The sequence below is a fragment of the Thalassophryne amazonica genome, chromosome 2, assembly GCF_902500255.1.
Source record: "Thalassophryne amazonica chromosome 2, fThaAma1.1, whole genome shotgun sequence".
NCBI classification, from domain to species: domain Eukaryota; kingdom Metazoa; phylum Chordata; class Actinopteri; order Batrachoidiformes; family Batrachoididae; genus Thalassophryne; species Thalassophryne amazonica.
The window spans coordinates 42328739-42400827 of record NC_047104.1 but is presented as its reverse complement, the minus strand read 5'-3'; the positions used below and the strand labels follow the sequence as shown (position 1 = coordinate 42400827).

The 72089-nt window shown below is 41.2% G+C and overlaps 1 long non-coding RNA gene across 1 annotated transcript; it reads right to left on the bottom strand.

Annotated features, from left to right (window-relative positions):
* Positions 1 to 50475: 50475 nt before the first annotated feature.
* LOC117502077 lies at positions 50476 to 69756 on the bottom strand. The gene is made up of 3 exons (XR_004558173.1): positions 69746 to 69756; positions 52001 to 52011; positions 50476 to 50553 (listed from the first exon to the last, which is right to left on the bottom strand). It is a non-coding gene; the product is annotated as an uncharacterized LOC117502077 (long non-coding RNA).
* Between the last annotated feature and the right edge of the window lie 2333 nt (positions 69757 to 72089).

Sequence of the window (72089 nt, the reverse complement as noted above, 5' to 3'; positions counted from 1 at the left end):
CTTATCCTTTGAAATAAGTGGTGCCCCGATATAAAATTATCCACAAGTGATAATTTTCAATATTCCAAAACATTATTATATTCATCCTGTGGTTTTTCCCCTACAATTGGATGATGTTGAAATTGAGGATGGCCCAATGTTTGTTCCAGCAATATCAAAGATTTTGTGTATGCTACCTACAATGCACGTGGAATGTCTCAAACGTAAACCTACTTCTAGGCATCTTATATATGCTACTCCGGAACCACCCCTAAACCCAAGCAGTTCAACTGTCAACCCCACTGAGGTCATTAGTCTGGGTCTCATTAACATAATATCACTATCCTCAAAATCACTGTTGATTAATTATCTAATTATAGATCATCACTTAGATATGACTGGGTTATGAGAAAACCTGGCTTAAACCTACAGCTGTCCTCCCCTTAAATAAGGCCTGCCCACCAGCATATATATTTAGTCACGTCCCTCATGATGTGAAGCAAGGCGGGGGTGTTGCTCTTATTTATAAAACAAGGTTTAGCTTATTAGCTATTGGGGGTCACAAATATAACTCGTTTGAGCATCTGATTCTCCGCTCTGCTCAGAATATTACGTATTGCCAAGGTGAAAAGAATAAAAATCAGCCGTATTACTTTGTCACTGTATATAGGCCTCCTGGCCCATATTCTGAATTCTTAGATGAATTTGGTACGTTCATCTCTAACTTGTCAACAAGTGCAGATAACATTCTGATCATTGGTAACTTTAACGTTCATATAAATAAGCCTTCTGATCCCCTCTGCAAATCATTTATGGAAATTGTGGTTGCATTAGGATTTTGGCAATGCATTAGGGACTCGATGCATATCAGTTGAAATACCCTGGATGTGGTTCTCGCACGTGGTATTGCTGTCATGAATATTGACATCCTGCCTCTTACATCAGTGGTCTCTGATCACTCACTTATTAAGTTTACAGTTTTGCTGCCGTGTTTAGTGGAACAACAGCCTTATATATCATTACGGCGATGCATCAACTCCTCAACTAAGACTGAACTCGATGCTAGTTAGTTAGTTAGTTTATTAAGATCCCCATTAGACACTGAAAATCAGTAGCTATTGTTCCTGGGGTCCTTTAAAATTCATTACATTCATTTTTCAATACATACACACACACACACACACTCCTTAAGTATGAAAGCCCATTGTTAACTCTAAACTCATGAATTTCCACTTCCATTAAAATCAAATCTGAAATCTGAATAACGTAACATACAAGAAAAAGTACAGCTCATTTGAAAAAATAAATAAATAAATAAATAAATTATATATATATATATATATATATATATATATATATATATATATATATATATAGGAACAAAGGAACACCTCCATTTTGGTCTCACAGGGCGGCTTTGAGATGGCGTTCAGACAGCTGTCGGTGGTTTTTCCATCGAGTGATTATCCGAGAAATTGTGGATGTGCCTGGACATGCCAGAACATGTCCCGTGAGGCTTCATCACAGCGTTGCTGTGCGCCATGCGGCACTGCCGTGATGCGCGAAGCCTCCGCTCCTCTTTCCATGACAAAAACTCCTGTAACAGTGGAATGTGGCATTCATTTCCAAACTGGACGCTGTGTTTTATCCGGGACATCGTCTGACTAGCACAGGAATTGTGAAAAGACATGGACATCAGCACTTTTTCGGCACATTGAGACAGACGTGCGGAGGAATATGACCTCAGAATCTCCTCTCTCGTCGATCTTTTCTGAAGGCGCAAAATCATTGCTTGCTCCTTGACTTTCCCCGCTGGGCCTGCAACTCTGCATGAACTGAACCATTCTGCATCGGGGAGGAAACTTGTTAGCATCTGGATGCTCAGCACCTGACCATTAGCTACCAAGACAAAACAACATCGGATGCGTGACCTCGTGTGCCAGGTGTGCTTATGTGTGCACCTGCTTGTGCCCAATCACCAAGTTTGCAGAAATTTGCTGCCATGCTAGTAATACTCTTAAAGTCAGCTTTTAATGATTCTGAAACTGCCGTTCGACTCTTTGTTTGCTGTCTTTATTAGTTTTACGTCTGTTTATTAGCTTCCTTCAAATGTCTCCTGGAAAATTTTTCATTACACCCCTTTTGATGCCGCAGACTTGCATGTTTCTCCGCTGTGTAATTTCATTGTGGATAATGTTACTCAGGGGCTCACTTCTATTGACGTATGCAGTTGGAAAGAATTGGTGCTGGCTAATAGACTATAGGAGTTAACACGGGGTAGGTCTTGTTGTTATCGAGTGTTTCATATTGGTAGGAGTAAAGTGCTGTAGGAAGTAATAGACTTGGTGCTTGCTATTGCTCCCTAGGGGCCGTGGGAGGCAATCATCTAACTAAATGAGAGTGAGCGAGTCAGAGACACACGCAGAAAGAGAAAGAGAGAGAGAGCAAGGCAAAAACTATTGATGGCTGACAAATCATTGCTTTTGATGTGCATTTCAAAGTGTGGCCCAGCATCTACATGATATATATATATATATATATATATATATATATATATATATATATATATATATATATATATATATCATTAATTTTGCTACACGGTTGGTTGGTTGACGCGCCAAGCTTCAAACTGAACCCCAGGTCGCTCTAGGTACTGCCCCCGCATGGCCTTGTCATTAGGCAGGAATATTTAGCAAGAGCATTCTCGAGAACTAATTACCAAGCTGTCTCACTTATGCTCTCTCTCCATCTCCCCCCCCGCCGCCAAGAAAATGAGGGGCTTGGAGCGAAGTGTGTGTGGATGGGGAGGGGTAGCAAACGGGCTAAAAGAGCGACAAGAGTGAAGTCGTCCTGACATGATAAACACAGAGACATAGCAGAATTTATCAGACACGACAGGACCATGTTGTAAATTGTTGCCTGGCCTCAGCCCATTTACATCAAGTGATTGAAGAAGGTGTCCTCACCACGTGCCTCGCCCATTCCTGTGCTAAGCAAAGAATGGCATTGTATAGAAAAGGAATAGGATAGGAGATAATGTTCTTTGGAATGCTAACCAAACAACCCCAGTAGCAATTTTAACTCATGGGGATGAGTGCTGCTCTCTCATTGAACATTCTGCAAGAATAATGTGAATTGATAAAATCCCCAGTGATCCTGTGATGTGGTGTGTGTACAGTATCCCCATTGGCTGCAGCCATTTCATAAGACGACCAACTGAGAAAGCTCATGCACCTAAAATAAATCAATAGGTAAAAGCAAGTGTCCTTACAGGTATACATGCATCCATAAAGTATTCACAGCGCTTCACTTTTTACACATTTTATGTTACAGCCTTATTCCAAAATGGAGTAATTTCGTGTTTTCACTCAAAATACTATTACTCACACCCTATAATGACAACATGAAAAAAGCTTATTTTATTTTTATTTATTTTATTTATATATATATATATATATATATATATATATATATATATATATATATATATATATTTTTTTTTTTTTTTTTTTTTTCCTCAGGTGCACCTGGTATCCCTTTATGCTGTTTTTTTTTTTTTTATACTGTTTTATACTGACCTCATACTTGTATACCTTTTTTACCTGAGAGCTCTGCACAAGAATTCCAATGTACCCAAACCTGTCATGCGAGTACAAATGGCAAATAAAGCCTATCTATCTATCTATCTATCTATCTATCTATCTATCTATCTATCTATCTATCTATCTATCTATCTATCTATCTATCTATCTATCTATCTATCTATCTATCTATCTATCTATCTATCTATCTATCTATCTATCTATCTATCTATCTATCTATCTATCTATCTATCTATCTATCTATCTATCTATCTATCTATCTATCTATCTATCTATCTATCTATCTATCTATCTATCTATCTATCTATCCATCTGTCTAGCTATGTTTGGGCATTTTTGCCCATTCCTCTTTGCAGCACCTCTCATGCTCTATGGGGTTGGATGGGGAGCGTTGGTGCACAGTCATTTTCAAATCTCTTCAGAGGTGTTCAATTGGATTCAGGTCTGGGCTCTGTCTGGGCCACTCACAGACATACATGGTGAATTCTGTGTCTGTTTCAAGGCCATCTTATTGTTCAGTTCAATTCGTAAGAGCTGTTTGATGTAGACTATGGCACAAAGTCCTCAATTAAATGAAGGATATTGCCCGTAGTACAGCATTTATTCTGGTGCAATGATCAGAGATGATACAGTGCATCCAGAAAGTATTCACAGCACTTCACTTTTTCCAGATTTTGTTATGTTACAGCCTTATTCCAAAATGGAGTAAATTAATGAGTACATTAAGGCCTGATTGGTGGATTGCTGCAGAGATGGTTGTCCTTCTGGAAGGTTCTTATCTCTCCACAGAGGAATGCTGCAGCTCTGACAGAGTGACTGTCAGGTTCTTGGTCACTTCCTTGACTAAGGCCATTCTCCCTTGATTGCTTAGTTTAGACGGGCGGCCAGCTCTAGGAACTTCCAGAAATGTTTCTGTATCCATCCCCAGATTTGTACCTTGAGACAATCCTGTCTCAGAGGTCTACAGACAATTAGTATCCTGGAAATAACCTGCGTCATACTGGACTGTCATACACTATTGAATCTGGAGATAAGCACCAGCTTCAGGGCCTATATAGGACTTCTGTGTTTATATCAAAGCAGAGTATCGGGGATATTATGAGAGGGCACTCTCCACATAGTTGTGGACTTGAGAATGTATTGGTAAAAGACAATGTCCAAATACCCATGGACCTCCATGTATGTTAAAGCAGAGTGTGTTGGGGCAATGTCCAGATACCTATGAACCTGAGTGTCAAATACAATGAAAGCATTGTTTCCCTAGTATCCGTACTGTCAGTGGTGAAACAAGAACAAATGTCTACGAAATCTCAGGCATCGCCAGAGTACTCTGCTAGCCTCTGGAAAGAGACGAATTATGTATAAAAATGGCTGGAATTCTGAAGTGGTTGGTGTGATATTGACTGATGATTGTTTAATTGCCACTCCACTGTGGTGGTTTACAACGAGGCAAGATGATCAACAAAAAAATCGTGTTGCTGTCTGAATACTTATGGACCTGACTGTAACTTAATGGCTGAATATCACAGGATCATATATTATTTCACACACCATTTGTTATGCTGTCAGCCTTCCATCTCATCTATTATTCATTACACAATCATTTAACTAAGTGCAGTGATTACTTAAATGTTTAATGCTGCCATAATCAATATGAGGCCGAGGCTTTCAGGTGGACACGGTTTTTCCAGCATTAAAGTCCCATCACCCACTGAGTGGCTCAGGTTAAATTGCACATGGTTACAGTAATCACCTCCATTAAAAAGGTATTTTCATCAAAAGCTGGGGAGACACACAGCGTAATAATCGTTTTTTTTTTTTTTTTCTTCTTTTTTTTTACTTTCGCCATTCAGGTTATCAGAGTCAATGCCTTTCACTGAGGGCAGCGCAACAGGATAATGATCTGCTCCAAAGTCGCCTGTCTGAACTGTCTGCACTCAACTCTATTAATGGCTGCCGACTCAGCCAGCAAAGAAAAATTCACTTATAAGAAAAAGGCAAAGAAATGTTGCACTCCCACATAATGGCATAATGAATATTGCGGCCCCTTTATGAAAAGGATTTTTCATTTTAACGGCGAGTGTGTTGGGAAGAGGTCTATCAAATAGATGTAAAGTGAATCACACCGACGGATCAGCCCACATATCGTTCCAGCAACATCCGTTATCACCGGGAATTTTACACATATCAGATTGCGGCACTAAGACACACTGCCCCAGTGTGATATTCACATTGTCAGAGCGACGCCATAAACATTCACTTGCCACCTGGATTGTGTGTCAGTGTCAAAGCCGGGCTTATAGCACCTTAATCATATCTTTATGTAAGCAGTGGCGAGATTGTATTCCGTCTGTGTTCGCTTACTCTCCGTGATAATCCGACCTGAATGAAGAAGTCCAGTGTGAGGAATGAAGCGGCTTTACGTCGTGTCTCGTGCTCAGCGGTGACACGGATTTATCACACAGGATTTTATATTCCTCACGCCGTTCTCTCTGAAAGCCACGCTTGTTTTGCAGCAACGGAAATTAAACTGTTGCTGCAAAAGGACTTAATCAGTTCATTCTGACCCGCTGAATTCAATCTAAACGTGATCAGTGATGTTGATAACAAGGGTATGTATGATGTTTGTCTTTGAAAGATAACAGGAGAATATGTGAAAAGAGATGGACTTTGTGTTTGGTATGAGCCAGTGTGAATACTGCAGCAGTGAAGTGAGTGTGTTCTCCACCCCAATTCCAATGAAGTTGGGACGTTAAATAAAAATGGAATACAATGATTTGCAAATCCTCTTCAACCTATATTCAATTGAATACACCACAAAGACAAGATATTTAATGTTCAAACTGATAAACTTTATTGTTTTTGTGCAAATATTTGCTCATTTTGAAATGGATGCCTGCAACACGTTTCAAAAAAGCTGGGACAGTGGTATGTTTACCACTGTGTTACATTACCTTTCCTTCTAACAACACTCAGTAAACATTTGGGAACTGAGGACACGAATTGTGAGTGTTATGACTGGGTATAAAAGGAGCATCCCCAAAAGGCTCAGCCGTTCACAAGCAAAGATGGGGCGAGGATCACCATTTTGTGAACAACTGTGTGAAAAATTATTCCAGTGTTTCTCAACGTTCAATTGCAAGGAATTTATGGATTCCATCATCTACAGTCCATAATATAATCAGAATATTCAGAGAACTTTTCTAGAATTTGGAGAACCTTCTACATGTAAGCAGCAAGGCTGAAAACCAACATTGAATGCCACGTGACCTTCGAACCCTCAGGCAGCACTGCATTAAAAACCGACATTATTGTGTCAAGGATCTTACTACGTGGGCTCAGGAACACATCAGAAAACCATTGTCAGTTAACACAGTTCATCGCTACATCTACAAGTGCAAGTTAAAACTCTACCATGCAAAGCGAAACCCATACTTCAACAACATCCAGAAACGCCGCCGCCTTCTCTGGGCCTGAGCTCATTTGAAATGGACAGATGCAAAGTGGAAAAGTGTGCTGTGGTCTGATGAGTCCACATTTCAAATTGTTTTTGGAAATCATGGATGTCATGTCCTCCGGACAAAAGAGGAAAAAGACCATCCAGATTGCTTCCAGAGCAAAGTTCAAAAGCCAGCATCTGTGATGGTATGGGGGTGTGTTAGTGCCCATGGCATGAGCAGCTTTCACATCTGTGATGGCACCATCAGTGCTGAAAGGTACATCCAGGTTTTGGAGCAACACATGCTGCATCCAAGCAACGTCTTTTTCAGGGACGTCTGCTTATTTCAGTAAGACAATGCCAAGCCACATTCTGCACGTGTTACAACAGCGTGGCTTCGTAGTAAAAGAGTGAGGGTACTGGCCTGCCTGTGGTCCAGACCTGTCACCCATTGAAAATGTGTGGGGCATTATGAAGTGCAAAATACAACAACGAAGACCCCAGACTGTTGAACAACTGAAGTCGTACATTAAGCAAGAATGGGAAAGAATTCCACCTACAAAGCTTCAACAGTTAGTGCCCTCAGTTCCCAAACGCTTATTGAGTGTTGTTAGAAGGAAAGGTGATGTAACACAGTGGTAAACATACCACTGTCCCACCTTTTTTGAAATGTGTTGCAGGCATCCATTTCAAAATGAGCAAATATTTGCACAAAAACAATAAAGTCTATCAGTTTGAAGATTAAATATCTTGTCTTTGTTGTGTATTCAATTGAATATAGGTTGAAGAGGATTTGCAAATCATTGTATTCTGTTTTTAATTTACATTTTACACAACATCCCAACTTTATTGGAATTGGGGTTGTACATGATTCTGAGTGCCAGCTACTATTTTGTGATTCATACAGCAATATGGCTTTCCATCAGGCTCTCATGAGCAGAGTGTCCGGGTATGTGGTTGTCCTGGGTCAAGACTAAAATCCAGGCTTTTTCATGACTTCCTGGACTCAGCCATCAAAAGTTGTATCTCTATGTGGCGGAAGTGTTAAACGATATTCATATACAGCACTAAGCAAAACGTTTCCAAACTTTTGACTGGTAGTGTATCTCAGCAGTGACATTCATCTCTCTGGATCCTCTGCCTTTGAGATCAGGAGACAGAGGTGTTTGGCAATGCCAGTATCTTTGCAGGAGAATGAAGATTAGGTTAGATTAGATACAAACACATCAAGCTGAGAAATGGTGGAAGAGGAAAAAGAAGAAAATACACATAATTAAAAATACGGATCTTTTTCAGATGGCTGTTGCACATGAAAAGCTTTGCTAATTCAACCACAGTTCTACATTAAAAATGATGATCGGCATAGACGTTCATCCATCATGTTGCTATCAGGAATATATCGTTAAAGTTATACTAAAATGACACTTGAATCACCTCTATGTCTGAGATGTGAGAGATGAAAATTTTAAAGAAATCGAGATTTGCACTACACAGTATATTTTGCAAAGTAAAATTTACTCTGACAGGATAACATTTGGTCCCAGTCCAAATAGAGTTAAATATACTCTATCACAGTGCTAAATCAACTCTATCACAGTGTAAAATCAACTCTTATTGGAGTAGAAACACTTCATTTGACAAGACGGTAGAACTGATTTCACTTAATAATAGAGTGTATTTTACTCTGTTTAGATTTTACTCAGCAAAATTTCTTAAAGATACAGTGTGGAGGTTTTAGTGTCATCTAGTCGTGAGGTTGCAGACAATATTGCATTTCTGTTGGTCACAACTATAGATTAGACAGAACTTTATTGATCCCTTGGGAAGATTCCCTCAGGAAAATTGAGGTTCCAGTAGCATTGTATAGCAGCACACAGAAGCACACAGAGTATCAAAAGTGAAAAAAGAAAAACAGTTTGCAATATAAATACAAATACACAATATAAATACCACATATACTGATCAATACCGGTTTACTGGCTACCACTGTTCCTCTCATTCACTATCTCTGTCTTCCTGTTACTCCTCCTCCCCCTGAGTGAGGAGTTGTACAGTCTGATGGCCTGAGGAACAAAGGAGGTTTTCAGTCTGTTGGTCCTGCACTTGGGAAGGACCAGTCTGTGGCTGAAGATGCTCCTCTGGTTGCTAATGACAGTGTGCAGAGGGCAAGGTTGGGTAGGATTACTTTGAAAGAATACATGTGGATTACATGTATGTATGTACATACATTTGGATTACTTGTAATCTGATTACTTTCGGATTACATTTCAAAGTAATCCTACCCAAACTTGGCAGAGGGTGACTGGCATCATCCATAATGTCCCGCAGTTTATCCAGTGTAGATTTGAACATTAACACCCAGATGCCCAAAGGGATTATGGATAAACGTAGCCTCCGCTTATACTTAATGGTTGACTAATTCATTCTATGTAAAAACCAACACAATTGAATCAATGTAACGTGTGTTGGTGTGTACAAATGTTTGACATTTGTGTAAAAAAAAAGGCATTTGCAAAGCTGAAAAGTCTATTAAATTGTGATTCAGGTTGACAATTGTGTGATATAACCGGAGTCAAAAATGCACAGAACACTGCCATCTACTGGTGACTGTGTTGTCGACTTGAATCACAATTTAACACATCAGTTGTAAAAAAAAACAAACAAACAAACAAACAAACAAAACAAGCCATTTGTAAAGCCGAAAAGTCTGATAAATTGTAGTGGAGGATTTTGAAAATCCCGCTAGGCAGTGCCTAAGTGCATCTGTGATGATGGCACAACTCTATCCCGTAGGGAGACACGGTATCTTTCAGTAACAAGAACTGTCAAAAAACTTTCTCGTGTGTGGTTGGAGTTGTGTTTCAATAGGGATAACCTTTTGAATGCTTGAATAGCTATGTCAATTGCACAAAGAAATCAAATAATAGTGAAAACATGTTCATTGTGCCCAGAATGTTGGTATTTTGGTCGTTGAACTTTACGGCGCGGTGCCATAACAACGCATCAATTAGTCGCTCCGTGAGGCATCATAACATCCGATCAGTTAGCAGCTCCATGCTGTATCATAACAACGGATCAATCAGTCGCTTTGTGCAATGTCATAACATCAGATTGGTTAGCAGCTCCATGAGGTCATAATGACGGATCAGTCGCTCCGTGCGGTGTCATAACAACAGATCAATCAGTCGCTTCATGCGGTGTCATAACATCCGATCGGTTAGCAGCTCCGTGCAGTGTCATAACAACGGATCAATCAGTTGCTTCGTGCGGTGTCATAACATCTGATCGGTTAGCGGCTCCGTGCGGTCATAACAACAGATCAATCACTCGCTCCATGCGGTGTCATAACAATGGATCAATCAGTTGCTCAGCGAGGCATCATAACAACAGATCAATCAGTTGCTCAGTGAGGTGTCATAAAACAGATCAATCAGTCACTCCTTGCGGTGTCATAACATCCAATCGGTTAGTGGCACCATGCAGTCATAACAACGGATCAATCAGTTGCTCCCTCTGGTGTCATAACAAGGGATCAATCAGTCACGCCGTGAGGCCTCATAACAATAGATCTGTTAAATTGTGATTCAGATCGACAATACTGTGATATAACCGGTCACCAGTAAATGGCAGTGTTCTATGCATTTTGAATCTGGTTATATCACACGGTTGTTGACCTGAATCACAATTTAACAGACTTTTCGGCTTTGCAAATGCATTTTTTTTTACACAAATGAAAAAAATGACATATTTTACAAAAGCACATTTGTAAACACCAGCATACATTACATTGATTCACTTGTGTTGGTTTTACATAGAATGAATTACTCAACCAATTAGTATGAGCGGAGGCTAAGTTTACCCATAATCCCTTTGGGCATCTGTGTGTCAAATCTTCAGAATTAGTGCATTATTTTAAAATTAACAGATGTGTTATATATTCACTTTGTACATTTTAAGAGTTTACATTAATGTAGTTATTCTATCCAGAATAATTTGATTTATAAACCTCAAACCTGCTTTCCATTTCAAGACCTCTGCCTCATGTATGGTGTTAAGTCATTTATTTATTTATTTGTTTCTTTTCTCTTTTTTTTGGTGGCAGTCTGGCGGCCAGGCCCCTTCTGCTGGGGCAGAGTTGAGCGCAGCTCCTCTTAGCTACCTCACTGTTGCAAAATTCATAGCAGACAGGTGCAAAAGGGATTATAAATGTTTTTCAACATTACTAACAATGTAAAACGACAGTAGTGGTCTAAAAGTTATCAGAACTAAATTTATAGGAAGACAAATGGTCTGCTGATGGTTTTCAAAGATATCTGGAAAGCTAATCAGGTAATTAAAATGTTAGCTTTGATAATTAGCAGTTAGCAGAACTGTGTCCACCACTGAGTCCAAGTCTCACAGTTGTCGAGTAAGGGTAGTATCTCATGCTGCGACAGCAGGTGAACAGCATTCACGAGGAAATTTCTGCAGGTTGGTGCGAGGTTTACAGCCATTCATGTCCCCTCTCCTCAGTCATGGGGCGGCACCCGTGCACTGCTTGATTTTTGAACAGAATAAACTCCTTTGCCAAATCATCAGACGGGCTCCTCATACCCCTCACCACGTCGTCTCTGCGACTCAGAACATGTGCAACATGTGGGACAACTTGTGAGGGGTTAACACACTTTTCATTTTATATGATTGGAGAGGAACAGCACTTCTGGAAGCGGCTGTACACTCCAGCAGCCACCAGCCACATAGCCAACATCCACCTGATGTGCTCTAACGTAAGTATGGGTAAAATGGGTTCATTGTGTTTACGCCTATCTATTTATTTATTTATTTGTTTCTTTCTTTATTCATTTATTTTTCTGGTAACACTTTATTTTATTTTTTGAGCGCCTTGGGGCAACTGTTTGTTGTGATTTGGCGCTATATAAGAAAAAAGTTGATTGAAGTTGACTGATAGTACCCTTAATACATAGTACCTACCACACTTAGTACAATGTATTAGTCTATGTAATAATCTGTAATTACTTTAAGTATTCAGTTGTACATCCATAATGGAATAATGTGTACTAGTGTTTTGTAGGTACATAATGTAATAAAAGTATTGTTACAAATGTGTACTAAGAGATTGTTGGTACATATAGTAATAACACATTCTTGTTACAAATGTGTATTTACACATTACAGTTACATGATCAATCAATCAATCAACTTTTTTCTTATATAGCGCCAAATCACAACAAACAGTTGCCCCAAGGCGCTCTATATTGTAAGGCAAGGCCATACAATAATTATGAAAAACCCCAACGGTCAAAACGACCCCCTATGAGCAAGCACTTGGCTACAGTGGGAAGGAAAAACTCCCTTGTAACAGGAAGAAACCTCCAGCAGAACCAGGCTCAGGGAGGGGCAGTCTTCTGCTGAGACTGGTTGGGGCTGAGGGAAAGAACCAGGAAAAAGACATGCTGTGAAGGGGGGCAGAGATCGATCACTAATGATTAAATGCAGAGTGATGCATACGGAGCAAAAAGAGAAAGAAACAGTGCATCATGGGAACCCCCCCACAGTCTAAAGCAGCATAACCAAGGGATGGTCCAGGGTCACCTGATCCAGCCCTAACTATAAGCCTTACGAAAAGGAAAGTTTTAAGCCTAATCTTAAAAGTAGAGAGGGTATCTGTCTCCCTGATCTGAATTGGGAGCTGGTTCCACAGGAGAGGAGCCTGAAAGCTGAAGGCTCTGCCTCCCATTCTACTCTTACAAACCCTAGGAACTACAAGTAAGCCTGCAGTCTGAGAGCGAAGCGCTCTAATGGGGTAATATGGTACTACGAGGTCCCTAAGATAAGATGGGACCTGATTATTCAAAACCTTATAAGTAAGAAGAAGAATTTTAAATTCTATTCTAGAATTAACAGGAAGCCAATGAAGAGAGGCCAACACGGGTGAGATATGCTCTCTCCTGCTAGTCCCCGTCAGTACTCTAGCTGCAGCATTCTGAACCAACTGAAGGCTTTTTAGGGAACTTTTAGGACAACCTGATAATAATGAATTACAATAGTCCAGCCTAGAGGAAATAAATGCATGAATTAATTTTTCAGCATCACTCTGAGACAAGACCTTTCTGATTTTAGAGATATTGCGTAAATGCAAAAAGGCAGTCCTACATATTTGTTTAATATGCGCTTTGAATGACATATCCTGATCAAAAATGACTCCAAGATTTCTCACAGTATTACTAGAGATCAGGGAAATGCCATCCAGAGTAACGATCTGGTTAGACACCATGCTTCTAAGATTTGTGGGGCCAAGTACAATAACTTCAGTTTTATCTGAGTTTAAAAGCAGGAAATTAGAGGTCATCCATGTCTTTATGTCTGTAAGACAATCCTGCAGTTTAGCTAATTGGTGTGTATCCTCTGGCTTCATGGATAGATAAAGCTGGGTATCATTTGCGTAACAATGAAAATTTAAGCAATACCGTCTAATAATACTGCCTAAGGGAAGCATGTATAAAGTGAATAAAATTGGTCCTAGCACAGAACCTTGTGGAACTCCATAATTAACTTTAGTCTGTGAAGAAGATTCCCCATTTACATGAACAAACTGTAATCTATTAGACAAATATGATTCAAACCACCGCAGCGCAGTGCCTTTAATACCTATGACATGCTCTAATCTCTGTAATAAAATTTTATGGTCAACAGTATCAAAAGCAGCACTGAGGTCCAACAAAACAAGCACAGAGATAAGTCCACTGTCCGAAGCCATAAGAAGATAATTTGTAACCTTCACTAATGCTGTTTCTGTACTATGATGAATTCTAAAACCTGACTGAAACTCTTCAAATAGACCATTCCTCTGCAGGTGATCAGTTAGCTGTTTTACAACTACCCTCTCAAGAATCTTTGAGAGAAAAGGAAGGTTGGAGATTGGCCTATAATTAGCTAAGATAGCTGGGTCAAGTGATGGCTTTTTAAGTAATGGTTTAATTACTGCCACCTTAAAGGCCTGTGGTACATAACCAACTAACAAAGATAGATTGATCATATTTAAGATTGAAGCATTGAATAATGGTAGGACTTCCTTGAGCAGCCTGGCAGGAATGGGGTCTAATAAACATGTTGATGGTTTGGATGAAGTAACTAATGAAAATAACTCAGACAGAACAATCGGAGAGAAAGAGTCTAACCAAATACCGGCATCACTGAAATCAGCCAAAGATAACGATACATCTTTGGGATGGTTATGAGTAATTTTTTCTCTAATAGTCAAAATTTTGTTAGCAAAGAAAGTCATGAAGTCATTACTAGTTAAAGTTAATGGAATACTCAGCTCAATAGAGCTCTGACTCTTTGTCAGCCTGGCTACAGTGCTGAAAAGAAACCTGGGGTTGTTCTTATTTTCTTCAATTAGTGATGAGTAGAAAGATGTCCTAGCTTTATGTAACAAGATGTACTAGTTGCATGTGCTTATATTTGTTTATTCAAATGTATTAAAGCTCGTGTTTCCAAGGTCGCCTTGCATTGTTTTGTACTACACACTAACTACATTGGGAAGGTTTCGCCCCTATATGTATGTGTAACCCGCATGAAAAATCAGGTCACTAACCCTATTTAGCAGACAGCAGCAGACCCGAGGGAGACTGTAGACATCCAGATCCAGACTGTAGCAGACAGACCCTGGGTTCATTTCAACCAGCTGTGAGCCGAGGAGGATAACTCAACTACATTTATGAGTTTGTGCTTCATGAAACTCCGGTGAGTTAGCCAGCTAGTTGCTAGCTGTTCGGAAAAATGCATATATTGTGCTTTTACCTTGGTTTAAGTTAATCCACGTTGTTTAATAAATGCAGTAAGGTGTATTCCAGTGTCTTTCCATGACGTTCATGCACTTATATTGTTGTTTATCACTATGAAAAAAAATCGCTAGCTTACATGCTAATGCTAAGCATGACCACGCGGTGCTAACTGTTATGCCGCGTTCACACCAGGCGCTACGTGAGCGACAGCAGTAACAGGTTGCCATGTAATCCCTATGTAAGGACGCATTTTGGCACCAAGTCACGCAGTGCGACATGATGGACACGAATGAAGCGACGCGAGTGAAGCAATTTCGAGTGATTTCGAGCGATTGGGGCGATTGGGGCGTTTGTGGCGCGATATTGCATCACATCACGTCGTGTTGCCCTCCTCCCCAAGTTGAAAAATCTGAACTTTTTTGTCTTGTCGCGCCGCGATGACCAATCGTGCACACACAAGCAAATCGTCCATGAAGATTATTTTACTTATTAACTACACAGATGCATAATAAAATAAATGGTGACTGGTTTCTAAACACAATTATGACAGTTTTTTGGGGAAGAGCGAGGAGCAGCCCCACAGCAAGCAGCAGAGCTTTATTTATTTATTTTTTAAAATTGTTTACTTGTGTGCCCGTGAACGGGACAGGAGATCCTCACTGGGTCCTGCAGAGGCGGAAGGACCGCTGAAAGTGGCCGTCATCCAGACGCAGCTCCTGCAGCAAATGATGATAGTCCCCAAATTGGGAGCTTTCCACAACAACTCGCTCTGTGTGATAAAGGTCCGTCATGTTAACTTGGCTGACAACCGGAGCCGGCGAGCGGAATGGAAGCTCCTCCTATTTGATGCCGCACTGGGGCGAATTTTCGCAGTGAAAGCAGAGCGACACGAAAGCAGAGCGGCACACCGGGCGATGGTGGCGCGTCCGTTGCCACATGACCGAAGCGAATTTGTGCCTTCTGGTCACGCCCGGTGTGAACGTGGCATTAGCCGAGTTGATAATTGCTTTAATGTTGGTTAAGCTTAGTTCAGGCTAATCGCTAAGCTAAAGCTAAAGTTACACATGGTTTGCAGTGAAAAGATACATTTTAATTATTTTCTGTCCCAACTGAATTCCTCAGTTTGTGTCATTAGCCACTGTAATGGCTAACAGTGCCATTAAGGTGTGGTATATTTGATTCTTTAATCACAAAATTGTGCTATTGTGTATAAAAGTTGTAATTCATTTTATGTTAAAAAGTTAAATGTTAAAAATGGATTAAAATAGCTAAAAGTTGGTTATATCAATTAAAAAGGGATGCATAAATTATGTGTCTGTTGTAATAAGAAATAGTATTGCTGTATATGGTAATTCATTATCAATTGATTACATCTGTGGTTAAAACTAAATGTTTTAATTCATGATAATTTTATTTATGTATATGTATTTCCTTGATGCATGATATATTTCATGCATAGAACTGAGAAAATGAGATCTCATAAGAAACTTAGACGGAATCAGATCAAGAGCCTTACAACTTTACGCTTCTTGTGCAGGTTGTTTTTTGTTGTTGTTGTTGTTTTAATGATAGTAGTCTGATCCACGGTCAAGAAGAAGAAAGAAGAGAGATGATGCAGATGGCGAGCCCAGCCCAACGATTCTGAGAGAGTTGGAGATGCGGTGTGGCCAGCCGCAGAACCTACCTTGAATACTCCAGATTCAAATCACACATTCTAGGAACAGATAAGATACACATACTTCTCACCTACCCGGGTAGTAGTAGTAACAGAAATGGAGACTGAGAATGAAATGAGCATCTGTGCATGGACACAGACCACAGACTTGGATTCCTTCGCAGAACAATTTCAGTGAGTTGGAGAGCTCAACTCAACTAACTCTTTGTTTCTTTAATTTTGTGGCGTCTTTTTCTTTTTTTATTTGAATTATATGAAGAAACAGTTAAGTTGTCAATATTGTTATTGCTATATTTGTTCTTATTAATATTAAAGTGTCACCTGTTCAAACTGAGCCAACACCCACTCCTTTTTGTGAGTAAATTACTGGTGTAACTCCTCCTGAACCTAAAGTGATGTGATGTCTCTTTAACCTAAAGTTAGGGCTAAAGGTGCTACACATGTATGTACATTGTATGTGTATCACATAACATTGTGTACTTACATTAAAGAGCATGCACCTGATGTGGCCCTACCTCTTGGTACATGTTCATAATTTTCAGATTTAGTTGGGTTATCGCATTACCATCACTCAATTTACCCCCTGTACTACATGTACTGTAGTACTGTACAACGTGAGTAAAGAAGAGATACACTTTATTTTACAGTACTCAATCCATTGTATTTAAAGTTATTAAAGTAATACAGTCTGTGGTACATGTAGTAAAATGAGTAAAATGTACTTTTGATTTGTCATATGTAAGATCTGAAGCCATTGTTATTTGTGGTGTGATTTTACAATGTAAGTACAGAAGAGATACACTTTATTTTACAGTACTCAATCCATTGTATTTAAAGGTATTAACAAAGTACTACAGTCTGTGGTACATGTAGTAAATTGCGTAATAAGGTACTTTGATTTGCCATGTTAAAGACTGTCACAGTAATCTGTGGTTTGATGTTATCTTTAGTCATTGTAATCTGTGGTTTGATGTTACAATGCAAGAACAGAAGAGATACACTTTATTTTATAGTACTCAATCCATTGTATTTAAAGGTATTAACAAAGTATTACAGTCTGTGGTACATGTAGTAAATTGCTTAATAAGGTACTTTGATTTTCTATGTTAAAGACTGTCTCAGTAATCTGTGGTTTGATGTTACAATGTAAGTACAGAAGAGATACACTTTATTTTACAGTACTCAGTCTATTGTATTTAAAGGTAATAATGCAGTACTACAGTCTCAAGTACATGTAGTATACTGGCTCATATAGTATGCTTACTGTATAGTTAACACCCTTCAGGTCTCGGTCATGATAATATAAGGTTTGTACTACAATGTAAGTACAGAAGAGATACACTTTATTTTACAGTACTTGATCCATTGTATTTAAAGGTAATATCAAAATACAACAGTCTTTAGTGCATGTACTCTACTAGGTAATAAAGCAGTTTTGATTTGCCCATCTCAAGAGCTATAGTCATTTTAATTTGTGGTTGTTACAATGTCATAGTAATCGGGTGGTTTGATATTACCTTTACTCATTGTAATCTGTGGTTTGATGATGTTACAATGTAAGTACAGAAGGGATACACTTTATGTTACAGTACTAGGTACATTGTATATAAAGTAATAAATGACTACAGTACATGTAGTGCAGGGCGTAAATTGAGTGATGGTAACGTGATAACCCAACCAAATCTGAAAATTAAGGACATGTACTAAGATGTAGGGCCACAACAGGTGCACGTTCTTTAATGTAAGTACACAATGTTATGTGATGTACATACAATGTACATACATACATATTAGGGGCAAAACCTTCCCAATGTACTTAGTGTGTAGTACAAAACAATGCAAGGCGACCTTGATAACAAGAGCTTTAATACATTTGAATCAACAAATATAAGTACATGCAACTAGTACATCTTGTTACATCATGTAACTGTAATGTGTAAATACACATTTGTAAAAAGAATGTGTTATTACTATATGTACGAGGTCTGTTAGAAAAGTATCCAACCTTTTTATTTTTTTCAAAAACCATATGGATTTGAATCACGTGTGATTGCATCAGACAAGCTTGAACCTTCGTGCGCATGCGTGAGTTTTTTCACGCCTGTCGGTTGCATCATTCGCCTGTGAGCAGGCTTTGTGTGAGCACTGGTCCACCCTCTCGTCGTTTTTTTATTGCAAATAAATGTCTGAATGATTTGGAGCTTTGCTGCATCAATTTTTTTCCAGAAACTGTGAGAGACCTCCAGGTGAACACCGTTTGGAAAATTAATATGGCTTTCAGGGACGAATTTATGGGGATTATACAGATTAAGGAGTGTTACTGCCGCTTTAAGGACGGCCCACAACTGCTGAGAGCGCGGCGCGCTCCCAGCGCCGATCGACAGGCTCAAACCCCGCTGAAACAACCAGATCATTTCCAACGTGAAGGCTTTGTTGATCCTGGACCTCGTCTGACTTTCACAAAAAGGCAGAAGTCGTGGACATCAGCACTTTTTCGGCACATTCCACTGTTACAGGAGTTTTTTTCATGGAAAGAAAAGCGGAGGGACACGCCACGGAGCCGTTCATTACGCGGCACAAAACCACCTCCGTGTTGGTCTCACAGGACAGCTTTGAGATGGATTTCAGATGGATTCCGGTTGCTTTTCAGTCGTGTGATTATCTGATTGTGATTGTGCATGAGCTGGACATGCCCAAACATGTCCTGGAAGGCTTCATCACGGCATTGCTTTGCGCCATGCAGCTACACTGAGACCAACACGGAGGTGGTTTTGTGCCGCGTAATGAACGGCTCCGTGGCGCGTCCCTCCACTTTTCTTTACATGAAAAAAACTCCTGTAACAGTGGAATGTGCCGAAAAAGTGCTGATGTCCACGACTTCTGCCTTTTTGTGAAAGTCAGACGAGGTCCCGGATCAACAAAGCCTTCACGTTGGAAATGATCTGGTTGTTTCAGCGGGGTTTGAGCCTGTCGATCGGCGCTGGGAACGCGCCGCGCTCTCAGCAGTTGTGGGCCGTCCTTAAAGTGGCAGTAACACTCCTTAATCTGTATAATCCCCATAAAATCGTCCCTGAAAGCCATATTAATTTTCTGAACGGTGTCCACCTGGAGGTCTCTCACAGTTTCTGGAAAAAAATTGATGCAGCAAAGCTCCAAATCGTTCAGACATTTATTCGCAATAAAAAAACGATGAGGGGGTGGACCAGTGCTCACACAAAGCCTGCTCACAGGCGAATGACACAACCGACAGGCGTGAAAAAACTCACGCATGCGCGCGAAGGTTCAAGCTTGTCTGATGCAATCACACGTGATTCAAATCCATATGGTTTTTGAAAAAATAAAAAGGTCGGATACTTTTCTAACAGACCTCGTACCAACAATCTCTTAGTACACATTTGTAACAATACTCTTTTATTACATTATGTACCTACAAAACACTAGTACACATTATTCCATTATGGATGTACAACTGAGTACTTAGAGTAATTACTGATTATTACATAGACTAATACATTGTACTAAGTGTGGTAGGTACTATGTATTAAGGGTACTGTAAAATAAAGTGTTACTGTTTTTCTGATAAAAGAAATGGAAGTTAAATTTCATGCTCCTGGTTGGAGCACACCCGCCCTACACGCGTGTGGTGTGTTGTCATTTCGGCTGCTCCAGTTTCGTTTGGGGTCGCCTCAGCGGATACACCCAGATACGCATTGGTGTTCGGCACAAGTTTTACGCCAGATGCCCTTCCTGATGCAACTCCAGTTTCACCCGGACAAACACACACACAACTTCTGGTGTTGAAAGAGGTGTCCCATCCAAGTACTAGCCAGATGCTGCACTGCTTAGCTTCTTTGATCTGATGGGATCAGGCTTACACAGAGCCTGTATGCATGCAACTTACACATGTAAGTTACTTATTTTTTAATTTTTCTGAGGACAGAAGTGGAAATTATGTTTAACACTACTGACCGGCAGCCACCCGCTGTTCACGTGTGCACGGCATTCTAGAGGGACAATATCAGCACTCTGGCTTCATTGGTTCATTTATTTTATTTTTGTCAGTGTTTCCAAAGGATCACGATGCAGTGCATCCTGTCCAGCCACAGATGAGCGCACAAACTGGATTTACTGTGTTTTTCTCTTTTTATTCATTTATTTTACTGAGGACTGCAGTCTAATGTTGACCGGGCTGGCGGTGGCCCTCGTGCATGCAGGGACAGCATCTGCGAGGGATTTTGTGAATTTTTGCGGAACTTTCACAGGGGGTTGAATTCTACTCGCGTGAGTCGCAGGGCATCACTCTCGTGTTTGTTGAATTTTGAACAAACCAAAAATTTTTCAGCGACAAATCTCTAGTCACAGACTCCTCGTGGGCCTCTTGAACCCTCGCATTCTCTTTCTGTGAGTTACAAAGTGCACAACTTGTGAGGGGTTGACAACACACTTTTCCATTTGTATAACTGGAATGGAACTGCACTCGGAACACAAAGCAGTCCTGCATCCTTTGAGCGCAAAGCCCAGTCCGATACATAGGGTTTCACCAGATCAGCTAGATAGATCGGTGCCAGTCCATGAACAGTTTTATAGGCCAATAGCAGAACCTTAAAATCTGATCTCACAGAGACAGGCAGTCAATGGAGAGATGCCAGAACAGGTGTGATGTGGTCAAACATTATTCTCCATGTCAAAAGACTGGCAGCAGCATTCTGAACCAATTGGAGACCCCTAATACTGGACTGTGGTAACCCTGAAAATAGGACATTACAATAATCCAATCTGGAAGAAACAAAAGCATAGATCAGGGTCTCAGCATCAGCCATGGACAAAATGGTACAAATCCTCACTATATTTTGCAAATAGAAGAAGGCACTTCTCGTAATATCCCTAATATGAAGGCCAAAGGACGATGCAGGATCAAAGGTCACCCCAAGGTTCCTCATCTTGTCCGTATGATGTATGACACACGAATCCAGGCCAAGTGCCAGCTGATCAAATTGATGCCGATATCTTGCTGGACCAAGAACCATCATTTCAGTCTTATGATTGGAGAGGAACTAAGTTGTTTGAACTTGTTTGTAAACTTACAAACTTAAGTTCAAACAACTTAATTCATTCAGGTTTTATCAATTGCAATGCTTTTTTAAGTTGGTTCTTTTTTCAGTGTATGCCTTATCCTGTTAGATCTGAGTGAGTCCTGGTTGGTATTTGGATGCGAGTCCTTTTCAGATGGCCAGAGGGTGTGTGTATTTCTCTCAGCATAAACGGAGTTGCATCAGGAAGGGAATCTGGTTCTATGGGAGCATCTGAAGGGAAACATCAACATTTCTCTTCTTCACTTGCATACTGGATCACGCCAAGAGAAGTGTGCCACATGGCCAAAATGTTGCATGTGACAGTCCCCCATAATGCAAGTGGAATTCTTCAGCTTACTTTTACTAATAAATTGCCATTTGTTTGACTCAAACGTCACGCCACTAGAACCTAAGGATTCTCTGAAAAGACCTTGTACCAAAGATGTAGTCATCCCCTGTCTTCCTGTATCTATCCACACGTTTTTCCACATACTTTAACAATCTGAAGTTCCTGTCTTATGCTGACAAGTGACATAAGGCAACAAACCCATGATGTGATACTATGCAAATCAGGTCACTGTTGCTAAGGTGAACATTTCCACCACTGGGATTATCTACAGTTGTGGTTGGAAGTTAACATGCAACTCAACATGGGCATGAATGTCTTGGTAAATTTGGCCTTCAATGTTTTCTTTTAAGTGTTCTTTTGTCAGGGTGGAATGATTGTACAGCATATACCATTAATGACTCTTAAAAACAAGAGCTGGGTGGAGAAGTTTAATTTATTTTGGATCTTCTCTAACCCACACAAAGGCAAAATTATATATAAAGACTCAAATATATACATAGATCCCCACTAATAATTGGTTAAGTCCCTGTCCCTGAGGAAGCTACACCTCAAACAGACTCTTTTGGTAGTCATCAACAAGCTTCTGACATAATTCTGTCTGAATATTTGACTACTGTTCTTGGCGGAATTGGTAGAGTTCATTTAAACTGGTTGGGTTCCTGGCACAAACCCAGCTTATAAGCATAGCCCACAAATTTTCAATAGGGTTGAGGTCAGGGTTTTTGGGAAAGCCATTCCAGATTCCTGCTTTATGAACCCAGAACTATTTTTGATGTGTGTTTGGGATGACTGTCCTGTTGGAACAATGAATTGTGCCTGGACAATCAAGTCTAGTTGTTGATCTGAGGTGACAATGAAGAATTTGGTGGTAGTCCTCCTTCATTATTCCACTTTGTGCAATGCACCAGTATCACTGGTGGCAAACCAGACCCAAAGAATAATGGTCCCACCACCATGCTTGAAAAGTTATTTGTTATTAATTATGGAGCTACGCAATGACATCATCGTGGGCATGACTCTTTCGAAGTCCTCTGTTGCATTGGTGGGTGTCGTACTGTAATTTCCCGCCAGAATAGTAGGGGGTGCAATGTGAAAAACAAGGCAGAGACTTTCTTTCCGGCTGCACCGCCGCTGTTCCTAATCTTTTTTTCTCCTTTTTCTGGACTAATTTATCTCTCAAGGACCTTCACTTCTTCATACAAACATCATCCACCAAACCAACATTATGTGCAATTTCCCTCCATGAATTGAGGGTCATTTGAGCGTATTTGTCATTTTTCGACTCTGTGTTATAAAGTTGGTTAAATTTACGGACTTTTCTGCCAAGCTTTTCTCTATTTGATCTATGATCAAAATGTAATTGTGTGTGCCCTGCAAAAACTTTTAAACTTGACAGGAGAGGAAGGAGTGAAACCGGATAACAGGAATCACAGCCCTTGTGGTCTCTATTGTTTTGACGTGTAGTTTCAATTTTTAGGAGATGCATGTGGCTACGGAGAGGAGCTCGGAGAGGGTACACAGCGATGCAGAAGGCTATGCATCACTACGGAGCTGCAGAGATGGAGAAACATAAATCAGGCTTTGCTCCTACAAACATACCTGTTGTCATTGTGGCCAAACAGCTCAATCATTGTCTCGTCTGACCACAAAACCTTGTCCATATGGGCAAGATCCAGTCTAGCTTGAAGGTGTAGATTTTGGAGGAGGGGCTTATTTCTGGATCAACACCCTCTCAGTCCATGGCGATGTAAAATTGCTTCACTGTGGACTTGATGGCAGCCCAGAGCTTGGGTGGTTCCTGGATTGTTCCTAAACATCCTAACCAATTTCCTCTCATCTCAGGGTGACAGTTTGAGTCTTCTTCCAGACCTTGGCAAAGTAGTGGCACATCCGAAAAATTTGTACTTATGTCCACTTGTTTGACCTGATGTCTTGGAATCTGCAGTTGTTTACAGATAGTTCCAAGAGACCTTCCTAACTAAATCTACAATTCTCCTTCTTAGACCTCCCTGAGTTCTTTGGACTTTCCCATTGTTCTGACTATTGGTCAGTCCAGTGAATGCCTTAAAACACATTCTTTATACAACTGGTGAAGAGAAAATATGTTAATTATGATCAGTAACAAAGTGTTAATCAGCCTTGACTTTGTCACATTAAAAGACATTGTAGAACCTTCAGCACCACTTATTAAAATATTTCAGTGAATGGATGTATATATTTGAACCTGCATGTATACTTTTGATCCTGTGTGGAAGAGAGAAGATCCAAAATAAATTCAGACTTGTGCAGCCAGTTATAATTTTTTAAAGTCAGTCATGATGTATGCTGTATACTCATTCCAACTTGGCAAAAGAATAGTTCAATGACATCATTCACACCCCAAAATTACCATGATTGGCATGCCTATAACGTGTGTATGTAAACCTCTGACCACAACTGTATTTGCTAAATTTAGTTCATTTTGGGGTGTTGGGGACATAGTGGCAAATGATCTAACGGCTAGTAGTCTCAACTACATCCCCCCAAAGGTACTTTGTTCAAGCCGGCGGGAGATAATAAGTGGAAAGTGAGTATAAATATAGTATATAAATATAGATGGTAAACAAGGAGTACTGTCAGACTACAAAGATTGCTGTTTTTCTTGTATTTAAAGTACATACTGTATGAATCCGGAGACAGAGTTCCTCTGTGAAGTTGGACTACAGTAGATGGATTTAAGTTGAGTTCATAAATGGTAAATGGACTGCATTTATATAGCACTGTTCCATCTGCATCAGATGTTCAAAGTGCTCTACAATAATGCCTCACATTCACCCCATGTGAAGATGTTGCCATGCAAGGTACTCACTACACACCGGGAGCAACTAGGGGATTAAGGACCTTGCCCAAGGGCCCTTAGTGATTTTTCCAGTCAGGCTGGGATTTGAACCGAGGATCCTCTGGTCTCAAGCCCAACGCTTTAACCACTAGACCACACCTCCCCTCCCCTAGTTTATGACTATGGTTTGTTTAGAGCTCATCATCTGAAGAGGTTAGATCATTTTGATTTTCATTTTCATTTTGTCTGGAAGTGTGGTGCAACTCTTGTTTATACATTCAAGGCATCAAAACTTGATTATTAAAAGTCATGTCAAGGTGTAGTACCCATGAAGATTTGAACCTACGTAACTGTGTTTTCCAGTGTATCCACAGACATTTGAACCATCCAGTTAGGCAAAACAAATAAATAAATTAATATTACAGCGTGCACTTTTGTATGTATTTATAAACAAGTGAGGGTTAAATACCAGAAAATATTCAGACTGTGATGTGGGAGAAGAAACACGGATGGAAATAATGGCTCCATAATGTAAACAGTATTAATTCCCATCTGCAGGCCCAGCTGTATATGCAGACCACTGACAAGTTCAACCCTTTATCAATAAGACTCCAAAATGTGTGTGTATGTGTGCATAAGCATGTCTAGAAGAGTTTTCAGCCGAGGCCGTATTGAATGTCTCTCTGGTGTATCAGCATGTAAACACTGGAGGAGAGTGAACTCTGGCAACAGCCATTCCCATTTGGCTCAATTAGGCCCGAAACTGAGACAATCAATGGTGCTGGCCTTTCTGCCGCCCGCCTGTTGGCGACGGCGCCGCACTCACTAAAACAAAATGGGAATAATCAAAGCCCATAATTAGTTGGCCTGAGAGGGTGCAGGAGCGGGGTTTCACTCAGCTATAAGGGGGTGACTGTGGCGTGACTGTGGCGTGACGGTGGCGGCGCAGGCGGTACGTGGAGATGAATGCACACAGCCTCCAGGAATAAGGACAAATCAAAACACAGCGCGAGCTCGGTGCTGTGTAGTTATCCCGCTGTTGCACTGAGAGGAACAATGCACCCACGCGCACATTCATGCACACACACACAAACGTCACGCTACATGCCACAAATGATGCACTGAGGGAGATGTAGGAAAATGATGAAAAAGTACAAGCATTGGCAATTTCTGAACAGGATTTTCACACATTTGATCACAAGGGCATTGATGCCACACCAGGAAGAAAAAGAAATTGAGCAATAAAGAGTCTGATAAAGACATAAGGCAGGTGAGGCCATACGTTTACATACACCTTGGCTAAAACCTGTCAAACTTACTTCTACTCAATTCTGCACATTTCTTGTTACTAAAGGATTCATGCAACTGCTGAGGTAGACAACCAGTTAGTTCCCCACTTCTCAAAAGTAGCCACCAATCTGCTGCAGTCAGGTGCAATGTGAGCATCCTGTTGGCTTTTTCCAGGTGATTAGGTCCTCAAAATTGAATCACGTGAATGCTGCATCCTGCAGAGGCCTCACTCACAACCCACAGTAGTGAAGTATTACACCCCAAGTGTAAAGTATTACATGTAGGTCATCAAAATCCATGTCATGAGTACTTTATGAATGGTAGTATGTTAAATTCTGTAAGTGAGGAAAAAGATCTCGGAGTTTTAATTACCAACAAATTGTCTTTCTCAAAATACGTAGCCAAAGCTGGCTAATAGTGTCCTAGGTATGATCAAGAGAGCATTTACATTTATTGAATAATAGTTTTGTATAAAAGTTATGTACGACCACATCTTGAGTACTGTGTACAAGTATGGTCACCATATTTTGAAAAAGATAAATTGTTACTGCAAAAGGTTCAAAGACGTGCAACCAAATTAGTACCTGGGTTGCAAAATTTGAGTTATGAGGAAAGATTAAGTGAATTAGGTTTAACAACTCTTGAGGATAGAAGAGTTTGGGGTGACCTAATTGAAATGTATAAAATTTTACATGGTTTTGAGGCAATAGACCCCAATATTTTATTTACTAGATGTAGGTATCTTGGCCTTAGAGGCCACGAACTCACTGTGGAAGTGAAAAGATCACGTCTTAATATTAGAAAGTTTAGTTTTAGTAATAGAGTTGTACGTTTGTGGAACAGCCTCCCTGAACACATTGTACTCTCACCTGATGTAAATTCTTTTAAAATTAATTATGACAGATATTATACCACCTCAGTTTAAGTTTAAGTTTATATGGTATAAAAAGAATGTATTTTATATACATTCATATATAATATACATTATATACAATAACATACATTTTATATAATATCAAGATTACTTGAGGCTCGATGTGTGCTTCTTTTTACCTCATATTATTGATGGGATTTTAAATTCATGTTTGTATGAGTGCTTAACATTGTATTTTAATGTACTGATGTGTGCTTTTATTATACAACCCCTGGCAAAAATTATGGAATCACCGGTCTCGGAGGATGTTCATTCAGTTGTTTAATTTTGTAGAAAAAACGCAGATCACAGACATGACACAAAACTAAAGTCATTTCAAATGGCAACTTTCTGGCTTTAAGAAACACTATAAAATCAAGAAAAAAAATTGTGGCAGTCAGTAACGGTTACTTTTTTAGACCAAGCAGAGGGAAAAAAAATATGGATTTACTCAATTCTGAGGAAAAAATTATGGAATCATGAAAAACAAAAGAACGCTCCAACACATCACTAGTATTTTGTTGCACCACCTCTGGCTTTTATAACAGCTTGCAGTCTCTGAGGCATGGACTTAATGAGTGACAAACAGTACTCTTCATCAATCTGGCTCCAACTTTCTCTGATTGCTGTTGCCAGATCAGCTTTGCAGGTTGGAGCCTTGTCATGGACCATTTTCTTCAACTTCCACCAAAGATTTTCAATTGGATTAAGATCCGGACTATTTGCAGGCCATGACATTGACCCTATGTGTCTTTTTGCAAAGAATGTTTTCACAGTTTTTGCTCTATGGCAAGATGCATTATCATCTTGAAAAATGATTTCATCATCCCCAAACATCCTTTTAATTGATGGAATAAGAAAAGTGTCCAAACTATCAAAGTAGACTTGTACATTTATTGATGATGTAATGACAGCCATCTCCCGAGTGCCTTTAACTGACATGCAGCCCCATATCATCAATGACTGTGGAAATTTACATGTTCTCTTCAGGCAGTCATCTTTATAAATCTCATTGGAACGGCACCAAACAAAACTTCCAGCATCATCACCTTGCCCAATGCAGATTCGAGATTCATCACTGAATATGACTTTCATCCAGTCATCCACAGTCCACGATTGCTTTTCCTTAGCCCATTGTAACCTTGTATTTTTCTGTTTAGGTGTTAATGATGGCTTTCGTTTAGCTTTTCTGTATGTAAATCCCATTTCCTTTAGGCGGTTTCTTACAGTTCGGTCACAGACGTTGACTCCAGTTTTCTCCCATTCATTCCTCATTTGTTTTGTTGTGCATTTTCGATTTTTGAGACATATTGCTTTAAGTTTTCTGTCTTGACGCTTTGATGTCTTCCTTGGTCTACCAGTATGTTTGCCTTTAACAACCTTCCCATGTTGTTTGTATTTGGTCCAGAGTTTACAGCTGACTGTGAACAACCAACATCTTTTGCAACATTGCGTGATGATTTACCCTCTTTTAAGAGTTTGATAATCCTCTCCTTTGTTTCAATTGACATCTCTTGTGTTGGAGCCATGATTCATGTCAGTCCACTTGGTGCAACAGCTGTCCAAGGTGTGATCACTCCTTTTTAGATGCAGACTAACGAGCAGATCTGATTTGATGCAGGTGTTAGTTTTGGGGATGAAAATTTACAGGGTGATTCCATCATTTAGTCCTCAGAATTGAGTGAGTCCGTATTTTTTTTCCCTCTGCTTGGTCTAAAAAAGTAACCGTTACTGACTGCCACAATTATTTTTCCTGATTTCTTATAGTGTTTCTTAAAGCCAGAAAGTTGCCATTTGAAATGACTTTAGTTTTGTCTCATGTCTGTGATCTGCTTTTTTTCTACAAAATTAAACAACTGAATGAACATCCTCCGAGCCCGGTGATTCCATAATTTTTGCCAGGGGTTGTACTATGTATATACTATTTCACATAATAAAATGAATTATGAATTTTGAATTATGAGTAGGTTTACTGGACACGGATGGGTCACAGGGAGTGGGAGGTGACAGGCATGCTGCAGGAATCCGGAGAAGTTTGCGATGGAATAAGGGTGTAGTACTTGTCAATTACAGGCTGCATGCCTATCTTGCACGAGGCGTGGGGAATATTGCGCCATGAGCCATGCCAGAGGTATGTCGCACGTGATCAGTGCGTGTGACTTGCAAATCACCACCTCCGTAAGCAAGGAGTACGGGTCGCCCCTGTGACACAGGTAGTTGGCGCGTGCCAATCACTCCTGACTAGCATGTGATGGAAGCCAGGAGTGCGTTAAAAGGAATCCCACCACCACCTCGTTCTGACATTGGCGTTCCTATAGGAGCACAGCCAGTACTGCTTCGTGCCTCTACTCACTTTCTGTCGTGGGTCTGCGGAGGTCCAACACCCTCAGACGCTGCAGCAGTATGGCGACAGACATGGGCACTGTCAGCCATAATCCCGTACACACTGAGACTACATTTTTGCATGGCTTTATTCGTGAAAATTATTCAATTTACAACAATAAAAATAGCTTGCATGGATGTGACATCATTTTGATATGAGCCTCAAGGCTGCGCCCCTGTCCAGGGTGCTGAAAGAGTGAAAATACCCACTGTGGGTCTGTGTTCTGCCACCAGGGGCGTGGTGGGAACATTTTTCAGCCCGGGAGTTTCATATCCAACCGGCCCACAAACCACCAGCGCACAGGGATAAAAACAGTTCTGCTGTGGCATTTAAATCCGGCATTTATGTGCTGACTGACTGTGAAAATTGGGTGGCTTATAATAGAAAGTAAAAGTTAGTTAGTTAAAACAAGAACGGTATTGTTAACTCACCAGTGCACCACTGTGCGATTCCTGGCCCTTTTTCAGCCGATGTTTCACTCGTGAAAGAATTTTTTGGATTGTACTGAGTTTCAGCTTCGTACGTCCTGCATCTCACGACCACCTCCCGATGGGGAATCATATGGTCGGATGAAAATCAAACCTGTTTGATATTTTGGTCGGCCGTCATGGCTCGTGAGGGTTCTGCACTGTTGAAGCAGCGCTACAAGCGTCTATGCGCTGATTACGTCGTGCACTGTGCATGAGCAAACACCGGAGAGAGCAAACAGTGATCTCATGTAAAGTCTTGTGGGTTTTTTTTTTTTTATTGCGTTCCCTCGCAATAACCTAATATCATATTAAAGTTCATGCCTATCAGCGCACACAGTGAATGGAATCAGGTGGGGGGAGACTGAACGTATATGCACGCGCACACACACACACACACACACACACACACAACAACAGGATTTATGACAGATGAGCACAGTTGTAAGACTCCGTATGAAATATAGTTTATTTATACAATAGTGTAAGTAGCAACACCTGTTATGAATGTTTATGTTTTCTTTTTTTACCGTCCTCTTGTGAATCATGTTGCTGTCTGCTGTGTGTGTGTGCGCGCGCATATACGTTCAGTCTCCCCCCACCTGATTTCACTCACTGTGCGCGCTGATAGGCATGAAATAAATTTTTTTTTTTAAAAAGAAACGCGACCCCGATGTTTTTGAACGTACAATGTGAGCAGTCAGATCGCATCAGAGCATCGGGCCGTACAGTGTGAGACCATGAATCGTGCGCTCTAAACTAACCCCTGTGGTTTTGTCGCACAGTTTGTGCTGGAGCCAAGTACAACGATTGAAAATATCGTACAGTGTATGCCCAGCTTAAGTCAGTGAAGTCTATATGTAGCTGGAAGAGGTGGTACTGAACTACAAATGTTGATACGGCTGACATCCGGGCATCAACAGGCATGTAGCCTGTTATGCCCGGCCCTATTTACCATTTCCCTCTTCGCTCTGTCTTCTTGAAAAAATATCTGTGAGCTTTGCACACTTGGCAGCTTTTCTTAATCTAGCTTTTTCAGCTCCACCTGGCTTTTTTCTGTCCATCTTTTCACTCACGGGTCACTCCTCCTATATTTGCTAATAGCGCAAGTCCCATCTGAGCACACAGGGCTTGATTGGACTGAACTAACTGTAATGAATGCATAGGGGTGTTAAACGTGTAATGGTATGTCCCTACCTGGAAAAGATAACAGCATTGCAAAAGAAGCAGTCTTAAGTTATTTTCTTGTGAATTTTCGTGATTGTAAAACATAACACTTAATGTCTTCTCTTTAAGATAAAGCAGCCCAAGTGTCTTGCTGTGTAGCCTAACAGTTAGTGGTGGTCATATATGTATGCATATATTAACACCCCCTCACAACGACCCCAGGTTGGACCAGCCCACCGGGAAAACGTCCGACTCTCCCGATTACCCAGCACGCGGTAGTCTACCACTCATCACTATTCGGTTGCAAAGTCTGATGTAACGCGTCACATGATATATCTCCTTTTGGACGCAAACAAAGAAAATATGTGTTTTTCTCTGCACCTGTTGGTTCTGGCAGTGCAGTGTAAACAGTGAAAGAATGCCACAGTGTTGTGTGCCCATGTGTACCATTCGACCTGAAACTTCGCCAGATTTGTCTTTCTGTAGGTTTCTGACTAATGGTAAAGAAAAAAAGTAAAGTAGAATAGAGTAAGGTAAATAAACACGACTATATTAGACATGTTACTGCCAAGTGGATCCACAGATAATGTTAATGTCACCTTCGCAAAAGTATTTAATTTAGATCAGTGATTGCAAGTGGGACGGGTATCGTTAAGAATCTATAAATTATTCGTTATTCAGTTCACACTGTGCCAGAGCTTGCTGGTGGTCGGCGGTAACAGCTCTGACCACTTACCATGACGAACACACGTTTGTTTTTGTCATGCGCACGCTCCGCTGAGGAAATGAGATTATTCTGACTATTTACCCAGACTGACAAAGTAAGTTCTTAATGCATTTTTTGTGGTTTCCTGAGGCATTTTGTGACAGCAGAAATGCAGTCCAACCTCAAAACGCGCTTCTGTGACATAAACCTAATGCACCCTCTCTTCTTCTGTGGTGTTTAATGGCAGCCAGCATCCTGTACCATTTGCAACATTTACAGACATCACCCGTTCAGAATCAAATGAATTCAAGCCCTTTTTAACCCGTTCTAGTGCGCAAGAAAAAGAAGTTTGTCAACGTAAACCAAGTGACCAGCTCAGCCATCGCTGCAGCAAAACCCATGTGCGTAGTTTGTTGGGTTCGGAAAGAGATTTATCATGAGATGCGTTATGTCACGGCTTTGCAACTGAATGGAGGTCACATCTGATCACATCTCTCTTCAAAAAAAAGAAAAGGGAGGAGATGGTCTAGTGGTTAGGGGTGGGCGTGAAACCAGAGGATCATCGATACAAACCCCTCGCCAGGCTGGAAAATCACTAAGGGCTGTTGGGCGAGGTTCTAAATCCCTAAGTTGCTCCCGAGGCACCTTCAATTTTCAATTTAATTTCAATTTATTTTCTTTTATATAGCACCAAATCAGAACAGAGTTGCCTCAAGGCGCTTCACACAGGTAAGGTCTAACTTTACCAACCCCCAGAGCAACAGTGGTAAGGAAAAACTCCCTCTGAGGAAGAAACCTCAAGCAGACCAGTCTCAAAGGGGTGACCCTCTGCTTGGGCCATGCTACAGACATAAATTACAGAACAATTCAAGAACAATTGACAGACGGATATACAAGAATTGCTGTTGGTGCACAGGATAGGAGGGTCGCCAACACAAATACAACTCCCATCTCTGGATGGAGCTGCACCTTAAACAGAGAAAAAACAGGATCAGGCATCAGAAAGACAAAAAATACCTTATAAAATTGCCAGCATTAATCAACAAGAAAAACAGAAGAAATACTAAGGTGATCTCCAGCTGCTAGCCCTAAGCTTCACTAAAAGACCCAGAATTTAGGTAAAGGTGAGGCCGCGGCCCGCTCCAATTACTAATAACATGAATTAAAAGAGTAAAAAGCGTAAAACAAAACTATACCAGTATGCTAGCCATATGAAAGGGAAAAGAAGTGCTTCTTAAGTCCTGGACTTGGAAGTCTCCACAGAATCTGACTGTTTTATTGATGCAGGGAGATCATTCCACAGAACAGGGGCATGATAAGAGAAAGCTCTGTGACCCGCAGACTTCTTATTCACCCTAGGGACAAAAAGTAGTCCTGCACCCTGAGAATGCAAAGCCCGGGTTGGTACGTAAGTTTTAATTAGGTCAGCTAGGTAGAGAGGTGCCAGTCCATGAATAATTTTATAGGTTAGTAGCAGAACCTTAAAATCTGATCTCAATGGGACAGGAAGCCAGTGAAGAGATTGCCAAAATGGGTGGTAATGTGGTCATGCCACGCTCACCCACCTTGCTGGGGGTGAGCCATGGCAACACCCTGACATCAGCGTGTGAATGGGTGGAATGTGAGGCATCACGGTAAAGTGCTTTGAGCTTCTTGATTCAGATGGAATGCACTATGTAAATGCGTCCATTTCTTGTGTATTATTTCTGAAACACCATTATCTGTTACAAATGACTTTTTACTGTCAGCACAGAGCCCCTAATAGCCATGTTCCTGACCTGGTTCAGGCAATTGGACTGTGCACGCCTGACATTTTTTGTTGGTGTCTGATTATAAACAACTTGACTTTAATCAAAGTGGACAAGACCAGAAGTTGTCTTGGCCTTTTTGGTCTTCGCTTGTATGCCAACTTGTCAAACTTGTCATTAGCAAAAACCGAATGACACTTATGGACAGGCAAGTCATAAACACTTATGACATTGTCATACTGTTATGGACACCTTCATGACGGTGTCTAGATAACAGTTCTAACAGTGTCATCAGGTATCGTCTATTATGATGATACCTTCAAGTAAAGTGTTACCAAAAAATGCGAGGGATAGTGAGGAGGACTTGTAAGAGGCTTAGGAGTTTCTTAAGCAGAGGAGAAATGGCAGACAGACAAAGAGACAGAAGAGATGACAGTGAGTTATTAAAATGTGACAGATTAGATCTTGAGGGATCATGTTTGTTACTGATCTCATTAGAGATGGGTTTCCATCTCTGATACAGTGCAACAATGCCATAATGCAAATGAAAGTAATCACTATGTTTTAATATTTGCCAACTGGGAAAATGCGACTATGCAGTCGTGATGATTTGGGTCTGTCACAACCTGGTACACAAACAATGAAAGGCATCAGAGGCCTGATGAATATCCTGCAGGCTCTACACAACACAATATGCATGAACATGTAAATGTTTTTTGTTTTGTTTTTTGAGTATGACTTCATCATATGATTTCTGGGTGACATCATTATGAAGTCATTTATGCCAATCAATCACAAATATTTTGCTGATCAGTACATGCTTTAGATCATCCATCTAGGCTGCTTTGGTGTTGAGATTGTTTAAAGTGTTTTTCAGACCATGTTTTCTGTGACCTTGACCTTTGCAAATTTCCCCATGTGGGACTAACTAAGTAACATCTTCTCTTGACCAAGCTACTCCAAATGCATTTCACCTCGGGTATTTTAGCCAAGCAATACTCTACTAATTTTGAAGGAATCCCATCCATCCCGCTTTCAACTGATTTGTCCACAGTCACTCACACATCAGTGAAAACAATACCCTGCTCACCGCTTCACCGATACACAGGGTGATTACAGCACTTTCAGAACCTCATATTGTGTCGCAATTCATTTCTTTTCCACTGGAAATTCACACTTTGCAGGCTCAGAAAACTGTATTTATGAAGATAGCAGGATTCCCAGGTGTTGTTGGAGTAACTGATGGAACCTACGTCTGAATTATTGCATCAGAAGATAAAAGCATTTCAGTGAATAGAAAGTAACCACAACATAAACATTTTCTCATTTGTATCAAATATATCATGATCAATGTTAACAGAATGGAAAATCAAATGTGAATAAAATATAGAAAAAATGTGTGTGTGTGTGTGTGTGTGTGTGTGTGTGCGTGCGGCCTAAGTAAAGACTTATAATACATTATTTGTTTAATTAATCATAGTCTTCAAAAGAATGTGTAATACCTCAGCCCCACCTCCTCACTATGATAAAAACATTTTTCTTCTTTTCCTTGCTCAGAGTTGCTCTGACACTGGCCCTGAATCACTCTTAATCTGAGAGTCCTTGGTAGAAGATTTTATACTAAGTTAGAAGGGGGATTCATAGCAGTCGAGTCCATCCGATATATCGGTTGCCCAATAATACCCGCTTATATGAACCTATCAAAACTTTTATTTTACAGAATATAAACAATGCAGAAAAACACTTTGGCTGTTGGAAATGGTTTGTCATTGTGTATGTTTGTCCAGCAGAAGGTGCTGGATGGCATTGTTTGCGATGCTATCAAGATGGCTGGGACCCCATTACCCCTTGGTCCCATTAGCGACAAGAGACAGTGATAAAGCAAACAGCTAACCATCATTTTCAATTGGGCTAGGTGTTTTAGAGTTAACAGTGGTTAGCTATGTCGACAACTAGGTAGGGCCAAACAGAAAGGTGTGTGTACTCAAACACGGTGACTGCCAATCCATGTGAAAGCAGAGTGCTATATGTTGGTTGGTAGTTGATAATATTTAAAGTTTTTTTAATGGAAATTCATGTTAATTACAAAACATCAACCCTCCATTACAGTTCCTTGTCATAAGGGTTACATAATTAGGAATGATAGGAATTTAGGAAGCCTGCCATTTTTTCTGTACATAGTGGCCGATATATGGTATTGGAAATTATTTACTCCATAATGCGGTTATTGTATCAGCCCCCTAAAATCCATATAGGTTGAGCTCTACTGAGACTCTTTATGAGTACTGGGCCCAAATTTCCAGGCTGATGATGTCTAGAGGAAAGCCAGAACTGGAGGCGCAGATAATAATTTAATGCCTTACCCAGCAATTGCAACTGACCATACACACCAGGACATTTTCTTATAAAACCCACATTATTTATCATAAAATAATAGTGGTTAAATCAGTGTGCATTATTTTTCTGAACAGAGTCTGGTAGCTCCTTCATTAGAAAGGCAGCAGATAAAAACAGTGACTCATGTTCTGATAATTGCACCCTCCCTCTCTTGGACATTTTCTGTCTGCCGCACCTCTATGAACCTCTCATCTCATTAGTCAGACTCACGTCCATCTTCACCTCCACCTGTCTCTGATTATTTTAAGGTCTGTATAAATAAGTACCACCTTCGGCTCACTTGATTGCAGCGTCACTGTGTTCACCCTCTTCCTCTCTAATATCAGCCAGATTTCAATGTTCTTGATTTATGGGTCTGTGTTCTTTTTGTGGGTCTTCACTTAGTATGCTTTTCTTTTAGTAAGTTTTAGTAAGTTAGTAGTTAAATGTGTGACATTTTTGGTTTAATCATAGTGAAACAAGATTAGCTGTATATATCTGGTCAATGTACTTGGTGTGATCCAAGGCCTAGATTGCAGCAGGCTACATAAGAGCTGTTTACAATTCATCTCAAGGGATTGTTGGTTGTAAGGTGAAGACTTATTCATTCATTCTGACTCATTCATTCACTAAGTAGAGCAATCACAGGTACAATATTTTAACATAAATAAGGTTGTATAAAACTGTATATATCCTTGAAGTTAAGAAATTGTTGAGTTTGGAGTAGAACATGGGCCAAGCAGGTTTTCAGTACCACTTGAGGCAGCAAACATTCACCCCACATTTTCTCCCATTTCAGTTCAACTAAGTTTGATTAACTGTATGAGGGCTGTTAGAAAAGTATCCGAGCTTTTTATTTTTTTCAAAAACCTGATGGATTTGAATCACGTGTGCTTGCATGAGCCAACCTTGAACCTTCGTGCACATGCGTGATTTATTTCACGCCTGTCGGTTGCGTCAATGCTTGTAAGCAGCCTTTGTGTGAGGATGGGTGTAGTCTTTCATCGTTTTTTTCTTTGCAAGGAAATGGCGGAACGACTGGAGCAGCGCGACTGCATCAAATTTTGCCACAAACTGGGCAATAGCCAGGTGGAAACCATTCGGATTATTCAAATGGCTTTCGGTGACGATCCTCTGGGCATCACACAGATTAAGGAGCGGTACAACTGGTTTAAAGACGTCCGCACAACGGTGGAGGGCGCGCCGCACTCCGATCGGCATCAACATGCTGAAACGACCGGATCATTTCCAAAGTGAATGCTGTGGCGATGTGGGACCGTCGTGTGATTATCCGAGAAATTGTGGAAGAGGTGGACATCAGCACTTTTTCGGCACATTCCACTGTGAAAGAAGATTTTGCCATGAAAAGAGTGGCGGCAAAATTTATCGGCACGACGCTGATGGCGCAGCAACAGCGCCTCCGAGATGAAGCCTCACAGGACATGCCCTGACATGTCCAGCTTGTCCACAATTCTCGGATAGTCACACGACTGAAAGGCCACCGAAAGCCGTCTGAATCTTCGGAATGGTTGACGAGCTGGGCACGTTACAACATGTCCTGTGAGACAGGGTTACTGCCGTTCGCCATTAACCCTCTGGGGCTGACACCGTTGTGTATGACGGCTGGGACCAAGCTTTACTAAATTCTAAATAACTTTTTAATGATATGAGATAGAAACTTACTCTTTTTTTTTTTTGCTGAAAAGTTAACTCCGCTGACTTTTGAGCCACCGGCGGTTATCTTGGTACTCCTCATAGACGATGTGTGATGACGTGCGCAATGTGAGTGTCCAATCGGAATTGGTTCTCCGTCACGTGGTTTTCCAAAATCCAATTGTAGGGCAGATTTACCTCATGTGATATGGTAAAGATCGTTTTCAGGAGTGATATCTTACTAGTTGGCCCGTTTGAATAGCCCCCTAACTGCTCCAATTGCATTTTTGCATTTTTTGAACTTGAAAATTCTTCTCTGTTATAAAGTTAATCAATATGAGGACAAAGCTTCAGCTTTTAGCTCATACCTTTTTTGTTAAGGGTCCAAAAAGAACATTTTATTCATTTAAAAAAATAATAATGATAATGTCGGCTGATTTATCGGCTATCTGCAAATCAGCCGATTTATCAATTATTGGCATCGGCCTCAAAAAATCCATATCGGTCGGGCTCTAGTCCTAAATAAGGTCTTGCCGACTCCTGGATGAACCTGTCCCAGAGATCAAGGATCCAGTGACCAACTTCAAATTTATTTACTTTAAAGTGTAGGCGACACCAAAAATGTGCACAAATAATCACTAAAATTGATGAAATGTTGATATTTTAAAATGTCCTGAACAATAAAAGTCAATAAGTGCGCAGGTGAAGGATAAACAACAGGTGTCTGAAGACTGCACTCTATTTCAGCCCTCAGTCGCGGCCATATTGTTGCTACGTCATCACCAGAATGGGACCTGCTGATTCAAACCCAAATCAGTTGTAAACACAGTGGTCAGGCTGTTTTCTGATGATTTTTTTTTCTAGTGTGGAGATGTTTTTTAAGTCCAGTCTGAATGTGTGTCTGAACAAGCTGTGAGGACACAGCCTTCTGGTTTTGAGCCTTATTTAGGGCCCTGTCCCACTGGCGTTTAGGAGGATTTGCGTATGGATTGCGCACAAAATTGGCCCATATTCGCCAAACATTCGTAATATCCATGTAACATGCCTGTATGAGTCGGCCATCATCCGAACATGCCCGTGATCATCCGCAGAGGCACGCATGTCCGCAGCCAGGATTTTTGAGCTGTTCAAAATCTGGATGCAGATAATATCCGCCTTACGTACTCCATATATACTCAATTCATATACAATACATACTCACTCTATGCGCTGTATATCTGTTGTTAACCGCTGATATCCGCAACTGATGGGGATTTGCGGCTTGGCAGCGGACCGGGACAGTGTGTAAAACAGATATACGAGGTCTATTAGAAAAGTATCCGACCTTATTATTTTTTTCAAAAACCATATGGATTTGAATCACGTGTGATTACATCAGACATGCTTGAACCCTCGTGGGCATGCGAGAGTTTTTTCACGCCTGTCGGTTACGGTCATTCGCCTGTGGGCAGTCTTTGAGTGAGGGAGTCGTCCACCCGCTCGTCGATTTTTTCATGTTTTAGGAATGGCTCAGAGACTGTTGCTTTTGTTTGATAAAAATTTTTCAAAACTGTAAGGCACAACGAGTGGACACCATTCAATAAATTCAGCTGGTTTTCGGTAAAAATTTTAACGGCTGATGAGAGATTTTGGTCTGGTAGTGTCGCTTTAAGGACGGTCCACGGCGCTGACGGCGATCTGCGCTTCGAGGCGGCAGCGTCTCGCCGTTTCAAGTTGAAAAACTTCACATTTCAGGCTCTGTTGACGCCAGTAAGTCGTCAGAGAACAGAGAACTTTCAGAAGAAGTCGGCATGAGGAGTTTATTCGGACATTCCATTGTTAACGGTCATTTTGTAATGAAAGAACGTGCGGGCAGAGTCGCATGTCGGGCTGGACCCGACCGCGGGGGGTCGCGGCAGGAAAAACACCTCCGTTGGAAATCTTAACGGGCAAGTTGGAACATGCCCAAGCTGTTAAACAATTTCTCAGTTACTCACTTTTTGAAAGCCATTAAAAGCCGCCTGAATTCTATAAATGGTTTTCAACACGGAGGTGTTTTTCCTGTCGCGGCGCACACAGATTTGCCGAGTCGTCACGGAAACGACTCGGCGAATTTGCGCGTACGTCTTTCATTAAAAAAATGTCCTTAAACAGTGGAATGTCCGCATAAATTCCTCATGCCGGCCTCTTCTGAATCTTCTCTGTTCTCTCATGATGTCCTGGGTGAATTAAGCCTTAAATTAGGATGTTTTCAGCTCGAAACAAGCCGACGACAGCGCCTGGAAGCGCTGCAGGACGTCCCGCTCCGTGGGAAGTCCTTACACCGACAGAAACACCCCATAATCTCTCATCAGCGTTAACTTTTCACAGAAAACCAGCTTAATTTCTCGAATAGTGTCCACTCGGATATTCCTCACAGGTCCAGAAAAAATTTTGATAAAGCAACGCGCGCCGTCTCGAGCAGCGTGTGAAACAAAGGAATTCAGCCGAGAGGGCGGGACCACATCTCACTCAAGGCCTGCCCACAGGGAAATGACGTCACCGACACGCGTGAAAAAACTCACGCATGCGCACGAGGGTTCAAGCATGATTGGTGTAATCGCATGTCATTCAAATCCATATAGTTAAAAAAAAATAAAAGGGTCAGTTTATTATCTAAGAGACCTCGTATATCATGCCTATCATGTCCACATCACAAACTAAAAATATGTTGTAGCGAATGCATGCAGATTGGCCACGAATAAAGCGTTTTTATTACATCTGCTTTGCAGCTGATTTGCGGACAATCTGTGAATGCATAACAAACACGTCAACCTAAACCCAAAGTACTATATGTGGCAGAAAGCGACATACCTGCCAGTCATTGCCGGTCTAGCTGTGTAGATCCACAAAGATGTAATAGCTGCTGCAATCTAGGACTTTTATTTAACACCAACAAAAGGAAGAGTTGCTGTTTAGCCACAACTCACGCTGAAGTCTGTTTTCTGTGACACTCTCAAAAAAAAAAAAAAACATCGTCTCACACCTGAGCGGCTAACCCCCTCCCACTCCCCAAACTCATGAACAGTTAACCCTCGCATGACAAAATGAACATCGACTCTGTGATCAACTTGTCCAAGTCCAGCAGTTGCTCCAGAGGCTGTATTGTTGGTGTGAATAGTCATGCCGACGGCCCGAGTGCGCTTATTTTATGACCGCAATGCAGATGCCGTGCACGCGCAACACATACGCGATGCATTCATAATACACCCGTAATACTGCCGTGATAATCTCAATGTGTCGGATCAGTTTCCTCACTACATGCATTATATAACTGTCATTGTTCATCATATATTCGCTATATATTATTAATATATCCGTAATTCATACTGGGACATTTGTCATTTTTGGCCAGTTTTGTTGTGGACGACAACGAACGCCCATACTTTGTATACTCAATTCATGCGCAATTAATCCTCTCCCCAGTGGGACAGGGCCCTTAGGAGCAATGAGGGAGACAAAACCTTGGAGGTAAAACCTTGAACCTGACAACAATGACGATACTGCAGAGTTCAGAACAGAAAATGGAGATTCTAAAAAAATAAATAAATAATACAGGTGATTTAGGTATGCAAGTGGAGATGATAAACTTTTTTGTCAGCTCTTTGGTCGTAATCAACTGATTACAAAAATAGTTTTACTATCTGTGACATCAGAAAAAAGTGATGAGGAAGTGTTGATTTTTTTATTTATGATTTTTTTTTTTCTGAGAAACAGGTACATACAATTCAAATCTGAAAAATGTCACGAGGGACTGGAAATATCAGCTTTTTTTTTTTAAATATTGTTTCCTTCTTGAATACAGTTAGTGGACTGTACATTAGTAGCGTAACACGTTATTATTAAATATTAAAACCATTCACACAAGGAGTAAATAATATAGTCTTACCTGTCTGGTTCAGTGAAATCATCTTTAGTCTGATGAAAACATCTGAAAATAATTTAATTCATTGTCCTGGCTGAAGAAAAGTACATGTTGGGTCGAGTCTCTGCTGTACTGATCCGTGTGTGGCACGGTCAACTACAGGTGTAATCCGTTAATTGTGTCTGTGGCTGATCGAGTCTCTGCTGCGAATGGATCCTCTTGTTCCATCGCGGGCCGTTTTGCGCTGCAAGTTAAAAGACTCCCAGTCCCTCATCTCCTCATAACATCTCAGTCTGCAAGCAACAAAATGATCCCGTGATTCAAAAAATAATAAAATAATGTGTAAATACTCAGTTTTGCCTCTGTGTCAAGTGGAGAAGCCGCAGACACAGTAGCCTGTAAAAACCCATAAATTAATCCATAAATTAATGTGACTATTAAGATAATGGATCTGGTGCTGATATCACTTCCTCCTTCTTCTCCAATGGTGGGACTCACCAGGAAGTTCCTGGTTTTTAGTGGTGCACAGTTCAAAATCTGAATATTTATCTCTTCAGTAACTGCACACCAGGAAATAATAAATTTCAATCTGTTGCTTAATTTTAGTCTTAAATACTCAAAAAAAAACCATTACATATTGTGTGACCTACACTGTAAGACTCAATAAAATGTGATTGACATAGACAACCTGTAACGCCTACTTTTTGAACGTAAAAAATTCATAGGAGGTATTAATAAGGGAATCGGATCAATAAGCAGAATCGATAATGGCATCTATATAGATAAAATCTTATCAATACGCATCCCCACCCAGAAGTGACATAATCGAGAAGGAACAAGCTATGCTTTAGCGTGGAGGCTTTCTTGGGTTGATTTTGTTTCTGAGAAGGTAGTGTGCCACAGGTATTCAAGCATTGCTATTTTGAGGAGGAATGGCAATTACTATATTGAATATTATGAACATTATTTCCAGGGCACTGTCCTTGATCTTGGGCTACTCTGGCTTTAACGGGAATTTAACACAAGGAGAATAAAAAAAGTTGTTACAAGAGTGAGTAGAATACTTTGTATGTTCTCTGAGCATTTAGTACCGTAGGTAGGGTAGCTTCAACATGGTGATTTTCTGGGCAACTTTTACCTGCTGGATAGCATTGATGACCATTTTCAGGGCCTTTGGGATGCTCTGCATCATGTGTGGATAGAACCTGCAGATGCATACCGATAACTGCTGGTAATCTCATCCACATAAAATCCTTAGAAGATTGCCTTGCATCACTGAAAAGCTGGATGTCTGGCAATTTCCTACTTTTAAAATCTGATAAGACTGAAATAATGGTTCTTGGTCCAGTGAGACATCGGCATCAATTTGACCAGTTAACGTTTAGCCTTGGCTCGTGTGTCATACATCACACTGACAAAGTGAGGACCCTTGGGCAATTTTTGAACCTATGTTGTCCTTTGACCTCCACATTAGAGATATTGCTTTCTGCCACCTGTGAAATATAACAAAGATTCATCCCTGTCTGTGGCTGATGCTGAGACCCTGATTCATATGTTTGTTTCTTCGAGATTGGACTACTGCAATGTTCTATTTTCTGGTTTACCACAGTAAAGCATTAGACTTTTTACAGGAAGCAGAAAGTTTGACCACATTACAGCCATTTTGGCATCTCTTCACTGGCTTCCTGTCTCTGTGAGATCAGATTTTAAGGTTCTGCTACTAACCTATAAAACTGTTCATGGACTGGCAACTCCCAACTTAGCTAACCTAATTAAACCCTACGTGCCGGGCCGGGCTCTGTGTTCTCGGGGTGCAGGACTACTTTTTGGCCCTCAGGTGAATAAAAAGTCTGCAGGTCACAGAGCTTTCTCTTATCATGCCCCTGTTCTGTGGAATGATCTCCCTGCATCAAAAAAAAGAGTCAGATTCTGTAGAGAATTTCATGTCCAGACTGAAGACGCACTTATTTTCCCTTTGTTGCAGCCTCTACCCTCCATTTCCTCCCCATCGCAACAGTTACATCCCTCACTGTGTCATCTGCAGATTCCCTCAGCTACATCACGAGCCTCACCTTCTCCTGCCTGTACCCCAAGATGATGGACTTTAGGGGAAGCTGGATAGTGTGCTTCCCGTACAGGCCTGCTGATGAAAAATATCTTGGGGGCCGAAGTCATCTGCAGATGAATGAGTTGGCCTTTGATTCCATCTTTTTTCCATTTTTCAATTTCACATCCAGACTTAAGAAGCACTTAGTTTCCCTTTCGTATGGCTAGCATACTGGCAAAGCATGTTACAATGCTTTTTACTCTTTTTGAGGTCGCGGCCTCAACTTTATCTAAATTCTGGGTCTTTTAGTGAAGCTTAGGGCCAGTGGCCAGTGATCACCTTAGTATTTCTTCTGTTTTTCTTGCCGCTTAATGCTGACAAATTATACTGTATTTGTCTTTCTGATGCCTGATTCTGTTTTGTTCTCTCTGTTTGAGGTGCGGCTCCATCCAAAGATGGATCCTCGGTTCAAACCCCGCTCTGGCCAGAACATCACCAAGTACCCTTGAGCAAAGTCCTTAATCCCCAAGTTCCTCTAGGTGTGTAGTGAGAACCTTACATGCCAGCACCCCAACATCAGTGTGTGTGTGTGTGTGTGTGTGTGTGTGTGTGTGTGTGTGTGTGTGTGTGTGTGTGTGTGTGTGTGTGTGTGTGAGGTATGCCTGTAAAGCACTTTGAGCTTCTGATGTAGATGGAAAAGCACTATATAAATGCAATCCATCCGAGAAGAGCTACCATTTTGTCATTTTCACAGCAGGAATTATTTGCACTAAGGAATGTGTTGTATTGATGAGGATGTTTGTTGCACTCCTGATGCCAGTTGTTAAGTCGTTCTGTACAGGTTCTCACAAGTTTACTGTAGGCATCTCATTGTCTGATCTGAACAAGCTGCATGCAAAAGTAAAAACACCACTGTGACTTCCATGATGTTACCTCAAGTGTATCCAACAGGGTTGTTTATGAGTGGACTGGATGAATGAATGATGTGTTTTCCTCACTATCATGTTTCTTTGTCTTCCCCATTGGCATAAATAATGAAACATGTTCATCTTGTTTATCTTTCAATTCAATATTTAGTCCTTGTCAGATGCATTTGGGGGCTTTTCATCATCACTGTTCTCTAAGTGCGACATTTTCCTTTGTGGTATTCATCCTCACTCTTTAAGTTTGATGAACATGACAATAAAAAGAGCAGTTTTTACCTGTGCCACAGTTGTTCTGCTTTGTTGATGTTACGCTACAGGGATTCCACCCCTTTCCCTCAAGAAAACTTTGGGGTAGACTGAATTAGGTTAGAGAAAGTAGGTCATTGGTTGTGTGAAGGTTAAGCCTGAAGTTACTATTGTAATGAACTGACAAAGGACCCCAATGCAGAGAACAACAAAGATGGGTTTATTACAGTCAACTGCAAGAACAGCAACAGGAACAGACAGATAAAGAGATCAGTCATTTGAACAGGCAGAGGTCAGGCACACAGAAAAACAGTCCAAAAGACAATTGTCCTTGAAGAGGACAGCAGAAGAGTTGTAAACAGTAAACAGGCAGAGTGCAGACACAATGATCAATCACAATAGGCGGCCAAGTTCAAAATTGGCAGGCTAAGCTCAAAAAACACAGGACAGTGTGAGTTAGTAACAGAGGCAAACATGAAGGAACAACACAACAGCAGGCATAAAGTTAGACAATCTGGCACAGAAGTAGACAACTGTGACTGTTAAAAAGCTAACGATTTTTTTTTACTTTAACATTTATTTAACCAAGTTAGTCCCAGTGAGCGCAAGACCTCTTTTTCAAGGGAGACCTGGACAATTATAAAGTTTCCAAGTCACCTAACCTGCATGTCTTTAAATGTGGGAGGAAACCAGAGCACCCAGAGGAAACCCATGCAAACACAGGGAGAACATGCAAACTCCATACAGAAAGGCCACGGGTGGGAATTGAATCTATGACCTTCTTGCTGTGAGGCAACAGTGCTAACCACCAAGTCACCGAAATGCAGAAAGACATGAACAGGAAGTAAAGCCAGAAGGAATAAACATGGAGGTCTTGGAATAAAAGAACAAGCGACTAACTATAAGAAAGTCACTTGCAAGGAGGAAAAGACTCAAAGGATAACAAGATAATTACCACAGCATAATATCCAGGAAATTACATGTGGAAATATATAAATCCAGAGATGAGAATTAAAAACACCAGAAACTTAAGCCCCTTTCACACTGGTGTAAATGTAGAGTTGAGTTGTGCTGTGTTTATAGTTCGCCCGAAATGCGTGCGTACTCTGCGTTTTTCCTGCGTAATTGCGTGTCATTGCGTTCGTAGATTTGCTTGTAGCTGCGTATGTTTGCTTTTAATGTATGCATACTGTCGTGTGTAGCCCTTGCTGCACTCCTGCCTAGGGTTTGTTTTTTTTTCTTCTTTTTACATTGTATAAATACACTCCATTCTCAAAACGGTAAAAAGCAAATGACACTCACGTTTCCAGCTGTACAGCGGGACACACTGCTTCCTTGTCAGGGCTGGGAACATCAGATCGCAAAGTTCAGAGTCCTTGTGCCACCCCTCAATATTGCCATTTAAACTCACAAGCAAACTTAAACATCCTGTTTCATGTTTCAGCACTGAGAGCAAGACAGAGTGTGAGAGAGAAAGAGAGAGGGGGGAGAGGAGGGAGAGAGATAGCGCTGTCTCTCTCTCTCTCTGCCCTTTTTTCAAAACCCTGCTGTTTCTGATCACTGGGTGCTGTGGCTGTGTGGATTATGCAGTCAGTCACACGCATGCACTGTGTACATGGATCAGCCACACACACACACACACACACACGCACTTCACCTTTTCTCCAGCTGATTCATTCTGGATGAATGCATTCAATGTTTGGATGTGTTGTAGTGCACCAACACGCGTGCACAAAAGGAGTGTCTCATATGTGACTGAACATTCAGCAAAGAATGCAGCCATTTGCGATCACATTGGGTTTTCTGTTTTTACATGTCACACATCTGTGGATCAAAGTTGTTCACATATGAATGTCCACTGCTGCTGAAACTTTTTCACGCTTTATGCTCAAAGTCATGCTTCTGTAAACTGTAGCCTGGTTTGCACAAACCAAGGTGCAATACACTCTGAGAGATCACCGCAGATGACATGAAATATTATTACGTCATGTCAACCCTCAGCAGCTCCTCGGAAGACTGATCAAGGCTGATTGCGCTCCTGCAAAGCCCCCCTGCTGCGAACAAATACGCAGCCATCAAGAATCACCTCCTCAAAACTTTTGAACTGTCACATGCTGAAAGGGCCAGTAGGCTCTTCTCTCTGCACAAGCTGGAGGACAACAAGCCCTTCAGAGTTTATGGACAGAATGCTGCAGCTCCTGAGAGGACACCAGTCAGGCTTTTTATGCACCAACTCCCCCCTCAGGTGCGCGCAGCGCTGGCCAACACCATGATCACAAACTATTGTGCACTGTTGGAGGAGGCCGATAAATTCTTCCTGGCCGGCCAGCACCATGGCATGACAGCAGCTGCACTCGCCCCATCACACGCAGCGGCAGAAGCCCCACACCACACACCAGCACTGCTCATAGAGGAAGCAGCTGCAGCTCTCCCTCCACAGCAGCACTCACAAACTGGTTTCTGTTTCTACCATGCAACATTCAGAGTCACTGACTCAGTTTCTACAGTGTATAGTTGCACAGTCTTATATAGATTTGCATACAGTAGCTCAGTGTAGCGCAGACTTACATGCAGAAGCACAGACTTGCTTAAAAATGATGTGCTTTCTACGTCCACTGCTCTATGCAGAAAAAAAACTGTACATGTTTAATTTCTTGCATCCCCCTCGTGTACCCCTCCACATACTTCTGCATTGCGGCGCAAAAATTCACAGCTGAGCTGCATAACTCAGCATAGGAGGTATGCCACAATGCGCAACTACGTTTACGCCGGTGTGAAAGGGGCTTTACTGACAGTCATTTCCCTGAGGAGGTAATCCAGGCATGTCCAACCGGTGGAGGCCCCGGGGAAGACCCAGGACACACAGCAGAAACTGTATTTCCCAGCTGGCTCGGGAATGCCTTGGGATCCCCGGGAAGAGTTACAGGACTTGCCCGAGGATAGGAAAGTGCGTGTTGACACCGCGACCCAGATAGGGAGCTGAAACCAAATGAATGAATGAACTTACTGACAGGTATGCTCCCACTAAACCTCAGCTGTTCAGACTTTTTTTTTTTTTTTTTGAGTATTTGATCTCCATTGTTGGTCCGAGTTTCATGATTACAACTGAAAGAGATAACAGCTACAGTTGTTCTTCAAGGCAAGGAAGGATTATCTCTCCATGTAATTTGAGTGAAATCTGTTTTTGAAATGGATACATATGTGGGATCATATTTGGGTTTTCATTTGTTTTTATACCCTCACTGATTTTGTTAATATTAATTGTTTGAAGAAATTCTGACCACACCTGCACATCCACAGTAGACTCCAACTCTTTCAGAGTTGTTTTTGGGTGTCTTGGTGGCTTCCCTCACTGCTGTCTTTCTTGTACAGACGCTCATGTTTTAAGAACTGCCAACTCTACACAGCTTTACCACACAGTACCATGTAGTTCAGATTTCTTAATGACTGATGTAAATGTCATCCAAATCAGATTCGTTGACAATGGTCATGTTAGCTTGGCCATCTTCAGAGAATAATTAAATACAGGGGTGATTCTTTAACTACGGGCACTATTGGCCTTGTAAATGTAATTTCCACCACACCATTGCCTTACAATATAAAGCGCCTTGGGGCAACTGTTTGTTGTGATTTGGCGCTATATACATGTGCTCTGATGTCACTGTTTATCTCCATAGAAACTACCCAAACAATCTTTCATACAAACTGTTTAGGGACATTAAAGTGTTGTGGTGGAAATTACGGCAATAGTGTGGGACAACTACATTTTGTTTAAAAAAATCACAACAGTTGTATGACATTGAATACCCCAATTATGTTATGATTATTTTACTGATATTTTATTCAGAGATATTTTAAAACATTAGAAAAAAACGTTTCTTTACCATTCATTTTTATCATTGAAGATCAAAAGTCAAGCACAAAATGGCAATATTTGCATATAATGATGCTGAAAAAAGGTGAAAAAGTCATCATAGACTACTAGAACAAATTTCTTAACACACTTTCATTGTAAAGATAACTATAAAAGTGTGAAATTTCCCCTTTTTTCTGTTTTTCATACAATATGATCAAAGGACATAATAAGTGCCTGTAGTCTAAGAATCACCCACAGGCTGTAAGTGATAATTTCCTCTAAATTAAACAAAGGATACCATAAATGTCTCCAGTGGACATTTTATATTTCATGTTTGTCTGAATACATTAAATTTTGTTTTGCTGTTGCTCAATAACTTTGGACAATTTGTCAAATTTTGATTTTTTTAATACAATGGTTCATTAACATTTAATTCTGAAATTATTTTAAAATTATGCCCTCTGTATAAGGTATAGGGGAGACAATAATTTTGGGTAGGATGACACATTTTGCTTCGAGAGCTAGTTTCCACTTGCACATTCATAGGTTTCTGCAATTTTGAGGATGTTCAGCATAAAACTCCAAGCTCATCTAACAATAAAAGGTTGAAAACACCTATTTTATATGAAATGACTCCTTTAAATCACACCATCACACCAGTTGTTCAGGAATTAATCTTCTGTTTTGATTGGCTGCACATAGCTGATGTTAGGCAATCAAATGGGGTTAAAGCAGAGAGCAATGGAAAATTTGCTGTGCAGTCAGGGCAGAGGACCAGGACTGGAAGTGTCTTTTCATCAGCCAAACACAACACATCCAAATCCCGCTGTGGGGAGCTTCTCTGCAGCATAACCTGGAGGGCTCGCAAGGTTGATGATAACGCACGGTAACAAAATACGGAGAAATCGGTGCAGGAGAACATGCTGCCGTCGGCGCTGCTGTGACTTTGGAGGCAATTTAATGCCATCAAATGTAAACCCCCATCTTTGCCTTTGCACAAACTGGAACTTGAGACTGCTGCTTTGCTTGATCAAAATTTTTTCAGAAACTGTGAGGGACATCAAAGTGGACACCATTCGAGAAATTCAGATGGTTTTTGGTTAAAATTTTATGGGCTTCAAAGAGATGACGGAGTGTTACTGTCGCTTTAAGGATGGCCCAGAGCGACTGGTGGTGCACCGCGCTCCGAAGCCGCCATCGACAGGCTGAGCGACCATTTCATTTCTAAATGGATGGATGTATGGATCAGTGACCATCGTGTGCAATTTCTCTGGTTATCACAAGAGCTGGACATCAACCATTTTCCGGCAGATTTCACTTTTAACAAGAGATTTTGTCATGGAAAGCCGAGCAGAGGCTTTGCGCATCACGATAGATTCGCTACTGGAACGAGACAAAACCACCTCCGTTTTGGTCTCACAGGACGGCTTTGAGATGGCGTTCAGACAGCTGTCGGTGGTTTTTCCATCGAGTGATTATCCGAGAAATTGTGGATGCGCCTGGACATGCCAGAACATGTCCTGTGAGGCTTCATCACGGCGTTGCTTTGCGCCATGTGGCACCGCCGCAACACGCGGAATTCCTCCGCACGTCTGTCTCAATGTGCCGAAAAAGTACTGATGTCCACATCTTTTCACAATTCCTGTGCTAGCCAGATGACATCCTGGATAAAACACAGCATCCAGTTTGGAAATGAACGGCACATTCCACTGTTACAAGAGTTTTTGTCATGGAAAGAGGAGCGGAGGCTTCGCGCGTCGCAGCGGTGCCGCATGGCGCAAAGCAACGCCGTGATGAAGCCTCACAGGACATGTTCTGGCATGTCCAGGCACATCCACAATTTCTCGGATAATCACTCGACGGAAAAACAACCGACAGCTGTCTGAACGCCATCCCAAAGCCGTCCTGTGAGACCAAAACGGAGGTGGTTTTGTCTCGTTCCAGTAGCGAATCCATCGTGACGCGCGAAGCCTCCGCTCGGCTTTCCATGACAAAATCACACGTGATTCAAATCCATATGGTTTTTGAAAAAAATAATAAGGTCGGATACTTTTCTAATAGACCTCGTATAATACTAGACCTCTTGGTGAAATTTTATTGTACCTGCATTAATGGTAAATATGCACCAGGTGGAGATGTTGCTCCATGTCAACAACCTTGAGTGCAGGCTTTTGACATGTACTGTGTGTGCGTGTGTGTGTGTGTGTGTGTGTGTGTGTGGTACACCATGTTAAATACCCCCCCACCCACCCATTGACTATACCTGCTTACTCCAATTAAGGGTCACGAGGGACAGGAGCCTGTCCCAGTAGTCATAGAGCGTGAGGCAGGGTACACCCTGGACAGGACACCAGTCCAATGTTAAACAAGGTTATATATTCATAAATAATAATGTATTCATAAATTCAAATATTTTATTATATTTTAATATAATTTCAAACTTCATTGCAAAATTGAAAAAAACTGATGGTTTTAATTTATTTTAATGGACTCTCATGGACCATATAGTACCCTTCACAGTCCACACTTTAGGAAGCCCCATTCTACACATTTGTAATTTATAAAATGCATGTTTGCGCATTTATTGCAAATACTGTCACCCCATCAAAAAATAATCATGCCCTCAACTAACCCCACCAAGAGAAATCCTTTGGTGCCACCGACACTGCTTACCACAGTGCACACATTTTTTTTTCCTTTTCCTGTGACACCAGCAGAAAAATAGCCTTATGACTGCATGAAAACACAGCAAAATTGTTGAGGCTGTTTGGGGCCATCAGCCCTTTACACACGCTTGGACGGCGTCTCCTTTTTTTACTGTCAACATGGCGGTGAGAGAGAGTGGATGGTTTGAAACAGCCACTCCACACACACACACACACACACACACACACACACACACACACACACACACACACACACACACACACACACACATTGCACACAATTAGCCAGCTGCAAAGGGAACGTATGGTTGTCGTGTCTTGTGTTGTTCTGGGGTGAAGACAAGGCTGTTTTGAAGGCAGAGTGGCTGGTAAACAGAGGTACACCACCAGCGCTGTGTTCACACAGCTTTCACTGTGTTTAGCACGTTCAAAACCAACATCAGTCTTTACAGCTAATTGCTCAGGCCCTTAATTGTCATGGTGTTCAGCTCGCGTTCTATTTACAGTGAGGTGTCACTTGTAATAGCCTCACCAGCTAATATGAGGAGGTAGCAGTTTTGTTTCATTTTCCCCCTGGGTGCTCCGTCCTTCTTGCATGCTTCCTCACGTGGTGAAAAAATCCTGTAAGCCTCTATGATCAGCCCGGTCTCATGTTTTTGGGGGGTTTTTTGTGCCCAGTCACGTTTAACACCCACGTTTTGTGGCCCTTTATTTAATTTTGCTATTTATAATCTTCCCCTCCTCCTAACTCCAACCATAACCACATAGCATAAGTGTGTACCCTCCCCCAACATTAACCATGACTCCCCCAGACCCCCCCCCTTTTCACCCCACATTTTGTGGCCCCATCACGAAATGAATTTGTGCCCCGTTATGAAAAGCTCCCCATTGTCGTAACCCTGTCACGAACCCATAGATTAATGTACTTTTCATTCCCCAGTCCCACGACCTGCCATGAGACTGTGTTGCTATGATATGATATCCCACTACTAGACAAATATTAGCAAACCATACACATGCAGAATAAAGCACACCATCTCTTTTGTGGCATTTTGCAGTGCTAAAATCAGATTCTGATTTCTGAGTCTTTCACAATGTGTTGCAGAAATTTAAAAAATGCACAGTTGGGTCAGGTCAGATGTGTTGTCGCACTTAACCGTGGCACCAGCACCTGACATCACCTGACTGTGTATAGGTCAGCTCACAGTGAAAGTTAAGGACTCTTATTCTTTCATTTTTGAACCACTTACATGCATTTTCTGGATGTAATATTGGATAAATCAGAAGTAAGCAGTTGTAGTGACTGCTCAGTAAAACATTATTTATCAAGGTATGACTGGCAAAGCAGGGTGGACACAAATGCAGGACGCAGAAACACAGCTCTGTAGTTTTAAGGCATTTACTTGAAATGTTAGCGGGAGCCGGTACACAGGCAGGAAGTCCAAAATGAGCAACAGTACAAAAAACATCAGGCTGAGGCATGGTCGAGGTACACAGGCAGGTAATCAAAAAACACAATGAAGCAATCAAGACAAAACACACAAGAACAGAACTGGAAGGAAGGCACAAGGCGCATCGATCTGGCAAGAGACAAAGGCAAACTGTGAGGCTTACGAGGTCTGTTAGAAAACTATCTGACCTTTTTATTTTTTAAAAAAACTATATGGATTGGAATCGTGCGCTTGCATCAGCCAAGCTTGAACCTTCGTGCACATGCGTGAGTTTTTTCACGCCTGTCGGTTGCATCATTCGCCTTTGGGCAGGCGTTGAGTGAGCTCTGGTCCACCCCCCTCGTTGGATTTTCATTGTCAGGAAAATGGCTGACCGATTGGAGCAGCGCTGAATCAAATTTTTCCAGAAACTGTGAGAGACAGCCGGGTGGAAATCATTCGGAAGATTCAGATGGCTTTCGGTGAAGATACTCTGGGCGTCACACAGATTAAGGATCATTACAACCGGAATAAAGATGGCCCACAGCGGCGCAGGGCGCGCCACGCTCTGAGCGGCTATCGACAGGCTGAAATGACCAGATCATTTCCAAAGTGAAGGCTGTGTTGATCCGGGACATCGTCTGACTACCAGACAAATTGTGGAAGAGGTGTACATCAGCACTTGTGCGGCACATTCCACTGTTACAGGAGATTCTGTAATGAAAGACGTGCAGAGGAATTCGCGTGTCGGCACGGAGCCACAATGGCGCACAACAAAAAGCACGTCCATGTTGGAAGTCTCACAGGACAAGTTGTGACATGCTCAGTTGTTACACAATTTCTCGGATACTCACTTGACTGAAAAGCCACCGAAAGCCGTCTGAATCTTCCGAATGGTTTCCAACATGGACGTGCTTTTTGTTGTGCGCCATTAGCAGCTCCGTCTCAATGCGCGAATTCCTCCGCACGTCTTTCATTACAAAATATCGTGTAACAGTGGAATGTGCCGCAAAAGTGCTGATGTACACCTATTCCACAATTTCTCTGGTAGTCAGACGACGTCCCAGATCGAACACAGCCTTCACTTTGGAAATGATCTGGTTGTTTCAGCCTCGATGGCCGCTCGGAGCGCGGCGCGCCCTGTGCCGCTGTGGGCCGTCTTTAATCCAGTTGTAATGATCCTTAATCTGTGTGATGCCCAGAGTATCTTCACCGAAAGCCGTCTGAATCTTCCGAATGGTTTCCATCTGGCTGTCTCTCACAGTTTCTGGAAAAATTTGATTCAGCGCTGCTCCAATCGCTCAGCCATTTTCCTGACAATGAAAATCCGACGAGGGGGGTGGACCAGTGCTCACTCAAAGCCTGTCCACAGGCGAATGATGCAACTGATAGGCGTGAAAAAACTCACGCATGCGCACGAATATTCAAGCTTGGCTGATGCAAGCGCACATGATTCAAATCCATATAGTTAAAAAAAAAATAAAAAGGTTGGATAGTTTTCTAACAGACCTCGTATAAAACACTCAGGTGATTAACTGCAAATCAAGAACAGGTGTGTGGAGAAGCTCCCAAAACCAGGGTGTGGACAGACAGAGAGGAACGTCCACCACCAAGAGCCGAGAGAAAGAAACAAGAAAAAGCAGGACAGAGAAAACCCAAGCAGAAAAACAAGCAACCAGATCGACACCACAGCAAATAAAATACAATAAAAATAAATAAATAAAACAGAACACATACCAACTCAAATGCAGATTCTGACATTATTACAGATGCTTCTTGGGAGCTAGCTAAAAAAAAAAAAACCTAGCATGGCTGCAAACATCTATGCTCTCCACCTTCAACACTCCAAAATGGAGGTGATCAAAGAGGATGTAAATCTGCTCTCAGAAAGCTCCTAACTTAGGCTAAAAGCATCTAGCAAGGAGTCCCAGTGCAGGAGTGATTTCAGCGCAACTCTGAACAAGGCAGAGAGAGCAACTTTTATCTTGTTTCAATGTGTGGTTGACCCTGTTTCTAGTTATGAAGCAATCTGATGAAGAAGGTGATTTTCTGTTTTTGCTTCTGAATCAGCCATTTGACTTTTAGTGATGCAGGGAGTAGAATTAACATTAAAACTGAATTCATCACCTTCATCATAGAATGCAGTTTCTATTAAGACACTGATTTAATTATGAATTTGTCTGACACCTGGACCACTTACCACCACCACCTGAAGACTCAAGCGATTTCACCAAGGTTGCGTGAGGAGTATCCTCTGCATCAGGTGGGAAGACTACTGTATCAACATCAGTGTCCCAGCTGGATGCCAAGCTCCAGATCATAGAGTGTGTCATCTTCAAGAACCAGCTTCGGTGCGTGGGTCAAGTCATTAGAATGGATGACAGCCATTCCCAAACAAATCTTCTACTCACCAGCTGACCAAAGGAAAATGGTCCAGAGGAGGACAGAAGAAATGCTACAAAGACCTCCTGAAGCACAGTCTCGAGAACTGCTCTATGACCTGGAAGATCTGGGAAGAAATTCTATTTCTACCTCATTTTCTTATTTTATTGTATTGTAACAAGCATTATTATTATTGCTTATCCTTGCACACGCTATTTGATGCACATTTTCCTCTACTCACAACCATCTTGTGTGTTTTTTTAAGAGCTGACGTAACGTGAATTTCTCCACTGTGAGATCAATAAAGTCTTATCTTAAGAACACGAGGGACTGACCTAGTTCGTGAGCAAAGTCTTTGAAAAAATGTGGATGAACAACACAGAGGAGAAAGAGGAAGGAGAGAGACCAAGATCCTGACCTGCAGAAGCTTCCCACAGCAACCACGGTGCAACATCTGTCAGAAACAGTGACTACGTTTACATGTCGTTAATATTCTGGTTAAGGTTAATATTCTAGTTTCTGAATCATTAGGAATAACCCATTAATATGCTTAAGCAGACAGAGGTACTCCTGTATACATGGTCACTGGTATCATTTGAAATATCCCCATCTAAACAGTGACGCATGAACAACGTCCAGACGCACGGGGAACGTCATGATGCAAATATGCATCATTTCCGTCAATAAAAGACATTATATTCATGTCTTTCACAATACTAATGAAGTATTCGGTTTCTTCCTCGCTCAAAAAGTGCGGTGCTGTGCTGCCACGTCTGGATTTTGCCATACTTGTTTACCTCTGCTTCTGTGGTTTCCGGTGGGTTGCGCGCGCCACATACAAGTAGTTGCCGTACTCAAAAGACCAAGAGTCCTTGCAGATAGGACATGCGCAGAACACAAAATAATGTTCCTTTCTATGGGGATATTCCAATGCGCGTTTATATGACCTGATATTCAGGTTACAAAAGGAGTAATCCGGGGTCATATTCGGGTTTTTAAAAATCGGAATATGAGCATATTCAGGTTTTTGCAGGTGTTTACATGGCCGTGCGCAACCGGGTGATTGCTAATATTCCAGTTATGAAAGGGTTATTGGCTGGATGTGAACGTAGTCACTGAGAGTCAGGTCTGGGCCTGTTCAGTCATCTCCAGGTCCACTACCCCATCTGAGCATCAATCAAGAGACAATCTTCCTTGCCACTGAGGGATTGCCACGACGACTTGCACAGTAACCTCATCAGCTTCATCATAGTTGTCGTATTTGTTTGCTAATGTTTATTTACCATGCTGGCAATTTTACTATTTGAAATATTTGGTAGTTGGGGGGTATCAGCAAAGCATTCAGCAATTTCAGACACTGCTGGCCAGCATGGTTAGCCAGCAATACACAAACATCATGGAATGGAGTAAAAGGTTAAGAAAACCTAATTATTCAGAGAAGCAGTGCAGTGCTATTTAGCAGATTAGCATAAAGTCATTTTCTCCTCTGCTGAAGAAAAGTATGCCCCTTAAAAAGTCTTCCTCCCTACTTCTAACAGTTTTTTTAACCTTAGGAGCTGATTTAAAGGCGAAGATTCTTTGTTATTAACTTTTATCTTTTCTGAAATGTGCTGTTAATTTAAATAGGAAATTCTTTGAAAAGGTCATAATTGTAAGACTTGTCTTTGAATTTCTTCAGGAGGGGCAGGAGGTTTTATGAATATTGTCCCTGACTTCCACTGACTGAGTTCTGGCCACTTGTATAGAGAGCTACCGTGCAAAACATTCAAAACATTGGCTTTAGCTCCTCTCACTTTGAACTTTGAAATTTAATTTTTATTCCAAAAGGCGAAAAAAAAAATGGCTCACAACACTGAGAGCGAGTAATTAATTAAACCAGAGAACTTTCTGTGGAATATGGGACAATTTGGTGAGAACTGGTGAATGTCCTAAATTTGGTGACTCACCCAGCGGAGCAGTGGCTGATTGAATAGTATAGCCAGTGTCGCAGACGGAAGGAACATTCCCCCCCTAAAAATCGGTCCCCCATGCCTTCACTGGGCATGCGTCATTTCGGAGCATCAGCAGCGATTCATAGATTATCGCCTCGTTTCTGCTTAAAACTGACTTTAGAATGATTTAAGAGGTTTTTCTTTGTCATCTGATGGTTAATAATCACATTATTCCCTTTGATCGCTTTGGGTGTAGAGTCAGACTCAGAGATTCAGACTCAGACATGCTGCTGTCGCGCTCTCATCACTTCCTCCGTCTTTTATTATGAAATAATGCTGAATTTATGTGGAAATGATTGTGGTACAAAAGCTTTAGAGATCTGTCTCAGACAGATGATGCCTAGAGAGCAGTTTTAAGTAGAAACGAGGCGATAATCAGTGAATTGCTGCTGGCGTTCTAAAATGATGCATACCCAGAGAAGGCAAGGGGGACCGATTTTTAGGGTGAGCTGTTCGGTCAGTGACACTGGGTCTCTGGTCTGCTATCTGTCTATCACTGGACCATCATGTTATGACAGTTCTGTTTTATTTGGTTACTATGGTCATAGCAGATGGTCACCCCACAGAGAAACTGGTCTGTTTGAAGTTTCTTCTTATAATGAAAAAATGCCAATATGACCTCAAAAGACAACCCCCTGTTTCGTGCTTGAACACAGCTGGTGGAAGCAAGTTTTAAAATTTTTATGAGACAGGCACAAGAAGACAACTCATATTTAGGGTTTAAGAAACTCTACTTTTTATTTTTACTTGAATAGATTCAGAAACTGGGAATTTTTACTTTCATTTACCATTTATTTTTGGTGGTAATTCTACTTTTACTTGAGTATGGATGTTCAGTACTCTACCCAGGGGTGTCGAAAAGGGGGGATTAAGGAGAAGGATTCCAGGTGCCCATGATTGACAGGGGCACAGAGAGGCCCCTAATACAATTACAATACTGACAAAATAATATGGGGGGTGGCCCAGTAATTTCTTCTCATCTGACTCTGACTACGTTTAGATGCAGCCAATAACCCTTTCATAACTGGAATATTAGCAATAACCCGGTTGCACACGGCCATGTAAACACCCGCAAAAACCCGAATATGCTCATATTCCGGTTTTTAAAAACCCGAATAAGACCCCTGAGTTACTCCTTTTCTAACCCGAATATCAGGTCACATAAACAGGCATCGGGATATCCCCAAAGAAAGGAACATTATTTTGTGTTCTGCGCATGTCCTATCCGCAAGGAATCTTGGTCTTTTGAGTATGGCAACTACTTGTATGCAGCGCGCGCAGCCCACCGGACACCACAGAAACAGAGATAAACAGCGCATTGTGTTCTGCATCCTTATCAGGCGGGCCGGTCGCGGCACCGGTCGGCATATCACCGCGATTGCTCTGCCTCCGATGCCCTTACCATCTGCGGGCTCAGTAAACTCACACCGCCCCCCTCTCTTCTGTGCGTAGTTGCGCCAAATCTGGCAACAGGTCCAGAGACGACGCTCGCTGTTTTGATGCAGAGGCAGCCCGCAGGAGAGGAATGAGAAAATGTTAATGCCTGTTTGAGAAAAGTGTGTAGTGAGGGGTTTTACATGAAGCAGGATTACACGAAGCAGGATTTGCACGAACGCCAGACCAAATCAAGCACCAGTGGACGACGTGCATCGCTGTTTAGATCGGGATATTCCAAATGATTCCAATGACCATGTATACAGGAGCAACTCTGTCTGCTTAAGCATGTAAACGGGTTATTCCTAATGATTCAGAAACCGGAATATTGACCTTAACCCGAATATTAACGGCATGTAAACGTAGTTTCTGACTCTGCCCACCACGATCACTGAGCCACAATTACATGCTTGTAATTTTATCTGGGAGTCGTTTGTGGAATGTCTGCTTTTAATTAATGGCAGATGGATGCTGTTTTGCAATCTGAGCACATCTTTTCAGTATCCACACCATGAAGCATCATGTTGATGTCATGCTGTGGGATGGTTCCATCATGGATCAGAATACTTATGAGAGAGAACACCGACTGGATCAATACACAGGCTGGTTGCTCAGGAATCTGTTAGCAACCCTAGACAAAGGGAGGATAAATATGTGACTCTGAACATCAGCGTTTACAACAAATGTGAGACTTACTCAATTCTTCATTTGGAAAAACTCTTTAATAACTCAAATATATGATGCTTACATTCAAACTGTGTGTGCTTGAGCACATCTGCATCTTAAAAAGTGAGGCAATGACAAAATTCTGATGTGCAGATTCTAAAGATGGAAGTAAGTGCCATTATAACGTCAACAAAATGTGGACTCGAGGGCTTGAATGCTAATTTAAATTAGATTTCTATTTCACTTCACTTTATTATCTCCCAAGGGGAGACTTGCCCGAGAGCAGCTGGTCAAAGAACATGACACATATGAAATAAATGAAACAATAATGAATAAAAATATTTCAAATACACATAACCTTAGGCATTTAAATCCTACATTAATATCAGAATGACAACAGTCGGTGTTGTATGTTAGTCTTCTAGCAGAATAACAGCAAAGCTAACAAAGATTTCAAACAACTACCACTTTTATTTTTGGATATATGAGCCAACAGAAACAAACGTAAATAGTTGGACATTCTAGCCTAAATTACTCACACTACCTGCTAGTATTGGTATAACTACTGGTAGTACCACTACTTCCAACAATAAGAATAATAACTGATCAATCTTAACCCTCTGGGGCAGACGCCGTCATATACGACGGCTAAGACCAAGCTTTACTAAATTATAAATAATGATATTTTTGATGATATGAGATAGAAACTTACTTTTTTGCTGAAACGTTAACTCTGCGGACTTTCAAGCAAGCTATCGGCCATCTTTGTACTCCTCATAGAAGCTGTGTGATGACGTGTGCAATGTGACTGTCCAATCAGAATTGGTTCACCGTCACATGGTTTTACAAAATCCAATCGTAGGGCAGATTTACCTCACGTGAAAAGCCAAAGATCGTTTTCAGGAGTGATATGTTACTAGTTGGCCCATTTGAATAATTTAATTTAATTTAATCAGCTTATAATGCGCCAAATCACAGCAAAAGCCGTCTCAAGGCGCCTTACATAAAACAAGTCAACATAAAATTGAATAAATAATTTAAAATGAATAAAAAATTCAAATACATAAATAAAAACAGAAGTAAAAGAATAAAACAAATAAAAATAAAAACTATCCATAAGAAAGAGAATAAAAATAGGTTTTGAGTCTTGACTTAAAAATGTCCACGGACTCAGACTGCCTCACGGTCGCAGGAAGACTGTTCCACAGGGTGGGTGCACGATACGAAAAGGCTCTTTGACCTGCTGACTTCTTCTTCACCCTGGGAACACAGAGAATTCCCACATCCTGCGACCGCAAAGCCCGGGCCAGCACATAGAGTTTCACCAGATCAGCCAAATAAGATGGCGTCAGTCCATGAACAACCTTATAAGTCAATAGCAAAACCTTAAAATCTTCTCTCACAGAGACAGGGAGCCAGTACAAAGATGCCAAAATGGTGTGATATGTTCAGACCTGCTACGTGTCAGAAGTCTGGCGGCAGCGTTCTGAACTAGCTGAAGACCCCTAATGCTGGACTGTGGTAACCCTGAAAATAGAACATTACAATAATGTAGTCTAGAAGAAACAAAAGCATGAATCAGGGTCTCAGCATTAGCCATGGACAGGATGGGGTGGATCCTCGCTATATTTCTCAGATGGAAAAAAGCAGTCTTAGTAACATCCCTGATGTGGAGGTCAAAAGACAACGTGGGATCAAAAATTACCCCAAGGTTCCTCATTTTGTCCGTATGATGTATGACACACAAACCCAGGCTGAGCGCCAGCTGGTCAAACTGATGTCAATGTCTCGCTGGACCAAGAACCATCATTTCAGTCTTATCAAAGTTTAAAAGTAGGAAGTTACTAGACATCCAACTTCTCACTGATAGAAGACAGTCCTCCAGGGATTTTATGGGAGTGAGATTTCCCGCAGTTATTAGCATGTACAACTGAGTATCATCAGCATAACAATGAAAGGCAATGCCAAAACTCCGCAGTATACGCCCAGGGGGTGCCACATACAGGGAGAAAAACAATGGGCCTAAAACAGATCCCTGTGGTACCCCAAATCTCATGTCAGCAAGGTCAGAGGTAGTGCCATTATACAAGACACATTGAAAACGACTGGACAGATATGACGTCAACCAGGCAAGGGCACTTCCAGTAATCCCAAAAAAATTCTCCAACCTACTGAGCAAAATATGATGATCCACGGTATCAAACGCAGCACTGAGATCTAACAACATCAAAACCGTAGTGGTGTCTGAGTCCATTGCTCACAGAAGATCATTCACTACTTTAGTGAGCACTGTCTCTGTGGAGTGATATTTCCTAAAAGCAGACTGCAGCGGCTCAAAAAGATCATTCTCAGTAAGGTGGTCTACAAGCTGCCGTGAAACCACCTTTTCTAAAACTTTGGAACAGAATGATAGATTTGATATCGGCCTGTAATTTTTCAATACACTAGGGTCAAGATTAGATTTCTTAAGTAATGGTTTAATCACTGCTGATTTAAAACATTTCGGAACAGATCCAGAGGTTAATGACAGATTAATAATTTCCAGCACAGTCGGCCCAAGAGTGGGCCACAGGTCCTTAAACAATTTTATTGGTATGGGATCAAATAAACATGTTGTGCTTTTTGTAGATGCCACAAGTTTCATCAGCACGCCCAATGAAATACTATTAAATCCAGTCAATCTAGGTAACACCTCAATGGTAGCGCCCACCTCCATAGCAGTTTTTAATGGCTGGGCCGAGGCATGCTGAGATATGCTCAGCCTAATATCTTCTATTTTCTTCTCAAAATAATCCAAGAAATCCTGTGCTGAAAAGGGAGAACGACTAACAGGTGGCTGCCCGTGAATAAGAAATGCGACCGTGTCAAACAAAAACTTTGAGTTATGTTTGTTTTTAATGATCAAATCAGAGTAATAGGTCTGCTTCGTGGCCAGTGGTGCATGCTTATAATCTAAAATAGCATCCCGCCACACAAGGCGGAACACCTCTAATTTGGAACAATGCCATTTCCATTCCAAACCTCTAGCCTTCTGCTTGAGGTCACGCAAATAATCATTGAACCAAGGTGACTGTGCCTCAGGAGGGCATGACTTTAAAAGAGGAGGCGCAATCTTATTAAGTGTAGTTTTAAGTGTTAAATTTAGACTATCCGCGAGGCTGTCCACTGATTTAGCATTCTCCAGATCAAAGCTAAAATATCAGGTAGTCTGGCCTCAAGTTCAGTCATAGTTGAGAGTTTAATACGACGCCGCAGTTGTAGACAAGGTTGTTGTTCCACTAAACGCGGCAGCGTAAATGTAAACCTGATAAGTGAATGGTCAGAGACTATAGATGCGAGAGGCAAAATGTCAATATTTGTAACAGCAAACCCACGTGCAAGAACCAGATCCAGGGTATTTCCACTAATGTGTGTTGGGTCCTGAATGCATTGCTGGAATCCTAAAGCATCCACAATTTGCATAAATGATTTGCTAAGGGGATCAGAGGGCTTATTTATATGAATGTTAAAGTCACCAATAATCAAAATGTTATCTGCACTAGTTGACAAACTAGAGATGAACGCACCAAATTCATCTAATAAGTCCAAATATGGGCCAGGGGGCCTTTAAACAGTGACAAAATAACATAGCTGAGCTCCAGTTTTATGACCCTGACAGTACTTAGCATCATGGGCATAACGGAGAGTCAGATGCTCAAAGGAATTATATTTGTGACCCCCAACAGCTAATAAAGAAAACCTAGATTTTTAAATAAAAGCCACACATCACAAGACACGTGACTAAATGTGTACGCTGATGGGCAGGCCTCATTCACAGGAAGGAGAGTTGTGGGTTTGAGCCATGTTTCACACAAGCCAATCATATCTAAATGATGATCCATGATTAAATCATTAATCAACAATGATTTTGAGGACAGTGATCTGATGTTCAGGAGACCCAGGGTAAGGACCTCAGTGGGGATGACAGTTTCACTGTTCAGAACCCGGCGAAGCAAGCCCAGGTTCTGAGAGCGCCACTGGCGCACATCAATCCGGCGAAGACGTGGACGTCCGGGCCGACGGTCCTCAGAGCCAACCAGCGGCACCACACAGGCTTTAACCGGATCCACAGGGCGCCAGGGCAGCACAGATCCTGCCATAATTCTGTGCACAGCTCGTCCGGAAGCCAAACAGCAGGCCAAACAGAGCTTCAGCTTCACCAGACGTCCACTTCGTCTCCCGCGGCGACGACTGCGCTTTCGGCCAAAAGGCACAGAAAAGCCAGCACCTCCGATAAAAATGGGGGTGGAAAGTTCTGTCCATCCGCCGATAACCACACTGCACCACGAACCGGGGGCTGGCGATCCAGCAGAGTTTGTCGATCATACACCCGCAATGCCTCCGACTCAAAACCAGCATAAATTAAAAACAATAAAATAACAAACAGACTGGAGATCAGCAGACAAGCAGCCAGACACAATGGCGCCATCTTGGCACTTTTATCAAGCGTAATAGCCCCCTGGGTGCTCCATTGAGTACATACTATTAGTACATACTCAGTGCGCCCTGCACCATTAAGCACAGCGATCAGTAAAAGCAGATGGAGAGCCTCTGATGACAATCTCACTTGAAAGCTGCTTTAGGAGCAGCACAGAACAGTCCAAAGCAGAGTAGAAGTAGAAGTTTGTTATATAACCTTTATGTAATAGCAGACAGAAATTGCTTTGAGATGAAGACAATAAAACGCATAGACCATTTTGTATATATTGTTCAAAATGTGCATTTGTGTTTATTGTTTGAACCTTTTTGTTGTACAGTCTTTCACACAAGACCTCAAATTACCTTTATAAAGTGTCAAAACAGTTGTTTATTATAGTCTGCTGCTGTGTGTTTTGAATAAATGTGTTCGCTTTATTTTTTCCTTACCTATTTTTGATTGTAAACCTTTATTACACTTATAAAACACATATATGTATACATACATACATATATATATATATATATATACATACATACATATATATACATATATATATATATATATATATATTATATATAAAGAGACATAAAACTTGATTGCGGGATGCAGGGAGAGCTGTTAACAGCAATAATAAATCATTTATGCCAGGCGAGTGAACTGTCCAAAAAATGCCCTCGGACCCCAGAGGGTTAAAGTCAGAGAATGCTTACCAAATCAGCTCAAATCAAAGCAAGCTAGAAGCTAACAAAGGTCAGACAAAGTGAAATAAATCTAAATGAAGGGACTTACCAACTGTCATTGCCTCCTTTCACTTTGACAAAGACATTGTTTGTCAAAGCATATGTCATTACACTTATCTAAAAGTCTCTTCTGCAACCATATGCTCTAGGTTTCATCATTCTGTAAAATAGAACAGAGCAATCAGAGATTTCTGACGTCCTCCAATCTGGATCTGGATCACCTTCAAAATTCAGTGGAGTCTTCCATGGCCTAATGCTGTGTTTACACATAATGACGACAAGTCACGAATGCTACGAAGTATACATTCTTGGCTGTTGATCACGAATGTGATGATTTGAGTCAGAGGCATCAGGTATCCTCAGGAACTGCTGCAACCTGTTACCACGCACTACGATTAATGGCACATGTTGTTGGCAAATTATCAGGAATCATTATGCATGGTCAAGAATAATGTTGCACGCTGTTCCATGCTATTGTGTGCAACAGCGCATCTTTACATTCTGTCACGTTGTGAATGACGCGAAATGTCTCCACACACACACACACACACACACACACACACGCATATTCATCCATGAGCTGCTGAACAATTCAGATCACTCCAGTGTCATCCTCAAAATCTAGACTAATCCACAGCAGAAGAACTTTGTGGTTGCATGCTTAGTTGGGCTCTGTGCCATGGAGTGGCGCAGAGAGGAGGAGGAGACAGAGAGCCAGATGTGTGGATCCACGCGGCTCTCGTCTCACGCGTTTTCCCAAACATTAGGCACAGCAGCAGCGGCAGGTGGAACACCTGCAGGAGCCCACTGAGGATCATTGGAAGGAAATTTTTAGCCGACTTGACATCACTGTCCTTCTTCAGCATACTGCAGCAATGAAACTGAATGTGGTGCAGCAGGGTTTAATTGTGTGCAGGTCAGAGGAGAACGCTGTCACGCTCTATTAAGGATCACCACTACTCAAGACGGATCAACACGCTCAGTTGCGACCTCCACTACATGAGGCGAAATGAGGGTGGTGCGTGACATTTGTGGACGATTTTTTTGACAGCCAAAAACATGCTCCACTAAAATCACAATTATCATGCACCAACACGCAGTATTAAGAAACCTGTTCAGATGCGTTAAGTCACGTTAAGAATGTCAGGAATGTGTCAAGAATGACACAAATATGACATTCATAATGCGTCCTGCCTATATGTAAAGGCAGAATAATATCTGTGGTGCAAATTTGGTGAGAATCCATGAAGTAGTTTGAAGGTTGGGGAGGTGATGATCTAGTGGTTAAAGCGTTGGGCTTGAGACCAGAGGACACTCAGTTCAAATCCCAGCCTGACCAAAATATCACTATGGGCCCTTGGGCAAGGTCCTTAATCCCCTAGTTGCTCCCAGTGTGTAGTGAGCACCTTGTATGGCAGCAGCCTGACATCGGAGTGAATGTGAGGCATTGATGTGTTAAGCGCTTTGAGCGTCTGATGTCCAGTTACCATTTAAGTAATCCTTCAAAGCCTATATAAAGTGAAACTTGATCCAGAATCCACGTCTGGATCACCTCCAAAATTTAATGGATTCTTTCCTGGCCTAATATGTACCTGTTGTGAAAATTTCGGCAAAATCCGTGCAGTAGTTTAGACATAATCATGCTAACAGACAGAGAGACAGAAATAAACACAGATGATTTTATTATGTCCTTGGCAGACATAATAAGTTAACATTGCAGTGTGTAGGATTTAGGGAAATTTAGAATTCATAACCACTTGGTCATTAGTGTATGATTACCTGCAGCAACAAATTAATGTACTTTTCATAACCTTAGAATGAGCCCTTCATATCTACACAAGCACAGGTGACCTCATGGAAGCCACAATGTTGTGGCGCCAATCAGTAGCCCAAAAGGGAAATACTTGCAAGTAAAATACTTCTTTTGCATTTTGTAGCATGGCCAGTAGACTGAAGAAAAAAATAATTTTAAATTAATTTAACCTTTATTTAACCAGATTAGTCCCATTGAGATCGAGATCTATTTTGCAACAGAGACCTGGACATTTCTAAAGTTTCCAATTCACCTAATCTGCATTTGAATTGGGGCCCGCAAAAGTTTTGTATGATATCGACATTGCATCCACTTGGAACCAGAGATTTTGGAGCCCAAAATTGCTATCAAAATGCTGATTTTGTGTTTTTATGTGTACAACCAATACTCAACCTTTGTGAAATCATGATGTCATCTACTTCTTTTTCTGTGTTTGTATACAGCGCACAAGCTTTATTCGCATGCTCCACATCTTCCTCTCCATTTTTTGGGGGGAGCATTACAGCACCACATGAAGGCCTGGGATATATACTACAGCATTTTCAGTCATATTCAACGGTTTCTTGTGTACGCAGCTATTTCTTGAAATGATGCCATGTTTACTGAACTTTTGTGAAAACTGACAAAAAAAAAAATCATATTGGGAAAGTTCCATTTCTGTGTGGACAAGGCATTAATGGTTGCTATCCTCATATCAATATGTATAGACGTGCAGCAGCTCTCAAGTAATCCCTTCCACCACTACCCCCACCCCTCCTAAGAAACCACATTCAAAGGCTAAAAAGACATCTGACCAACAACATGGTTGGACTAGAATCACTAAACCCCCCGTCACATGGCACTAACAAAGGACAATGAAGCATATACGAAACAAGAAATCTGGACCTTTGTTGACTTTTGGGGGCATCGTTTAACCTTTTTTCAGCTTCGTTCCTGCAGCTGGTGCTTCGTCAAAATTTTTACACTGTTGAAATCTTGAACAAATACTGCTGACAACCTCAATTTGTCTGTATTTTGTTTTGTTTTCATTCTTGACTGTTTGCTTAGTTTTAATAACGTTAGCGTTTCATTGCACTTGCGTCCAACTTCATTCAATCTCCCAAATCCAATGTATTGAACGAAGGTTGATGAATGCAATGATATCTGAATGAATCAGTAACTAAAGCTCTGACGAGTTGAATGAAACGTCCTTGTATCGCAAATGAATCATTCATATTGGGACAAAAAAAGCAACATTTTCATTCAGAAACAATAGTGTTAAGAATGTTTTATCAACTACTTTAACTATGTATGCACATTTCAACTGTTTGTGGATGGCCTGCGTGTGTGTGTCCACGTCACCTTCGTCTGACACGGACAGTTCCCTATAGCTGATGCCATGGACTCATCAATGATACTCTTCAGAACAAGGACTATAAGTACAGATAAAGTGTACAACAAGGTACAGACACACCATGAGAACTCAGAATTTGACAAACAAAAATTGCTGTAATGAAGACAAACAAAATCTCTCACCTGTTAAGACAAACAAAATCACGCACCTGCAAGTATTGCAGAAATGTGGATAAGGCTGTCTGCCCTTAGATTTACACCCACTTTCGATCATGTCATCATGAATTTTGTTTAAAGTGTCAAGGTCAGCATTCGCTTCGTCTTTCTTTCATTATTTCGATTCGTAGGCGTTTGGTGATGGAAAACGTTCAGGATCTTTCGTCCATCTTTTCTCAATGATTTGTGACTTTTTGTCCTTTGTCCAGCTATTGCCATTGCTGTGTGAAACAGGGCATGAGGCCTGGATTTTCACAAATGGAGGGCATTTTGAGTTGCCAAATTAATTTGGAATGTAGGCCTCTTGTCCTTGATGTGTGTGGGGGTGGGGGGTGCTTAAGAGATGGCAGTGTTTTTGTTTGAGTTGCTGGTGTTTTTATATAGTGCACATCTAGTGGCACTAAATAGTTTATAGGACAGATTAAGTTTGTGGAAAGGCACTCATAGCTTTTCACTAACACCTTTCAGCTTAGCAAAGCATGTATTATTATTAGTCGTAGGGGTAGTAGTAGTAGCAAGTAAGTATAAATCATGCGGACAAGATTGTTCATATACTTTGTTACTGGCCTAGACTACCAGTCAAAGGTTTGGTCTAAACCTTTAACTGTATTGAACATCTTAATGTTGAGAAACTTGTGTCTATTCTGTACATTTGTTATGCCAAACTTGCTATTGTTTATGATGGTGAGGAACCCAATATGCAAACAGCAAGCAAGAAAATAAGCAAACAGTTCAAACAGTGCAGATACCGTCCAAAAATGTCCACACCACGATCAAGACAAAAACCCAGAAGATTACAAGGAGAACTATCAAAAAGAGAACCAGAGCTAAATAAGACTACAGCAGGGTAAACACAAAGAGCAGGTACTTACACGAAGTGTAGGGAGCGCAAACCAAGGCAAGGGCAAAGACAATGGCAAAGACAAGGACGTTGACATTCACAATGAACCAGCAAATACAAAGAAGTGAGTGCTTAAATGACGAAGGTCTAAGTGACAACAGGTGTGCTAAAAACAATGAGGCGGAACTGAAAGATGCACGTGAATGAACAGAACCCAAGAAGATAAATAACTAAACAGATAATAACACTGACCACAAGAATGAGTAGAAAATAAATAACAATAACCAACCATAACCGCAGATGAAGAGGAATAAACACCCAGAAATAAATCAAACTCGGAGGTGGACAAAAAGCAATACAAACTAAAAATATGTCAAGCTGAGAGACAGAGGCTGGACACAAAATGCAGATGCTCAGGCAAAGTGTATGAGTAAAAAAGGTTGGATATTTAATGCTGGCAAAGGTATGGTACACAGGTAAGCAGTCCATGGTGCAAAGGTAACAGGCAGATGCAGGGCAACAAGGCGTGGTCAAAAACAAGCAGCGTTCATACGAGCAAACAGAGTTATCAGTGCTGATGCAAAAGGCAGGTTCCGAAAAGCAGAGCAGGGTCAAAACATGGCTAGGCAAAAACAGGACTGTGACAGAGACCTGGTGAGTGAACGAGCTCAACAAACGAGCAAGGAAAGAGTGAACTGAAAGAACTTAAGTAATTGGATTGGATAATGACACACGTGTGGGAGAAGGATCTAGAAAGGGGGCGTGGCTGAAGATAAGGACGAGAGCAGATGCAAGATAGTGAGGTAGAAGAAATACAAAGGAGACAGAACCAGAGACTAGAGTGAAGTGATGAAAAACACAAAGACACAATAACAAGTGCAAGAACATGAAGTGACAAAACATCCAAAGATAACTCAAAAACCAAAGACGGAATAAAATACAAACATGAAAAGATTTGCACAAAGAAACAAACATAAGAACTAAAAATAGAACAACCAGAAAATAAACGCTAAGACCAAACAGAAACAAAACTAGTGGCAAAAAAAACAAAACAAAAAAAAAACAGATAATTCACCAGATGATAAGAACAAAACAAACAAGTGATTAAACTAATGGTTACACAATGAAAACACAGACTGACTGGACACAACTAGAACGGGACTAAAAAATGGCTAGAGTATACAAAGTAATAAAGATAACTAAATGGCAAAACAACTAAACAGTGAATTCAAGAAAAACAAACAAAACACGAGACTACTGCATAACAGATAATCACATAAATGACTGAACTGAAAATAAATGATAAACAGAAAACAAAACCAGAGACTACAGAATAATGCACAGAGAAGGGATGATCAGTACCAAAATAGACTGAGAATTAACAAGTGACAAAAACAAACCAATTAATAAACCAACACTGGGGCAGACAGTGGATAAGAGAATGGGGACAAATGATGACCGGAACATTAACAGGACCGAAACCTGACAGAATGAAATATCAAGGTGATCAAACATAAAAGACACACAACCAAAATCTAGAGTACAACAGAACTAAGACGTGGACAACAGTGCGCACAAGAAGCAGGTGGAAGATGCAGGGGCACAGACCGGGAACTGAACACACAAACAGAAATCGATAAACAAATACACATAGAGGACTTGACATAACACATGCACAGGACACAAAAAGGCATGAAGGCAGTGCACCCAACAACCCCCCCCCCCCCCCCCACACACACACACACACACACACACACACAGCTAGGAGAAAATGCACATGCAACCACACACATTCACATGAGGAACGAGCACCTGACAGACGAGGAGACACACACCCACATGCACACAGGAGGCAAGGAGTAGGTACACATGACAGATGAGGGGAGACACACCCACACACATACAGGAGACATGAGACAATATCAGAACAAAAGAATAACCCTACAGGTCAGGAGCCCTATTCAAACAGCAAGATGGGCATAACCGCCACAAAACTAGATGCAATATTTTCTTAAAACGAGCCGTTGCAAAAATGACAAAAATTGTTGTCTTTGGGGCCAAATCAAGTGAGATGAAAGTGTCCTCAGAGCTTTTATATTCAAATCAATGCTTCTCAAAATTATTGAGAGTTCACTGGAAAAGCAAGTATTTTCTTTTTGTGGTCATTTTTGTTGAAGTGTGTAAGACCAAGCGAGTGTCTCGGAATATTACAGGTTATTACTGTAATCCCAAATAAGTTTAAAAACTCAGTGCACTGAGTGTTATGTCTAATATGTGCAGTAAAGTCTCCATATACATCAATTACAGACATCATTTTCATCCAAGCTGTTTTTTTTTTTTTTTTAGAAAATTCAGCAAATGCAGCTGTCTTCCTGGATGTATGTGTGTACTTGGATGTGGAATTTGTAAGGCTTTTGTCTGAATGCTTACAGTATTGCTGTGAATGAATGCAGCCAAACATAAATCCCTTCTCTCGCCGAGTTAAGACGACAGCGCTGTCTCTAAAAGTGACTGAGGAGATGCAGCATGTGGTGTGACAGCCAGCCGGGGTCACAGCTCCACATTTCTGCAAATGGGCATGACTAATTGGAGGCTCGGCGGCTGTGGGGTGGAGGTGGGATGAGGTGGAGGCTGTATTGACAGGATCATTTGCATGTCTGCCGAGTCGGAGGGTGGGGGTGCACAGCGGGACAGATAAAAAGTGATGGCTTGTATTTTTTTCCTCTGGCCTGTCTACTCAGAGATACTTTACAAAACGATTACCCTTCTTTGGCTGTGACTGGACACAGAGCAGAGCGACGGCCTGCGCCATGAAAGCCATAAATATGTTTGTGCCACTGTAAATGCACTGTTTAGATTTGGCAGGTTTCACTTTTGTACTGTTTTGGTTTTGTTACCACCACCCATAAATCAGCAGCTGCCAATAAAAAAAGGGAAATATTTCTTGCTTGTGGCATGCCTAATTTGTTTTATTTGGCATACAAAGTATGAGCACTCTCAGTGTTTGCCAGACAGGGAAGATTGAGTTTTTATTGGTGACATAAAGGTGAGGTCATAAATCGGAAACTGCCGTTTACTGTTTATCACTTGTAAAAGTTTGCTGAGATAAATTTGAATGCACATGAATTTATATTACTTATTCTTGTGTCTTGCTCTTCATAATCCATATCAAATCAATTTTTGTTATTCTTCCAGAAACCTTTGCTTTCCCATTGTGGAATTTATTTTGCTCACACAGTTTTTTTTGTTTTTTTTTTTGTTTTTTTTTAGGCTTTACAGTCTGGTTGATAAGTGTGTGGACAGCGGCACATTTTTTTGTAATGTTACCTCTACACTACTGCAGTGAAGCTGAAATGAAACAATTACACTGTACTTAGAGTGCCAATTGTTAGCATTAATTCAAGTGTTAAAGCTACCATGTGTAGGATTTACTGTCTTCTAGTGGTAGAGATGAGAATCAACATATTTTTTATATTTGTTAAACGCTCCCACTGCCGTTCCTTCTGCTTGATGCTGAGGAGGGTAGAGGGACAGAGAGGAGGATGGGGAGGAGTGGGCAAGAAGAAAATCATTGTTTTGGTTCTGAAAGAGTGGCCTATGCGACATCAAGTGGTAGGAAAAATCACACTGGTCATTGTAGAAGAATTCCTGTTGTCTGCAGCAGCAGAATGGAAGTGACTATTTGAGGTACGATTGTTTTTAAATGCTAACAATACTTTACTGAATTGAAAAAT